This window comes from Elaeis guineensis, chromosome 13 (genome assembly GCF_000442705.2).
Source record: "Elaeis guineensis isolate ETL-2024a chromosome 13, EG11, whole genome shotgun sequence".
NCBI classification, from domain to species: domain Eukaryota; kingdom Viridiplantae; phylum Streptophyta; class Magnoliopsida; order Arecales; family Arecaceae; genus Elaeis; species Elaeis guineensis.
Genome location: NC_026005.2, coordinates 69,389,440 through 69,461,528, shown reverse-complemented (window position 1 = coordinate 69,461,528; position 72,089 = coordinate 69,389,440). Strand labels below are relative to the sequence as shown.

General features: G+C 38.1%; 4 protein-coding genes across 8 annotated transcripts; 1 reads left to right on the top strand and 3 right to left on the bottom strand.

Moving 5' to 3' along the window:
- Positions 1-28,135: 28,135 nt before the first annotated feature.
- On the bottom strand, positions 28,136-30,042 carry LOC105056132 (uncharacterized). The gene has a single exon (XM_010938209.4). The coding sequence runs from the start codon at positions 29,579-29,581 to the stop codon at positions 28,541-28,543; it is 1,041 nt and encodes a 346-aa protein (XP_010936511.1). The 5' UTR covers positions 29,582-30,042; the 3' UTR covers positions 28,136-28,540.
- Positions 30,043-33,646: 3,604 nt separating this feature from the next.
- Positions 33,647-39,381, bottom strand: LOC105056134 (uncharacterized). The gene is given in 4 exon segments (XM_010938211.4): positions 33,647-33,830; positions 33,833-33,871; positions 36,901-37,251; positions 39,223-39,381. Coding segments are annotated over 3 exon segments (354 nt in total). The 5' UTR covers positions 37,178-37,251; positions 39,223-39,381; the 3' UTR covers positions 33,647-33,792.
- A 1,911-nt stretch (positions 39,382-41,292) lies between these two features.
- Positions 41,293-50,356, bottom strand: LOC105056135 (uncharacterized). Of its 3 annotated transcripts, XM_010938214.4 has the most exons (7): positions 50,243-50,356; positions 49,823-49,966; positions 49,701-49,730; positions 49,472-49,573; positions 45,284-45,391; positions 44,000-44,054; positions 41,293-41,701 (listed from the first exon to the last, which is right to left on the bottom strand). In XM_010938214.4, the coding sequence occupies exons 2-7, from the start codon at positions 49,918-49,920 to the stop codon at positions 41,657-41,659; spliced, it is 438 nt and encodes a 145-aa protein (XP_010936516.1). In that variant the 5' UTR covers positions 49,921-49,966; positions 50,243-50,356; the 3' UTR covers positions 41,293-41,656. The 3 variants fall into 3 exon arrangements, with proteins under 3 accessions (XP_010936516.1, XP_019709958.1, XP_073104100.1); XM_019854399.3 differs by having other exon boundaries at positions 49,823-50,350; XM_073247999.1 differs by lacking the exon at positions 44,000-44,054 and having other exon boundaries at positions 49,823-50,350.
- Positions 50,357-52,811: 2,455 nt separating this feature from the next.
- LOC105056136 (protein FAR1-RELATED SEQUENCE 5) lies at positions 52,812-58,067 on the top strand. 3 transcript variants are annotated; one of them, XR_012136241.1, is made up of 8 exons: positions 52,813-53,253; positions 54,238-56,427; positions 56,526-56,641; positions 56,743-56,814; positions 56,898-56,987; positions 57,071-57,337; positions 57,452-57,480; positions 57,640-58,067. XR_012136241.1 is itself a non-coding variant. In XM_019854616.3 (6 exons), the coding sequence occupies exons 1-6, from the start codon at positions 52,962-52,964 to the stop codon at positions 57,194-57,196; spliced, it is 2,886 nt and encodes a 961-aa protein (XP_019710175.2). In that variant the 5' UTR covers positions 52,813-52,961; the 3' UTR covers positions 57,197-57,354. The 3 variants fall into 3 exon arrangements, 2 of the variants coding, with proteins under 2 accessions (XP_073103571.1, XP_019710175.2); XM_019854616.3 differs by lacking the exons at positions 57,452-57,480; positions 57,640-58,067 and having other exon boundaries at positions 57,071-57,354; XM_073247470.1 differs by lacking the exons at positions 56,743-56,814; positions 57,452-57,480; positions 57,640-58,067 and having other exon boundaries at positions 52,812-53,253; positions 57,071-57,354.
- The last annotated feature ends 14,022 nt before the right edge of the window (positions 58,068-72,089 follow it).

The following is a 72,089-nucleotide window of genomic DNA, read 5'->3' as shown; positions in this document are numbered from 1 at the left end:
TTTGATTTGAATTCAAGTGAGCAACCACCTCTTCTTATCCACTCACACGCTTTCAACATCTCTTGCGACGTTTTATAAAATGAGAAAGGGAAGGGGGCGTGGGCAATGAAAAGAAAGAAGAGATAAGGGACGTGGGGAGGTTCTAAAAAATTTTGAAGTGTTCAAAATTTACCGAGAGGAGAGAAAAAGGAGAGAGAAGTGGGCGCAGGATTTTTGGTGTGTACCCTAGAATTTCTACCTAGGGTTCGGGAAGTGAGATTGGTGTGCCATGAGTGTCGTGAGTCCACCAAATTTTAGAGAGAGATCTATCAGCCTCTCAACCAATCGTGCAGATGATCCAGAGCATCTGAGGAGTCGGCACACATCGATCGAAGGAGTTTGATCAACATCAGCCATCAAAAGGGTGAAATCACGAACTAGCATTCGTGAGGAGCCGATCAGACGGGAGCTTCGTGTGGACGATCCACAGAGGCCAGACACTTGTGTGACTGCGACGTGATGATCAGAGCCCCCCGACGGTGATCAGATTGCGGTGATCGACTACCCACAAAAGGTGATGTGTTCTGAACACAGTACAGTAAAAGTTTACTGTTTCAAATTTGAATTTTAAATTTAAATACATGCTGTTGTATCATATTTAGATCTTAGTGTAGGGTTAATTAGTATTAATTAATAAGATTAATTAATAATTCTGCTGTAAAATAATAATTTTGAAAAAGTTTTAAAATTACCATTTTGCCCCTGCACTATATTTTCGCTTTAATGGTATCAGAGCCAGGTTCTAGAATATGATATACATATGCATGCATAGATTAAGGTGTAATCTATAAGTTTAAATTTAAAATTCAAAATTTTAAATTTAAAATTCAAAATTCAAAATTTAAAATTCAAAGATTGGAAATTCGAAATTTGAAATTTGGTTGAAATCTCAAATTTGAAATTTGAAATTTAAAATTTAAAATTTGAAATTTAAAATTTAAAATTTAAAATTTAAAATTCAAAATTCAAAATTTAAAATTCAAATTTTAGAAATTCGAAATTTGAAATTTGGTTGAAATCTCAAATTTGAAATTCAAAATTTAAATTTTAAAATTGGTATATTTAGATATACTTGATCCAAGTAGCAAGTAATCTAATTGGATTGGTTGCCATGGCCGTCCGGTCATAGGAGAAAAGTAGGGTTTAAAGGCCCTCTCTTCTCATTCGATGGGGTCTCCTATGGCGGTAGGGGTGCCAATGCAATTATATCCCATACCGATGAAGTAGCGAAAGGACTTAATTATAAAATTTATCATGAATGTGTTAGATTAGATCTAAAAAAAAATTCATGATTTATTTTGAGTTATTTTCTGTTATGAAATGAGCAATAGGATTGCTGTTTATGAAATGTGCTGACCCGTTTGTGAAATGAGTCAACACATTTGGTGAACAGAAAATAAAATCTTTCAAAATTTAAAAATTATTTTCGAAATGTCAAACTCTGACCCATCAGCCCAAGTACTTAATTAAAAGAATTAAGTATTGTCTAGTAGGTCTAAAATTGTGAATTAAAACCTAAGACAATTGCATAAACTTGTGGGTCAATGGGTTAGAAGAATTAGGTCCATAATTGGGTTAGACCTAAGGTTAGCCTAAAAATGGACTAAATGGAGTAATTGGTCAAATCTAATCAAAAGTTAAATTAGATTAGGTCAAGGATACTCTAGACTCAACTTCAATAGTTGTAGTTGAATGGGTCCATGTCTTTAACTAGACCAAGATGGATTTAATTCATGGCTACGCGGTGGAGCCCTATTTACTAAGTTGATCAAAATTAAAACTAATGAACCGGTTGGTGTCTAAGGTAAGTTCGGCAGTTTTGACCAGTGGTTCTTAAGTGGGAACTACTCGCATTGATTTGATCATTGACGAGTTAATGGCAAATCCCTACCACTGATCTCACTTACCTGGCCAATCTGGTAAGTTAGATTTTGATTAGATCACTAGGTGATTAGAGCTCACCCATGTCATTAGGTAAATCAGTGTGACTGATTTAGGTGCTCCTAATGCCAGCTTTAATTAAATCTTTTTTAATCTGACTTGGTGAAGTCAGTGGGAGGATTAAAATTGGCTGGATGATTTCTTCTCTACTATCCTTTAATAAAATCTTCAAAAATTATTAGGTCCCTAAAATGATTAAGTTATAATGATAACTAAGTCAATGCCTCCCATTAAGTGAGTGATAGTGAGTCCATTAGTTCAATGATCATTGGAGGCCCAAAGGCCTGGTGCTCATTGGCTAATGAAATTATCATTCATAATATGATAATTTGGTTGAGTCTTTCTGATGGTGGTTAGGTTGGCCGGCCAAAGTCGGACTTGATCATTTATTGGTCTGATTCACCAAATTAAGTCATGTTAATGGTTGGACCTAACCAGATCTTTTCAGTAGAGGCCAAAACCTACTGATTAGGTTCTGGGGCAAAATCAATTACTAGAAGTTGTTTAGAGAAACAACTGGTTAAGAACCTACCCAGAGATGCACATGGGTTGACCAACCAAAGTTGGGCTCGTGTGTAGTCTGTGTGGATTCTAGTACCCATTAAGGAATTAAAGTAATTTCTCGAATTGGAGGTTGAGGCTACCAGTTCGTAAAAATATTGGAAAAAATTTTAGACTAAAGTCCAAGTCTTTAGTATTAATTTATGTACTAATAGAGGTCTGATTTTCCTTTATACAGCTATGGCCACTACCCTGTCGCTCCGGTCATTATTAGATAATGACAAGCTCATGGGACCTAATTTCGATAGCTGGTATCGAAAATTGAAAATCGTCCTTGAGCATAAGCATATTCTTTATATAGTAACGGATCCAGCACCTGAGGAGCCAGCTCCGAACGCTAGTAAGGCGATCCGAGACACTTACCAGAAGTGGCTCAATGACCGCACCACCGTCCGATGTATTATGCTGGCAGCAATGAATGACGAGTTCAGCCACAGGTTTGAGAACGCCCAGCCACAGGAGATGCTTCGAATGTTGAACGACTCCTTTGGCATGCCTGACGACGTTGAAAGGCACAAAACTAGTTGTGCCATTTTTAATATTCGGATAAGGGATGGGGCCTCAGTCACTGATCATGTACTGTACATGATCGAGATGATTGAGCGCCTAAGCAAATTGGGTTTTCCTCTGCACGAGCAGCTCGGTAAGGATGCGATCCTTAATTCCTTGCCCAAGTCCTTCCTCCCATTCCTTACTCATTTTCGAATGACAAAGCCTGCAGTAAACTACCACAGGTTGTTGGGGTTGCTGCAGAACTTTGAGAAGGATCACCAGCTCTATAAGGAGTCGGTGAATGTAGTGGGAGGGTCTTCTTCTCGTCGTCGACCCTTTGAGAAGGGGAAGAAGAACAAGAAGAAGAAGAACAAGAAGGTGCAGCCTCATGCTGAGACGGTTGCACAGGGTCAGACCAAGAAGCGCAAGCCCGACCAGAGCCAGACGGAGTGCTTCTTTTGCAAGAAGCAGGGGCATTGGAAGAAGAACTGTCCTCAATACATTGCCTCCCTGGATCCGAACAGGCCGAAGAAGAAGCAAGGTAATTATATGATAACTCCTTGCAACTTTTCCATTTGTGATACTACTGCCTGGGTATTGGATACCGAAAGCCCTTATCATATTTATAATTCGATGCAGGGTCTGCAGGTCAGTAGAAGATTTGATGAAGGTGAGAGGTTCCTGAATGTTGGAGATGGAAGCAAAATTCTAGTTCTAGCTTTAGGAATCATGAGTCTTGTAATCAATTCTCTAATATAATTCTGAGTGAATGTCACTATTGTCCAAGCTTTTTATTAAATATTATTTCTGTAGGCCTTTTGGCCATGTACGATTATGATTTTTTAATAAAAAAAATATTTACAATATTATTTTGAATGGTGTTACAATATTTGTTGGATAATTAAATAATAAAATTTACTTACTATCACAGCCTGTTAATATGGTTCAAAACTTCAGTAAATGCCCTAGAATAGATAATGTGTCAGAAGTCTACTTTTGGCACTGTAAGCTAGGTCATATCAATAAGAACAGGATAAACAGGTTGGCTCAAGAAGGAATTCTTGAACTTGATGATTGTGAATCACTTCCAACCTGTGAGTCTTGTCTTCTTGGAAAGATGACCAAGTCACCTTTTACTGGAAAAGGTGAGCGAGCCGGTGAACTCTTGGGTCTGGTACATTCTAATGTATGTGGACCTATGAGTTCAAATGCAAGAGGTGGATATTTTTACTTCATAACTTTCACAGACGACCTATCGAGATATGGATATGTCTACTTAATGAAGCATAAGTCGGAGTCGTTTGAAATGTTCAAACTATTCCGAAATGAGGTAGAAAAATAAACTGGGAAGTGTATTAAAATTCTTCGATCTGATCGAGGAGATGAATACCTTTCCAATGAGTTTCTGACGTATCTAGGGGAGAATGAGATTCTCTCTCAGTGGACTCCTCCTGGAACACCACAGCATAATGGTGTGTCTGAAAGGAGAAATCGGATCTTATTAGACATGGTTCGATCCATGATGGGGTTTGCTGGTCTGTCGATCTTCCTCTGGGGATATGCGCTCGAATCGGCTTGTTACCTTCTAAATAGAGTTTCGAGTAAGTCTGTAGCCAAAATGCCATATGAGATATGGATAGGACGTAAGCCAATACTCTCGCACCTTAGGGTTTGGGGGTGTCCGGCTTATGTTAAACGTTTAATTACAGACAAGCTTGGACCTAGGTCTGACAAGTGTAATTTTATAGGGTACCCAAAAGAGATCAAAGGATATTATTTCTACCTTGCTGATGAGCAAAAGGTGTTTGTCAGCCTTAAGGCAATCTTTTTAGAAAAAGAGTTCCTTAGTGGAGGAACTGTTGCCTCTAAGGTCAAACTTAACGAAGTTTGACAGGTGGAAAAACTGACACATGTTACTGAACCTGAACCGGATTTGATTAGATCAGATCCGGAGCCCATTGATTATGCAGCCTTAAAGCGGTCTGGTAGAGTACCACATCAACCGGACAGATACTATGGTTTCTTGGTCCGGGATGGCGATCCTGTCGAACTTAATGAAAACGATGAGGATCCAATCACCTACATAGATGCAATGCAGAGACCTGACTCTGAGAAATGGCTAGAGGCCATGAAATCCGAAATGGAGTCCATGAAGGTCAACGATGTGTGGACATTGGTTGACTCACCCGAAGGAGTGAAACCCATAGGGTGTAAGTGGGTCTTCAAGAGGAAGAGGGGCGCAGACAGAAAGGTGGAGACCTATAAAGCCCGTCTGGTTGCCAAGGGATATCGTCAACGTTATGGTATAGACTATGACGAGATGTTTTCTCCTGTGGCAATGCTCAAATCCATTCGGATTATGCTTGCGATAGCTGCCCATCTGGACTATGAAATCTGGCAGATGGATGTGAAGACAGCTTTCCTAAACGGAGAGCTGGACGAAGAGATGTATATGATACAACTTGAAAGGTTCACATCCACAGATGAGTCTAAGGTATGCAAGCTACAAAGGTTCATTTATGGACTTAAGCAGGCATCTCGGAGTTGGAACATACGTTTTGATAGGATGATCAAAATGTATGGCTTCGTTAAGAACAGAGAAGAGCCCCGCATTTATAAGTGGGCTAATGGTCCAGTAGTAGTATTTCTTGTATTGTATGTGGATGACATTCTCTTAATCGAAAATGATGTCCCTGCATTACAGGGAATAAAGATTTGGCTATCATCACAGTTCTCCATGAAGGATCTGGGAGAAGCTTCCTACATCCTAGGGATGAGGATCTATAGGGATAGATCCAAAAGGTTGCTTGGCTTATCCCAGTCCACGTACATTGATACTATGCTAAAAAGGTTCAGCATGGAGAATTCCAAGAAAGGCTATCTACCGATAGGCCATGGAATTTCTCTCTCGAAAAGGGATTGTCCGACAACACCTCAAGAGAGAGAGCGTATGGGTAGGATTTCATATGCTTCAGCAGTGGGATCTATCATGTACGCCATGACATATACACGACCAGATGTGGCATACTCACTAAGGGTAGTGAGTAGATACCAATCTGATCCAGAGGAGAATCACTGGAAGGTTGTTAAAACCATCCTGAAGTATTTAAGAAATACTAAGGACCAGTGGCTTGTATATGGTGAATCGGACTTGAGACTTATAAGGTTTACAGACTCAAGTTTTCAGTCTGATCGCGATGACAGCAAGAGTATGTCAGGATTTATTTTTACCCTTAATGGTGGGGTTGTCTGCTGGAAGAGTTCTAAGCAGCACACTGTGGCTGATTCTGTATGCGAGGCGGAATATATTGCTGCATCAGATACTGCCAAAGAAGCGGTGTGGCTGAGAAAATTCATCACCGAGTTTGGAGTAGCACCCTCCCTTGTTGGTCCAGTTTTGCTCTACTGTGACAGCTCTGGAGCCATTGCTCAGGCGAAGGAACCGAAGGCACACCAGCGGACGAAGCATATTCTGCGCCGCTACCATCTCATCCGGGAGATCATGGATCGAGGTGACGTCGACCTTCAGAAGATCGACGGGAAGGAGAACCTGGCCGACCCATTCACTAAAGCCATTGCGGTGAAGGAGTTCAACGACTACAAGTCGAAGATGGGTATTAGATACTGCACCGATTGGCTTTAGGCCAAGTGGAAGATTGTTGGGAATAGTGTCCCAAAGCCAATCGTCAGCCTGTTGACGGTTGTGCTCCTTTTGTATTAGTACATGAATTATAAATAAATAAAAGTTATTTTGGTATTTTTTTCATCACAAATGTTTTATCTTCTAATGAACTCCTGTGTTGTGGTGAAGTCTTTAGGACTATTTAGACTCGACAAAGGAGGATTTGTCGCTTAGTCCTTAAACCTGTTCGTGATCAAATGATACGTTCTTACCAAGGACGACAACATTTATCAAGCAGAGGTCGTTGTGTGCCATATGGGTTGGTTGTCCTCATAATCAAGGAGTGTGGAGACACTGGTATGGCATACAGATGAGATGTAATGGTACATCTGCACTGAACGTGACCGACTCCAGAGCTATTTCTGCTGTCAAGATTTGCTCCAATGGGATATGGGTATAAATGTCCTTCCGACCTGAGACCGCCACGGTGACTTGCAAGCAACTCACTGCACTTACGCACTGGACTACCTGAATTTCTAATTCAGTGACGGAAGGCTGCTGGGTGTAGTCAAGTACTTGACTTGTCGGTGCGTGTGTCAAGATGGGATTGACCACTCCAGTTTAGGAGCTGTGTACAGTCGTGTTTCAATTTAGCAAAACCTTGGCCAGGGTAGTCCTAGTGAGGAGTCACACGACTAATTGAGTTGAGCACGATTCGGATGATCTCATCAGGGTTGACAGTTTAACCCTGAGTCGTCCTAAACACGGGTCAAAAGGGATGAATTATACGGTAATCATATTCACGTAGGTTCTGAATGTTGCGATTGCGACTATTCGACCTATCCGATCGTCGGGTACTATTGCTAGATGGTCACTTCGATTAGTACAAGAATTGGTTCCTGTGCTACCGGCTTAGGTTCGAACTTGCGAGGTCACACACATTAGAGGTTCCTTTCTGATCTGATGGCTGATTATGAGTCTTATGTGTCTGGGACTCTATGATTGAGAATTAGGATTCTCTGATCATGAGTTCCACACATTTTGGGTACCGGGGTCAAAATTTTGAATTTGAAATTTGAACTCTTTGATCAGGATTTCATATCGATGGTCTCTGATGCCTAAATGCCCATCGGATTTGGACTCAATATTTATGAGAGGTTTAATTAGTGATTTGATCGCTAATTAACTCAATTTGATTGAGTAATTATTTTTAGATCAAGTCCAATTAAATTAGATTCAGTTTGGATTGACCCGATTAGGTTAAGTGTTGATCTAATCGCTAAGGTGGTTTAGTCCCTGATTTGATCAGGGGTTAGGCTTAGTTAATTCCTGATTTGATTAGGATTTTATTGAGCCTAATTAAGCCTAATTGTGTTGGGTTTAATCTGGTCTAATTGTGCTTAACCTATTTTAATTAGGTTGGCTCAATTTGAATCAAACCACCTTGTTTTAAATTTCCTGCGCCACCCAACTTCCTTGCGCCCATTTGAATTCACGAGAAAAAATTTTCTCGTGAATTTTCTCCCACGCAAAGCTCTCTCACGCCCATGTTTCTGTTTGCCAATTATTTAGATTAACTTGGTTTGTTATCCATCCAAATTCAAAGGGGTTTTGAATTTGAATGGATAACCAAATAACCATGCGCCAGCTTATCTTCTTTTGTGCGCCCCATATTCTACACGAGAAATGGTTTCTCGTGAAAGTCTCCACGCACAAAAAAAAAGAAGAAAAAGAGCCACGCCATCTCTTCTTTCTCGCACAAATGGATGAGGATAAGATTGGTTGGCACTTGAATTCAAATTTGATTTGAATTCAAGTGAGCAACCACCTCTTCTTATCCACTCACACGCTTTCAACATCTCTTGCGATGTTTTATAAAATGAGAAAGGGAAGGGGGTATGGGCAATGAAAAGAAAGAAGAGATAAGGGGCATGGGGAGGTTCTGAAAAATTTTGAAGTTTTCAAAATTTATCGAGAGGAGAGAAAAAGGAGAGAGAAGTGGGCGTAGGGTTTTTGGTGTGTACCCTAGAATTTCTACCTAGGGTTCGGGAAGTGAGATTAGTGTGCCACGAGTGTCGTGAGTCCACCAAATTTCAGGGAGAGATCCATCAGCCTCTCAACCAACCGTGCAGACGATCCGGAGCATCCGAGGAGTCGGCACGCATCGATCGAAGGAGTTCGATCAACATCAGCCATCAAAAGGGTGAAATCACGAACTAGCATTCGTGAGGAGCCGATCAGACGGGAGCTTCGTATGGACGATCCGCAGAGGCCAGACACTTGTGTGGCTGCGACGTGACGATCAGAGCCCCCTGACAGTGATCAGATTGCGATGATCGACTACCCATAAAAGGTGATGTGTTCTGAACACAGTACAGTAAAAAGTTTACTGTTTCAAATTTGAATTTCAAATTTAAATACATACTGTTGTATCATATTTAGATCCTAGTGTAGGGTTAATTAGTATTAATTAATGAGATTAATTAATAATTCTACTGTAAAATAGTAATTTTGAAAAAGTTTTAAAATTACCATTTTGCCCCTGCACTAAATTTTCGCTTTAGGGTCATTCTCTCTCTCTGATTGCATCACAGACCCTAGGATAAACTTGAGATAAAAATATGATGATCTGAGACTGCTCCAAAATTTATGCAGTAGATTGGATTCCGATCCGATCCTTATTCGAAATTGATAACATCAATCATGGTTAATCCATATTAAGTCATCCTGATATAACCTCTAATGATCTCGATCATGATTGCCACTTTTGAAGGATACGAAGATTTTTTCTCCACTTTCTCTCTCTACTTTCTCTCTCATGATCGACTTTCTCTCTCTAAGAAGGTCTATGAATCCTGTATCGAGTCATGTCTTCATCTTTTAGAGGCTTATATTGACTCTAATAAGATAATCCAAAGTTACTTTGATATCCGTGCTGTATGTCGACCTCATTTGGCCATATCAAATATTTTTCAAATCCATTATTAAAGAATCCTATTGATTGATCTTGACCTTAATTCGATCTATGCTTCACGATTTCTTGATCAAGTCATTTAAATCTGACCCTCAGATCAGAGACCTTGAATTACCCTGGTATCTGAATGGTCCGACACATCCGGACAACAGTCCTCTTTCCTTATGATTTAATTTTATTGTATTTATGGAATAGAAATTGATGATGATTTGATATTTTAAATAGGATTAGCTGATTCTTTTAACGAAGTCCAAAGATCTAAGATGAACGAGGTAAGTAGATCTTATGCTCTTTATTTATTTTTAAATGATCATATTTTTTATGTAAAGAATTGCTATTGATGAAATCATAATTTTTCATAAAATAAGGATCGGCATATGTGATATGAAAAAGCATATTTTATTATGAGCATTGATTTCATGAATATGTCTTATGAAAATAGCATGAATTTCATTGTTTTTCCATCTATGTATTTGTATGCTTTAAAAAAAAGATATAATGATTTTAAAGGTTCTCAGATGGCTATGAATGAATCCCTTCGGGAAGGTCGACATCCGGAGCTAGCATCCACACGAAACATGGCCTTGTCAGTGGGTATAAAGTTGGCACATGAATTAAGAACTCTGTCGATTAAGAAACATGGTCCTGTCACGGGTATAATAGTGACCTTAGCATGAATATCTGTGAGCAATATTTGGAAACATGACATGAATACATGATGAAAATGATTTACGATTCATGATTGTGAAATATACATGATTTATGCATGCATGATGAATTTATAACTTGTCTTGTTATATGCTCTATGAAATGCTTTATTTTCTATTACCTGTTATTTTCTAAATATTGCATTATCATGAAAAACTTATGTTTAATCCGATAAGGAAGCGCAAGTTCTACTTACTGGGCTAGTGTAGCTCATATTCTTTTTATTTTCTTTTTGTTTGAACAAAGAAATAAGATTAGGATCGGCAAAAAGAATCCAAGCTTGAAAATCGGCATAGCAAGCTGAAAAATTTGGCAACAGAAGTTTAATTTATTTTATAATCATGGATTTGTAGTTATTTATGAATGTTGAAATTCGGATTAGTACTTGCTTTTGGATTTAAATGCTCTGAACCAATATTGGTTCAATTATTTAATGAATAATTGAATTGAATCTTTTTATTTGACGGATTTTAGATGATTATGATAGATTGGCTTCGTGTTATCGTGGGCTCCATCCCTCGGTAGCATGGCCATGTTATGTCTCGGATTTGGGGCGTGACATTTTATGGTATCAGAGCTTAGGTTATAATCATTGGAGATTATGATATAAATGATATAAATTTTTAGGATATGATAGAATAATATCAGAGCTTAGGTTTAAGATCATTGAGATTATAAAGTGATATCAAAACTTTATGTATGATCAATAGGATGTGATCGAGTGGAGTATAATGGATAATATCAAAGCTTAAGATTATGATCATTAAGGACGTGATAGAATGATATAAAATTTAAGTTACGATCACTAAAGAATATGACTTAAGTGGTATTTGAGCTTAAGATTATCATTAGTCGGGATTGTGACTTTAGTGATATTTGAACTTGAGGCTAAGATCATGAGGAACATGATAGATATAAAAGAAAGGTTCAATAATTTGATTTCGAATCAATAGGTATTATGATGAAATTTATGCATAAGTGGCATATGACGTCTATAATAGAATTGACGAGTTATATCTTAGATTTCAATTAGCAAGGTTGACCTGAGTACGAGAAATGCTGACCCTAGAATGAAGTGGGAGGTATTGATATATTATATTGGGTATATTCGATGACATTGGAATGCTAAACCTATATGGATAAAGGACATGATAACTTTGCTGATTTTAATGTCAATTTTTTTGCAAAGAAAAGTTGGTTTGAAAGTTGTCTAAATGATTGTAAGATAAATCGAAGGTTAACTCAAATTAATTCTAGACATATTAGATTTTTGAGGAGTGGTGAAGCTTATGTAATAAGTTCAAACATAGAAGGTGGATGAAAATTTAATTTTGATGTGCTATGCCTAAGAGATAATAATGACAAAGAAACCTTAAATTTTATCCTAAATTGTATATGAAATCTGAAAATTGGATCTATCTCTGATTGATTTAATATACAAAGATATTTTTATTTTTGATAGACTTAGATAAATTGGTAAGTTGAGATCAGAGTGCGCAGCAAAAGCGTGATGGTCTGAATTGATTAGAAATATTAATCTTTTAAATCAAAAGATATTATGAAATACGTTAGTTATAAATAAGAAAAAATTTTACTGATAATAAATGGATGCTAAAGAGAAAATCTATCTGATCAAAGAAAGACTCAAAGCAGCACAGGATAGACAGAAGAGTTGGACAGATAGAAAAAAAAGAGAATTGGAATTTCACTTCGATGATCATATTTTTCTAGAAGTATCACCTGCAAAAAGTGTCATAAGGTTTGGGAGACATGGCAAGCTAAGTCCGCGATATATTGGACCTTTTGAAATTTTAAATCGAGTAGGAGATGTTGCTTACGAACTAGCTTTACCACCAGAATTATCTAAAGTGCACAATGTCTTTCATATTTCACCACTAAGAAAATTTATACCTGATCCAAATAACGTGATAAAGTATAAGCCATTGCAAGTTCATGAAGACTTAACCTATGAAAAGTTTTTCCTCCGAATTATTGATCGAAAAGAGCAAGTTCTAAGATGGCGCATCATTCCATATGTGAAGATTCATTGGAGTAATCATGAAGAGAGAGAGGCTACATGAGAGCTTGAAGATGATATGAAGATGAGATATCCATACTTATTAGAAAATGAAGGTATGTTAAATTTCGAGGACGAAATTATTTTAAGGAGGAGAGAATGTAATAACCCAGATTTAAAAAAAAAATAATAAGAAAGAAGAGAATGGAAGAGGACTCCTGATAGAGTCTGTCTTCCCTCTTTGAATCAGAATGGGATTGGGACTCTAGGAGCCATAGATCCCATCTATAAATTCCCTCTTCTTTATCTTAAGCAAGCCATGAAAACATCAGGCTTCCTCTCTCTTCTTTCTCCCTCTTTTCTTTCGATGGAGTCGTTGATTGCCTTCACCGTGCCCACCGAAAATCAAGACCGGAGATGCCACCGGAACCAAGGTAAGGTCCCAATCCTTCCTTTTCTCTCTCTTGCTCATCTTCTCACAACCCCAGACCTCACCGCCGGCCATCGATTTTGCTGAAAATAAATTCCAAAGAAGATCCCCTGTTTTCTCCATGTTACCTTGTTTTTTTTCTTTCCGTCACTGTTTGCCGTCGTCGGTCACTAGACCCGATCTCTCGACGTCGTCAGGGACTGCTCCACCGGTCGGAGTGGTGGTCAGTTGGGGGGGAGGCCCTTAGTTCGGGAACAAAGGGGAGGAAGGACCTCCCCAGTTCCGTGAAAAAGAGAACCACACAGGTCCTCTGCTCCCGTGAAAAGAAAAGAAAAAGGAAAAAGAAAAAGAAAAGAAAAAAGAAAAAAAAAGAAAAGAAAAAGAAAAAGAAAAAAAAAATAATAATAAATACATGTGAGAGAAAGTTTCTCTCATCTCTCTCTTAAGTCTTTCTCTCTCTAGAATTGGACTTCCTCTCTCCATTTTTTCTCTCTAAATTTTCTTTCTATTTTCTCTCTCTAGACCCTTTTATCTCTTTTTATGGATTTTGTCTCTCTAGGATCATTCTCTCTCTCTGATTGCATCACAGACCCTAGGATAAACTTGAGATGAAAATATGATGATCTGAGACTGCTCCAAAATTCGTGCAGTAGATTGGATTCCGATTCGATCCTTATTCAAAATTGATAACATCAATCATCGTTAATCCATATTAAGTCACCCTGATATAACCTCTAATGATCTCGATCATGATTGCCACTTTTGAAGGATACGAAGATTTTCTCTCCACTTTCTCTCTCTACTTTCTCTCTCATGATCGACTTTCTCTCTCTAAGAAGGTCTATGAATCCTGTATCGAGTCATGCCTTCATCTTTTAGAGGCTCATATTGACTCTAATAAGATGATCCAAAGTTACTTTGATATCCGTGCTGTATGTCGACCTCATTTGGCCATATCAAGTATTTTTCAAATCCATTATTAAAGAACCCTATTGATTGATCTTGACCTTAATTCGATCTATGCTTCACGATTTCTTGATCAAGTCACTTAAATCTGACCCTCAGATCAGAGACCTTGAATTGCCCTGATATCTGAATGGTCCGACACATCCGGACAACAGTCCTCTTTCCTTATGATTTAATTTTATTATATTTATGAAATAGAAATTGATGATGATTTGATATTTTAAATAGGATTAGCTGATTCTTTTAACGAAGTCCGAAAATCTAAGATGAACGAGGTAAATGGATCTTATGCTCTTTATTTATTTTTAAATGATCATATTTTTTATGTAAAGAATTGCTATTGATGAAATCATAATTTTTCATAAAATAAGGATCAGCATATGTGATATGAAAAAGTATGTTTTATTATGAGCATTGATTTCATGAATATGTCTTATGAAAATAGCATGAATTTCATTATTTTTCCATCTATGTATTTGTATGCTTTAAGAAAAAGATATAATGATTTCAAAGGTTCTCAGATGGCTATGAATGAATCTCTTCGGGAAGATCGATATCCGGAGCTAGCATCCACACGAAATATAGCCCTGCCAGCGGGTATAAAGTTGGCACATGAATTAAGAACTCTGTCGATTAAGAAACATGATCCTGTCACGGATATAATAGTGACCTTAGCATGAATATCTGTGAGCAATGTTTGGAAACATGACATGAATACATGATGAAAATGATTTACGATTCATGATTGTGAAATATACATGATTTATGCATGCATGATGAATTTATAACTTGTCTTGTTATATGCTCTATGAAATACTTTATTTTGTATTACCTGTTATTTTCTAAATATTGCATTATCATGAAAAACTTATGTTTGATCCGATAAGGAAGCGCAAGTTCTACTTACTGGGCTAGTGTAGCTCATATTCTTTTTGTTTTCTTTTTGTTTGAACAGAGAAATAAGATTAGGATCAGCAAAAAGAATCCAAGCTTGAAGATCGGCATAGCAAGCTGAAAAATTTGACAACAGAGGTTTAATTTATTTTATAATCATGAATTTGTAGTTATTTATGAATGTTGAAATTCGGATTAGTACTTGCTTTTGGATTTAAATGCTCTGAACCAATATTGGTTCGATTATTTAATGAATAATAGAATTGAATCTTTTTATTTGACGAATTTTAGATGATTATGATGGATTGGCTTCGTGTTATCGTGGGCTCCATCCCTCGGTAGCATGGCCGTGTTATGTCCCGGATTTGGGGCGTGACACCTAGTACTAACATCCTACATCCCAAATTGATGCGGGACAATCCTAAAGGAGAGAGAAAAAGAAAATCAATCCTAATGATCAAGCTCTTCTGTTCATCAACAACAAATCACGTCCGGCCAGGGGGTCATTATTCCCAGGACAGACAGTATAGTTGCCTATACTCTGCTCAGGAGACGTGATTGATTGATATGAGACTAAAGCGAGATCAATCTAAATGATACAGATGAATGCCATTCGAGAGATCGGTAAATAACTAGCAATAGAGAATTTCATAAACAGATAGCAGAAATTAAACATGCTCACGAGTAAAGGCAAAAAGAAATATGAATGGAACGAGAGAAAATAAAACATTAAACCCGTGAGAAAAATCCAAGAAAATGATAAGAATCTGGATCGTGGTAGTTAAGAAACTACTCTGATTAGGGCTCTTAATCTTTTAACCAAACAGATCCATCGATAAAGAACTAGGTCTTTACCAACATCGAATTAAAAAAAATCAAAGATCACCTGTTAAGGAACGAAGATCCTTGATAGCATATGATCTGTAGAATAAGAAATCACTCCCTCTCAACACGATAGATAAAAATTCTGAAGGAGACAGATCTTCTCTTGGCAGAATAGGCTTGCGTGGGTAGATGGTGGAGTCAAATCAGAGTTGCAGAAATACTGGATCTTAAGTAGAAGGAGTAGGATAGAAAGTGAGCCTCACACCCTCTCCTTGTGGGGCGATTTTGGGTCTCACACCCTCTCCTTCTCGGAGCGATTAACACAAATATTTATGGAGTTTGTAAAATTATTCATTGTCCTCTTCATAAAAGATACAAGGATTTATATAGGACTCTAAGGATCCTTTTTCTTTAGGAATCTCTTACCTTTTACAAGGAAGAAATCAGCCCTCCACAAAAAAGTAAAGCATTATATGTGATAAAATAATCTACCATGGGAAAGAAATCAGCCCTCAACAAAATAAGTAGCCAAGAACTCTTAAAAAATTCTAGGGAAGAAATGGAACTCCATGTGGGTGCTTGATGCTTGACACAACTTGGCATGAGCACGGCACACGCTGGCATGCATATTTCTTCTATTGGCATGTAAAGAGTGGTGGCTCCAAAGGTGACGTGGACAAATCCAAGTATGGCCCTATGGACCCAAAGCTAAATGTATTAAAATTTATTGACTAAAAATAAATAACTGAAGTAGAATCAATCTAATAAGACATCTTCGATCCAAATCGAATTTAAATCATGTTGTCGATTTTTGATGGCTCTGGTGTCCGCATCAATTTGGTATCAAAGCCGGTTGATTAGGGCTTTAGTTTAAATTCAGCAATTTAAATTTTCGCAAGTTAAATTTTCGCACTCTAAATTTCGTATTCAAGCATTTTAATTTTTATTACACCTTATTTCTGCATCCTAGAGTTGCATGACCACTAGATCAGGTACCTGGTACCAACATCCTACTTCTCCACCTAATACCAATATGGATCCCAATATAGCAGCCATCATTAATGTTCTGATTGAAAAGTTTGATGACATGAAAAATTTTATAAAAGCCATGGATGAGAGAATAGTGGTATTAGAAGAAGTTAGGCAGAAACAACCTAAACCTGAGTCTCCCCGACTATCTATAGGACAAAGAGGAGTATAGTGATGCTCTCTTCTGTAATGCATCAATTAGGTATTAGAGCCGATTGATTAGGGCTGTAGTTTAAATTCAGCAATTTAAATTTTCGCAAGTTAAATTTTCGCACTCTAAATTTCGTATTCAAGCATTTTAATTTTTATTACACCTTATTTCTGCATCCTAGAGTTGCATGACCACTAGATCAGGTACTTGGTACCAACATCCTACTTCCCCACCCAATACCAATATGGATCCCAATATAGCAGCCATCATTAATGCTCTGACTGAAAAGTTTGATGACATGAAAAATTTTATGAAAGCTATGGATGAGAGAATAGTGGTATTAGAAGAAGCTAGACAGAAACAACCTGAACCTGAGTCTCTCCGACTACTTATAGGACAAAGAGGTAGGAATCTAGAACTTGATCGACCTATAGGGGCATGCCCGCACCATAACCAGTTCAATCAAGATGAGCATATTCTTAGGAATGTGAAGGTTGAAGCCCCAAGTTTTGATTGTTGTCTAGATCCGAGAGAGTATCTAGATTGGGAATCAGGTATGGACCACTATTTTGGATGGTACAAAATGTCTGAAGCAAGAAGAGTTAGGTTTGCTAGGATGAAATTGGTTAGGCAAGTCCGACTTTATTGAAAAAGTGTCGAGCGTCTTCTCAATCAAAGAAGACAAGATCCGATAGAAATCTAGGATGAGATGAAAGAAAAACTCAGAGAGAAGTACCTTCTCACCTCTTATCAACAAAGACTTTTAGATCAATGACAGAGGCTTACTCAAGGGAATAGATTAGTCACCGAGTATATCACGAGGTTTGATGAATACCTCATGAGATGTGGAGTAGCCGAAGATAGGATTGTTACCTTATCTAGATTTAGAGTTGGATTACGAGAGGATATTCACCGTGAGCTCTTTCTGCGAGAGGTAACCACGTTGGAACAAGCTTATCAACTTGCCTTAGACTTTGAGAGATTTTCTAAATATTCGACTCCCCGTCGTCCTGAACCCAGCTGAGTAACCCCTTCTGGATCGAGACCTAATATTAATCAAACTCCTAGTAACGGACCTCCACTTACAAATTCTATTGGAAGAAAAGAAGATAAAAGAAAAGGAGCTATCGGAGAGTTATCAAAAAGAAGTAGTTCTCGATCCCATTGCTTCAAGTGCCATGGTTACGGTCATTTTGCTGTACAATGCCCCAACCGATCATTATTCATAGAAGAATTAGAAGGAGAAACTCTAGAAAATATGGAGGAAAAAGTTTATGAAGCTGATCCAGATTTAACCGAGCAATTTGAGAGTACTAGGACATCCTAGGTTATGCCGCACCCAAGTCAGACCTTAGGCTTGGAGTCGTTAGGTATGTCCTAGCACAAACTAAGGAAAGTGAAGACTAGCGTAGGACCTCTATTTTCCATACCTTCATAAAATTTGACGATAAAATTTGTAAGGTGATCATTGATAGCAGTAGCTGTATCAATGCCATCTCCACCGACACGGTTAAGCGATTAGGATTAACTCCTGTGGATCATTTCAGTCCATACCGTGTGTCTTGGATTGATTCCTCTTCTATTTCCATCAAATTTAGATGCCGTGTGCCCATCCAGCTTCATTCCTACCAGGATCATGTGTGGTGTGATGTCTTACCCATGGAAGTCGAAAGTATCATATTAGGTCGGCCTTGGCTATTCGACAATGATGTTATGATTTATGGCCGAACCAACTCCTGTAGCTTTACTCATCAGGGTAAGAAGATCACGATTAATCCTTCCCCACCTAAGGCTACTAATAGAAAGATAGATGATGGACCAAAAAAAAATCTTAAGAAGAAAACCCTCCATCTGATAGGTGCTAAAGAATTAGAGACGACCATGAATGAAGGATCACCAGTTTGGATGCTTGCTGCTAGAGAAGTTCGTGAGGATTCTAAGGTGGATTATCCTAAGGAAGTAGCTAGCCTTCTTAGTGAGTTTCATGATGTCTTTCCTGAGGATCTTTCAGATTACTTACCGCCTATGAGAAACATTCAACATGTCATTGATTTAGTTTCTGAATCTACCCTACCCAACTTGCCCCACTATAGGTTGAACCCTAATGAGCATGCCGAGCTACAAAGATAAGTTGGAGAGCTGATAAAAAAAAGATTTGTGAGGGAGAGTTTGAGTCCTTGCGCGATTCCTGCACTACTGACTCCAAAGAAAGATGGTACATGAAGGATGTGCATAGATAGCCGTGCCATTAACAAGATCACCATTAAGTACCGCTTCCCCATCTTTAGGTTAGATGACATGTTAGATATGATGGTCGGATCCACTATCTTTTCTAAGATTGATCTTAAGAGTGGTTACCATCAAGTAAGGATTAGACCGAGAGATGAGTGAAAAACTGCTTTCAAGACAAAAAATGATTTATATGAGTGGATGGTGATGCCATTTGGATTATCTAATGCCCCTAGTACCTTCATGAGGTTGATGACCTAAGTACTACGATCATTTATAGGAGTATTTGTAGTCGTATATTTTGATGACATTTTGATCTATAGTCGAACTAGGGAAGACCATCTAGATCATCTCCAAAGAGTGTGTCAAGTTCTTAAAACAGAAAGCTTGTATGCTAATCCTAAGAAGTGCGCTTTTATGACAGACCATATCATCTTTTCAGGTTTTGTTGTTACCCCCAATGGTGTATCTGTTGATCCTGAAAAGATTAGAGCAATAGTTGAGTGGCCGGTACCCAAGAGTGTGCATGACGTGCGGAGTTTTCATGGATTAGCAACCTTTTATCGTAGGTTCATAAAATGATTTAGCACCATAGTCGCTCCCATCACTGACTGCATTAGAAAGAAAAAATTTAAATGGACTAGGACAGCCAATAGAGCCTTTCTAGACATTAAGGACAAGATAACCCATGCCCCAATCTTACGTCTCCCTGATTTTTCTAAGATTTTTGAAGTAGCGTGCGATGCGTCAGGAGTTGGGATTGGTGGTGTCCTTAGTCAAGAAGGTCATCCGATAGCATACTTTAGCGAGAAACTTAACGATTCTAAACTCAAGTATTCTACCTACGATAAGGAGTTTTATGCGGTAATCCAAGCTTTAAGATATTGGAGGCATTATCTATTACCGCAAGAATTTATGTTGTACGCTGACCATGAGGCCCTTAGATTCCTAAATTCTCAAAAGAAATTGAATCATAGACACGGTAGGTGGGTCAAGTTTTTGCAAGCCTATACTTTTGTTTTAAAACACCATGCAGGTGTAGAGAATCGTGTTGCTGATGCCCTGAGTTGTCGTCATACTTTGCTGTCCACCGTTAGTATAAAAGTTGTTGGTTTTGATAAGGTTAAAGAAAATTATGAGTGTCCAGATTTTGGTGACATACTTACCCCTTTACGAAAGGAGCCATCTAGAGAATATAGTGAATATATCCTTTAGGATGGTTACTTATTTAGAGAAACTAGGCTGTATATCCCCCGTACATCTTTAAGAGATTTTTTAATTTGGAAATTACATGCTGGAGGATTAGCTGGACACTTTGGTAGGAATAAAACTATAGAGTTGGTAGAAGCCTAGTTCTTTTGGCCAAGCTTGAAAAGAGATGTCGTCTGAATTGTTGCCCAATGTAGAACATGTGCCGTGGCCAAGCAGAGAAAATAAAACATCGGCCTATATACACCCTTACCTATACCAGACTGTCCTTGGCAGGATGTTAGTATGGATTTTGTTTTGGGATTACCTAAGACAGCTAGGAAGCATGATTCTATTCTAGTGGTTGTAGATAGATTTTCAAAAATGGCCCATTTCTTGCCTTGTTGCCAAACGTCTAATGCGTCGAAAGTTACAAGAATATACTTTGATGAGATTGTTAGACTACATGGATTATCTAAAATCATTGTTTCTGATAGGGATATTAGATTTATGAGCTACTTTTGGAAAATCCTATGGCACCTTTTAAGCATAAAACTAAAGTTTTCTTCTGCCTATCATCCGCAAACAGACGGTCAGACCGAAGTGGTTAATAGGAGTCTTGAAAATCTTTTGCGTTGCTTGATTGGGGAACATATGGGTAACTGGGATCTTTTGCTACCTCGAGCCGAATTTGCATATAATAGCTCTGTTAATAGGTCCATTGGCATGAGTCCTTTTGAAGTAGTTCATGGATATTAGCCTAAAAAACCAATAAACCTCATCCCACTCCCCATGCATGCTAGGATTTCTGAATCTGCAGAGTCATTTGCACAGCATGTCAAGAGTCTGCATAAAGAGATCAGTAAAAAAATTAGTATGAGCAATAAAGTTTATAAACAGAATGCAGATTCTCATCGACGTGTCCAAGAGTTTGCAGAAGGAGACTATGTGATGGTTCGATTGAGGCCTGAACGGTTTCCACCCGAAACTGCGAAGAAGTTACATGCCCGAGGAGCAGGTCCGTTTAAGATCATAAAGAAAATCGGATCAAATGCGTATGTTGTGGACCTACCTTTTGATTTTGGGATTAGCTCTACTTTTAACATTACAGATCTTGTCGCCTATAAAGAACCAACTCGGATACCTAATGAGTCATTTGAGCCTGAACCAACCTTTGAGAGCGAGCCTATCCCTGAGTGTCCACCAGCCAAAATGTCAGCAAAACATGATCAGATTGAGAGAATTTTGGATGAGCAGATCCTCTCCACCTGGAGTCGAGGCTATCAGCGGTATCTGGTCAGATGGCGAGGTCGATCGAAGTCTGAAGATACCTGGATCACTCGAGAAGAGCTGCAATGCATTGATCCCGATCTACTTGAGCGTCACCAGAGCGGAATCGACCCACACTCGACAGGGTTAAGTTTTTCTCACCTCGAGAGAATTGGTGCGGACACCAGAGCCATCAAAAATCGACAACATGATTTAAATTCGATTTGGATCGAAGAAGCCACATTAGATTGATTCTACTTAAGTTATTTATTTTCAGTCAATAAATTTTAATGCATTTAGCTTTGGGTCCATAGGGCTATATTTGGATTTGTCCACGTCACTTTTGGAGCCACCACTCTCCACATGCCAAGAAAAAAAATATGTATGCCAGCGTGTGCCGTGCTCATGCCAAGTTGTGTCAAGCATCAAGCACCCACATGGAGTTTCATTTCCCTAGAATTCCTTAAGAGTTCTTGGCTACTTACTTATTTTGTTGAAGGTTGATTTCTTTCCCATGGTAGATTATTTTATCATATATAATGCTTTACTTTTTTGTGGAGGGCTGATTTCTTCCTTGTAAAAGGTAAGAGATTCCTAAAGAAACAGAACCCTTAGAGTCCTATATAAATCCTTGTATTTTTTATGAAGAGGACAATGAATAATTTTATAAACTCCACAAATACTTGTGTTAATCGCTCCGAAAGGAAGAGGGTGTGAGACCCAAAATCGCCCCACAAGGGGAGGATGTGAGGCCCACTTTCTATCCTACTCCTTCTACTTAAGATCTAGTGTTCCTGCGACTCTGATTCGACTCCACCATCTACCTACGCAAGTCTATTCTGCCAAGAGAAGATCTGTCTCCTTCAGAATTTTCATCTATCGTGCTGAGAGGGAGTGATTTTTTATTCTACAGATCATATGCTGTCAAGGACCTTCGTTCCTTAACAGTTGATTTTTGATTTTTTTTAAATCCGATGTTGGTAAAGACCTAGTTCTTTATTGATGGATTTGTTTGGTTAAAAGATTAAGAGCCCTAATCAGAGTAGTTTCTTAACTACTACGATCCGGATTCTTATCATCTTCTTGAATTTTTCTCACGGGTTTAATGTTTTATTTTCTCTTGTTCCATTCATATTTCTTTTTGCCTTTACTCGTGAGCATGTTTAATTTCTGCTATCTGTTTATGAAATTCTCTATTGCTAGTTATTTACTAATCTCTCGAATGGCATTCGTCTGTATCATTTAGATTGATCTCGCTTTAGTCTCGTATCAATCAATCACGCCTCCTGAGCAGAGTATAGGCAACTATACTGTCTGTCCTGGGAATAATGAGCTTGAAGGCCGGACGTGATTTATTGTTGATGAACAAAAGAGAGCTTGATCATCCAGCCATCATTTTTATCATGTATCTAATATCTTGAGATATCTAAAGTTAAATTTCTTTGCATTCTGTCAAGTCTGTTCATATCATTTTAATACCTTGGACATGGCAATGAAATGTGAAGAAAACAAGACAGTCAGCCCTTGTAAGTGGCATGTATCAAATTGAGACTAAGTTCTTGCTCAAGGTGACAGAGGGTCAAATAAATTCTCTTAATTACAGTATTTTACTAAATCGTAGCACAATAACTAAAATTAGTCTTTTGGTTCTTTTGTTCCCTTTTTTTGAGTGTTTCAGTGGTTAGTGGCCATACAACCCATGAAACCATGATCATTTTACAAACTCAGAAAAACCATGAAGACACTCAGCCAACTAGAGTTGATATACGACACTCTTCAGTTGAAATTGTTTAAAGAAAGATGGCATAAGAAATTGAATTATTTGGGCTCACTTATTTCAGTCTTTGAAATGGTACTTTAGTCTAATAAAAGAATCATGACAAAGTGATCCCCTGCTATTGTTGCGGCTAAAGCTTAAAAATGATGTACCCTACAAAAGTCCGGAATGATTTCTTTGGTAAAGCAAAAAAATAAAGTGAAGTCTTATTTCATTTCCATTCAATCAGACAACTCCTTTTCCCCTCTTTGACATCAAACCACATCCAGCTGTTTCACCTAAAACTGCATTTTTTAGAATGGATCACAAGATTGCCTCTAACTTATGCATTATGTATTAAGTCGGTAACAATAAAGGGATGGTATCGATTGCATTAGTGTGTGTATTCACATAGGAGATAAGGCCCATACAAAGAGGATACCACATTACTTTTCGTTTGCAAACACCCTATATAGCTGGCTTTTGAAGAACTAAACATTCACTTCCATGCAAGATAGGGCCTGCAAATGGAAGATGTTGCGGTTTTTTCCTTCTTTTTTCACATGTGCTTTAGTTTTCTATTTTTCTTATATTATTTTCACATCATGTGCCAAACATGTGTCAACAATATAGTGATATTAAGGTTAACATAAATGCAAGCAAGGTTTAACATACTGCATGTACCAGCCAGGAGCTAGTACAGGATGGTCAATAAACTGTAATAGCTTCTGAACGTGTAGTCCTCCGCTGATATCAGTGGCACTGCTCAGGAGAGGGCTTCTGAGGGTTTTGATGCTTGTTCTCAACCGTTTCAAGGTAGGAACAAGTACAGGTAGAAGCCAACAGCCCATTGGATGCAATTTCCAATGGATTGAAGCAAGTATTTTTTTTTCAGTTATTAGAATGTAAAAGCATTCTAGCTGGGTGAATCCCTCTCTCCACCCTTTTTATAATTTTTTTAAAAAACAACATAGGAGTGTTTAGGGTTTAAATGAAAAAAATGATGTCCAGATTTTGTTGTTAATTGATCTAATATTCTCTGGTAAACGTAATCAAGACCTAGAGCATGAATCTACGATAACAAATTAAGGAAATTTGGTAAGCAATTGCATGATACGTTCTAGACATGTCCTAGATGTGTTTTCAGATTTGAGCAAGCATAAAAAGCTGACACTAAGAAATCATTTCAATTCTTCATCCTAATGTAGTAATTTCCAGAAAATGTAAACTAGCACGGTTCATCAAATTGGAAAAAAAAATCATTAATTTAATGAAAGTTATGTCCTCCAATTGATCATACTGAAATAAAGCATTCATTAGTTCAATGATTGCTCGTAGCCTAGTTGCATTTCAGTTTTGATTTTACCATATACTTTTGCAATATATTTAAACAGCAAGCCATGCTATGCAATCTAATAAACTAGAAAAAGCTTGAAGACACACTGAAAACTATAACTAGATCACTTAAAGTGAACTCCTATCATATTTTTTATAAAGACTACAACAATCAAGATCTGTTGTACCAACTATGAGTGCAAATGAGCTGAGCAGCCTGGGAATTGCTGGAGCTTGAATCGGATTCAAGCTCAACTTGACTCGATCGTTATCGAGCTCGAATCAAACCTGAGTAGCTCAAATAATTTTTCAAGTCCAGCTCAAGTAGCAACATACTCTATTTGAAGGCTCACAAGCTTAGTCAAGTATATATTTTTTTAATAATATTATATTTTATTTATGATAAATATTATTAATTTAATATTTTAAAATATAATATTATGTTATATTTTATTTTAATCATATGTTTTAATTATGATCAAGATTTGAATTTGAGCTTGAGTATGGCTCAGTTGACATTCAAATCAAGTCGAATCAATCTCAAGTATTGCTTCTTTTTATTAAGTCGAGTTCGAGCTTAGATATTAAGGCTCGATCGATCTTAAGTTGAGTTTTGAGCTCGAATATTTTGAATCAAATCAAGCTCGAGCCTTTAGTTACTCAACTCGACTCAGATCGATTGCATCCCTAATACCAACTCGTACCATCCATACTAATTGTACCTATCTACTATATTGGTAAGGTACTGATAGGTATCAAGGTAATTCGGGTATAGAGCTGAACTAATCTATGCTAGTTTGGAGTTAGTAGAACTATCCCACACCACCTGATTTCGAGTGGTATCATAGCTAAGAATGAAAAAAAGAAGTATCAGAAGCCCATCTTGATACAAGGTGTGTAGTGTGTACCATACCACCTCTTATCATAACATACCAAATTGATAACATATCGATATGGTTCCAGATACTAGTTTTATGAACCTTGCAATAATAAAATATAAGAAAATAGAAAAAATAATTTTGGAAGCCGACATAGACCATACAAGGAACAATGGTCATCTCAAAGCATATCACTCAATAACCTTGATCAGCATAGTGTGCAGTGCCAATATGTACCATACCCACCCTTAGCTGATACAACATCAATATGTAGTATTTTGAACCTTGGTTCATGGATTATGATGGCACACAATCTCGTTGCTAATGTATGCATTATTGATATTTAGTAATATTCAGAATAATGTGAAAACTTAAAAGCATACTAAAAGAAAAGGCAGGTATACATTTTTTTTTATGAACTTCTCATATTGTATAACTTTGAAATTACTCAACAAATACTTACTATTTGATAATATGTAAGGGTGCAGAACTTTTAAGAAAGAAAAAACCATTTCAACAACTTGGCTTTTATCCGAACTCTCAATTAAAAATAAAATAAAATAAAATAAAATGGCACTAAGTAGAAAGTCAATGAATTATTTTACTTAAAAAACTTAACACCTTTATCACATCACTCATGTTGCTACTATCTGCACTATCCCATGTATCTAGAGCTTTGCTGTTAATTAAGCATGATGAATGTTGACATAATAGATTCCAATTTTTTTTAACCTGATACAAGTTTTCAATTGCACTTCTAATAGCAGTCAATTTGGAGGAAACCCTTCAACAAAAATAGTGAATTCATATAACATGCAATTTTATGATCAAAAAGGGTCATATCATAGGTTGAAACTAATTAAGCTATTCCAGTTTTGTTTGGCTCAGACATGGTTCATATCCAAAATTTTAGAGCTAGCTTCATAGGTCAATTCTTTACAATTGGTCAATTAAATGCATATTAATTTTATGCAACACAGAGGTAGACGTTTCTTCTAGGTTTTCTTTTCTTTTTTTTTTTTCCTTTTATTTCCTTTCTTTTTAGGGGAGACAAAGATGATGATCATCAGAGGAGTCATCTACACATATACCAAAATATATAAGAAAATATGTAAGTTATAGTAATGGGTTCCCCTTGGAAAATGACAAAATGAAACCTATGTTTCTAAAAAAGAGTGTAAAATTATATTAAAGAAAAAAAGAAGAAGAAGAAAAGATAAATTATCCACATAACCATGAAGCCTCATCAGCATTCATCAACTTCAACATTCATTGACTTCAAGATAAATTGATTCTAGTTCTTTTGAAGAAAATTATTTATTCTAGTTCAACATTCATTGACTTCAATCTTTGCCATAAAACTACTCCAAATTCTTCCGCAAAATTCCTAGCTGCAATATCTTCGCTCCTCCAAACACTTCAACATATATCTAGTATAAACTCTCAAGCAAGCCCCACTTAGGTCTTCATTAAGTAGCACCAAGCATCCTAGTTACTTGTTGCCTCCATCACTTAATTCTCAATTAATAGTGATTTTACACATCCGCCACTCAACCTTGTCTTTCTTTCCATCATTTGCATTCTCATTTTGTGACAACAGTTTTTAAAAGATTATTCGAAAAATTGATCTCCTACACAAATAAACTGATCAAATGACTTCTCCTAGTTTTCCAATCATTGGCTTCTAGCACATTGTGAAGGGCAAGGGTTGGCTATCTTTATAGAATCATAGATCATGGGTTAATTTAGCAATATTCAGAGATTTCATCACTTCTATAAGTAGAATGGAAAAACTCTTATAATGGTTGCTATAGTATAAAGTATCAAATCATTAGTATGTTAAGTAAATACATGATCATCACCAATACTTTGGTTCAAATTTTAAACCAGACTTTTGTTACTTTAATCTGATCAAACTATCCTGCTATCATCAAAGGAAATACTAAAGATTCACATGGCACTTTAAAGGAATAAAATTTCTAAATAAAAAGAGGTGAAGTTTTTGATTTTTTTTTTTTTTTTTTTATTTTGGCATCCAGCATGACTTGCATGCTGACTATGATTGGCAGACCTAGCACTGAAATCCTTTTTAATAACACTTACCATAATTCATAATATATGTTAGGGAAGATAAATCTTTGAGCTTATGTACATTTGAGGTGAAAAAAATAAATAAATAATATCTTCAAGATATTTAGAAATAGCAAGGCATCAAGGCAAGGATGATCGAGGAAACATGTGGGAGGGCATACTTATCATCAATGAGAATAGTCATTTGTAGTTAGATTCTTTCCATAATGTAATTGTAAGAAATAAAAGAAAAAACAAATGACTCTTATCAAAAGTATATCATCTAGAAACAATAACTGCAAGCTTTGGTTACATGTCGAAAAGAATTAGAAAATTGATGCTTTCAAGGAAATGTAAACTTAAAAGTGGCAAAATTTCCTAATTAAGATCTCTCAGTAAAATGTGGCATCACTTATAGCATGCCATGCATATTACTTGATAAAGCAAAATAATTTTGCAGCATATCATTAAAATGTATCATATAAGAGATGGTGCGTACCAGTTGTTCTTGATGCTCAAACTTTTGGCTTCCAAAAAACTCTGGGCAGGAGTGCATGTACCTCAATACAAGCATGACATCAAAATGTCCTGGTTAGCTGCCAATAGCTGCACTATTGTTCGCATGTGCAAGACCATCATTTGAGAGTAATTTCATATCAACAAATGCCATTCCTAGAGCTTCAAAAGTTTCCCTATTGGAAATGTGCATATCAAAAGGTGAAATTTGACATGAACTCAAGGAATCAGTTTTCAACAGGATGTCTCAATTAATAATCATTCTGGACTTCCAAGAAGTGAGGAGTACAAAAGATCAAAGAACTTAAAAATACAAGGCATGCTTATATCAGTCATGAAAGAGCTTTAGGATAGCATGGCTTACAAAAAATGTCAAAATAGACTGTATACTGAAACTTTCATTTACATGATATCCAGTACACAAAGGGTTGCATTTTCCAGTCGTATCAAGCATCTTAATTCTTGTACATCCACAGGAAAAGTTCGCATCAAAACATTCCATCCACCACGAATTAAGGGTGGAATGCTTCCTCTTCGAAATCCGCAAGACCAACTGCTGCAGTAACACCATCTGCAGTCCTGGCTTTTCTTGCTGTTTATTGCCCTGGTGGAAATGATGCTAAAAGGGATCAGTTTTCCCAAATACAGCATTATTTAACATCCACCAGCTCAATAGAAATCTTTTCTAGTTCTTCCACGGAATGGTCATCACCATTCAACACTTCCATGCTAGAAGATCTACAAGTGAAGTAGAAGACTGCACTCATCATAGAATCGACAAGCACCACAAAGGAATACATAAGGACCAGCAGAGGCCCTTCCCACAGCCGCGATGACCCATCCCCGTAGCTCAATGTTTTCACTCTGTGCTCAAATAGCCCTTCCACCAAAGCCATCCCAATTGTCGACCCAAGAAATATCAACAGCCCTGCCTGGGTCTGCCCCTTGATCAAGTGGACCGACCGAGCCAGAGCCTGCGGCCCCGACACATCCTCCAGGATGGAGATCACAGTGGCGAGATTGCAAACAATGATCGTGTGGGCATACACCATCGAGAAGACCAAGACAGTGAACAGAGCTGGGTAGACGACGATCTCCGGAGGGTAACCAAGAACAGCAAGTGCATTGCAGACCATCACTAGGAGGGCGAGAAACAGAGCCAGGCAGCCACAAATGGAGACACAGATCCAGATATAGGTCGACACAAGGCGCCTCCAAATCCGGCTCGCGGTCCCGAAGAACTCCAAAGCGACGACCTTTTTGCCGGCATATGAGCAGGCGACAGAGTAGACGATGGAAGCGCGGGCAAGGAGAAGGAATGTGAGTAAAAGAGGGAAACAGAAGGTACAGGAAACAACCGTACCAGCTAAATGGTGGCACATCTGTTTGAGGAAATGGGTGAGAGGGAGGCCGCTGGTAACAGCTAATAGGACGAGGCGGTGCGAGACAGCGCCAACGACGGCTGCATCAACGAGGGTGTTGGAGAGCAGGGCGGCGGAAACAGGGCAGATGAGAAGGCCAAGAATGGTCATAAAAGTAGAGGGATCGGTACGGAGGATCCTCACCGTCTCCCTCAAGATCTCCAGAGCGTTCATCGGCGGGACAACGCCGACCTCCAGGAACTCGGGCCATGGCCGGGCAATCTGCGGCGGCAACCGGGGGGAGCTCTGCTTGCCGATCAGGCGACCCATGATCACCAAATCCGATCTTCTTGCCGGTAACTGGTTATACGGATGTTTTCAACGATCTAACCGTGATGTTAACGTCGAGATCTGCGAATTTTTTCGCATTTCTATGAATTGGACAGCGAATTATGAACATGAGAATACTAATCTAGAGGGGGGTCGGGGGAGATGAGATATGACAGAGAGAAGGGGATCCCGGGGAGGAGTTCACGAGGATCGGTGGAGGGGAAGAGGGAGGGAAAAGAGGAGGAAATTGGGGAGAAGGGATCGAGGGTAGAATAGCGTGAGACGGACATAAAGTAGGGATAAAGGGGGAATAAAGAGTGGGGAGTGGTGGAGTCGATGGTGCTTGGAATTTTTTACGGGATCTCGTCGTCGATGGGCTCGGGAGGCGGAGAAGGAGGGGACAAGAGGGAGAGGTGGGAAATATTCATTGGTTCGCTCGGGCAAGAACGTCGGAAACGTTGGGCAAGCCCATGAAATGAGAATGGAATTTTTTTACGTCAATTTTTTTTTTATAAATAATGATTTTTAAAAGCCATGACATGCATTACATTATCGTTGGGATGATCATATGGTACAATCATAGATGGTCACCATTAAAAAAAAAAAAAAACGGCCATCAAATAATGTACACGTGTATCGCATGATCTAAATCTATGGACTTCTTATTTCATGGCTGCCCATCAGCCATTTCATGATTGTACTGGTTTTTAAGCCCACACGGTACGTACGAATTTATAAATCATATTCATATAATTAATGATTATATTTATAAAAAAATTATAATAACATATCCATTTAGATCTTTAATATTTATAAAAATTTTAATAATATTATATAAATAAATTTTAATATTTTTATAAAAAAATTTATGAATAATATATCCATTCATATCTTAATGTTCGTAACTGAAAATCTTAATAACATCGGTTAATGGATATAAATGACTTTTAATTTATTCATTAATAATAGCATATGTGTATTCACTTTGAGGTAGAATAGTCCACATTGCATGCATAAAAAAAAAAGATTGTTTACGTATACAGCTTTATTTGCAAATCAATTTCTCTCACTTTCTGCTTTCTAATGTATATATTAGATTGTATTCTATGATGTTGCATGCTTAAAGATCTATACTCTTGCATCATCTATATAACTTTTTTATAGATAAATATTATTAAAAAAATTAATTAATATTTTTATTGAATAATTTATTTATATTTTTATATTTTTTAAAATAAATAAATTATTTTTTATGAATATTATTTAAATCTTATCTATCTAGAAGATTGTTAAATCATTTTTTCATCAGCTAGTAAAGTAAGTATTTAATTTTATTTTTAAACTATTTCATCTTTGTTTTCAATATCAGATAGCTCAACCATCTACTTCTTCAAATCTAAAAAATGTAAAAAATATTATAAAAAATATAAAAAATTTTAGTAATTTATTTAGAAAAATAATAATATAAAAAATATAAATAATAGATTTTGAAACTAATTTTTTGGGTATAAAAATATATATATATAAATTATTTTTTATTTAAATATTATCTAAAAAATATTTATTTAAAAAATATATATTTTTAGATAATTTTTTATTTACAAAAAAAAAACAATCCGTGGATCAGGAAGTCTCACTGTTAGAAAGCCTACTGTCCGCTAGCGATGGAGAGGCTAAATTTTCAGTGGATTTGGCAGGATTCCACACGAATTGATTTCTGTGCTTCTTTCTTTCTTTGTCTCGATCTTGTGGCTTTTATTCAGAGGGATTCTCTGGTCTTCTATCACATGCATGGATCTTAGTTTTATTTTCTCTTTGTTATTCCTTTCTTTTTTTTTTTTTTTGACAATTATCTAATTAAATTTTATTAAAAATAATAGAGAAAAAATTTTGACGAAATCACTATTATTGAGTTGATTTGTTTTAAGTGTTGTTTATTTTTTTTTATTGAAATTATGATATGTTACCATGGACTGGTGCAAATAAGTTGCCGAGACAAGGTCTTGAAATTTTTTGGACTACAAGTTTGATCTATAATCATCGTTTTGTTCTATAACTATGATTGAAGATCAAATTTCATGTGGAGGCTACATAAGAATCTAAATATATTTTAAAAGATGTATGAAATTGATCTAAAAAAAATATTTTATGCACCGGGATGGTGCAGAACATCTGTACTATCCGTAGTGATTGGCTCACGCACAGAATCGAAGCATGATATCGTACAAAAAAAAATTATATTTTTCTTTCGACTCTGTGGATGAGTCAATCACTACAGATGGTGCATACGGTTCAACACCATCGGTGCACAAAAAATTTCTCTTGTCCTAATTGGCCTCTACAAGCCACAGCAGATGCCATTAGGACAAGTTGAAACCGAATAAGCATATAAACATGTTGCCTAAACAAATCTATGCTTGCAAAAAGCTACATGGAAGGTTTGGCTTGGCCTAATGATCATCTACTTGCAAGCCCACTTGGACATATAAGGAAGCTCAGATCATAAGTAATCTGGGCTTCACCATCCCTTTTTGTGGAACCAAGAAAGACTAAGAGCAGTCATCAATCAATCTGTATAAGCTGTGACTTGTCAAACAAATAGCAATAATATAATCATCATATAAGATGCCACAGTCAAGATACAGCAACTTCATGGATTTGAAAGATAAAGCAACTTCATGGATTTGAAAGGTCAAGGGGCAATGAATTGGTCAGACCCAAGGTTGATCGGATTAAAAATTCACCAACCCAAGTCCAACTGTTTATTAAAAGATCAAAAATTTAGATTTCAATATAACTATTTATTAGAAAAGTAATTCGGTCCGACCAACATAACTCATTTACAAAATAAGTGAAGTTAGATTAAATAGATTAAATGAGTTAAATAGTTTAAATAAATTTTAAATAAATTAAATAAAATTTACACAGATTGTTAAATGGATCAAAATGATTAAACAAACCAGAGGTTTAAACTTAAACTGGATCCATTTAATAAAGAGATCAAAATAATTAATCCATTTATTATTCAAATCCGTTTATGTTAAAGCTAAATATGCTTAAAGTAGATCGCTCGTGAGTCAAATTGTTGCATGAGATCATAAATTGCCACCTTTAAATCTTAATCACATCATGCCTAAGCTAATCTCGTTGATTAGCCTATTCTCTGAACCTGACCCGGCCCACCAGTCCTAAAACCTTGGCCAATCCTACTAAAAGCCTGTGGGTTGAGCAGATCGCAAGGTTATGAACTGGTCTAATTACAAAGTCCTATGGCCATCAAAAATCTCTGGCTATTGTTTTCCTCCAAGTAGCATCCCAATTATCCGATCCATCATAGCAATCCAAATGACTTGATTGTTCCAAGGTGAGTTCATAACTGTTTCCACCAATGTTTCCTCCACCAATTGCGCTGACATAGGTCATTCTTTCAAAGGAAGAGATGACTAACTGCCTTTTTACACTACAATAAAAGAAACTAGTGAAAGTTTTGGAATAAAGGGAAAAGGACCTTGAGTAATCCCGACTCTCAAAGTCCAACCCTATGCTGGAGTTGAAAGACAGACAAAGTTGAACATGCGGCGCGCATGTAATGGACCACTTGGGCAAGCATGGTTGAAATCACACCCTGGAGAGGACAAGATTGAAGGGATAAAGGAAGAATCAACATAGAAGTCAAGTAGCTTGGGTTGGAGTCACACCCAAGCATTCCCATTAATCTAGATATGAAGCACAACTTCCATAAGGTATTATCATCATTTATGTACCCATAATAATCATTGCCTTCTTCGCATTCATGAGTTTATACTACATACAAAAGGAAATCCTCATGCAACTAAGTTCAGCAATATGAACCCAAAATATGACCCATGCAGAATTTTAGGATCCATAGGTTCCTTTCTGTTGGTGGTGGATAAAGGAAAAAATAATCATAGATATGAATGAAGCCATGTTTTGTTACTGTATCAGAGTTTTCACTTATTGTGTGCTTGGAGTGATTGCTCAATATCCAAACATGGGTCATCATTATCACCATAGCTAATCCAAGAAGAATATTTCAAGAAGAGATTGACAGCTGAAAACAAAATTGTTCATTTGGCTCCAAAGATTACAAGCATGTGGTAAGAAAGAAAACAGAAGAGGTGGTTGCCAGACAATTCAGTTCCAACTCACTTCAACAATAGTTAATAAATGTCTCCATCCCCTTCCCAAACCTAATAATCAGGAATAGAAGCAAATGTGTACCCTGGGCACCCCTCCATGAATAATATGCAACTCTTGTCTCATAGAATCCTGCAATTGAATTGAGCAATGTCACTAAACAATAAGACTTGACTGGGTGTGATAAGATAGTACTCGACATTTACAAACAATGGAATAATTAAAAGAACTCAAACAAATAAGATGAAATATGCTTAAACGAAGAAACTGACTATATAAATGGAAATTATACATCCAAAGGGAAAGGGAAAAACCGACCCAGAAATTTCCATGAAGAGAATATTTGAGAATCTTAAAGCAGTGTCACCTAAATATGGTCATGGGAGATCTGCCAGTTGACTGGATAACAACTGGACTAAGTTTTTGCTCATGTCACTTGCTGAAGCTAAGACATTAGCTAATGGTCACAAATACTCATCATGAACTTTTTTATGCCACTAACTAAATATTGTGAGACATTTCAGGCAATGCTTTGCCAACTACAGCCATAGTGACTACGAAGGCCTTTTCCACATTAAGCTCCTTGAGAGTTCAATGTTCACAGTCCATGTAAGTTGTGAGTGCCAAAGATCCAAGTAGTCATCAAATCTTGGAAAAAGAACTGAAACATATCAGAACTTTTTTATATGTGTATGCTTGTTGAACAACTTTGCTGGTCTATTATGTAAAGCTACCCCAGGTATCATGAATTGCTATATCAGATTGTACCACCTGATACAAAGCATACAGTACCATAATGCAGAGACTCGATACTCCCCCACTACCAAGTGTCAGTACTGAGATATGTGCCATATTGACACTCGGTACGTACCAAGTTTGCAAAACTTGTTTTTTATTTCCTTCAATCTTCATTGAAGTAGGTGGTTCACATCAACCAGATATAGTATGTGCATAATTTATAGGGAAAGAATTCAGTTCAAGCAAGGGCACATAATCAAACAAGCATTCCGCATACAGTACCATAATACAGAGACTTGGTACTCCCCCACTACCAAGTATGGGTACTGAGATATGTGCCATATTGACACTCGGTATGTACCAAGTTTGCAAAACTTGCTTTTTATTTCCTTCAATCTTCATTGAAATAGGTGGTTCGCATCAACCTGATATAGGATGTGCATAATTTATAGGGAAAGAATTCAGTTCAAGCAAGGGCACATAATCAATCAAGCATTCCGCATTCAGTTCACAATAAGGTGCAGATGTTTAGCAAAATTTCTGAGTGCAGCTATGTGAAATCACCTACTCCTTTTTCTGCATTAGCTAACTCTCATTGTGATTCAAGAATAAGTCTTAAAAAATACAACAGAAAGAACAAAATCTGACATATGCATTTCTCCACACTGTTTATTTGCTTCCGAGACTTTTCTTCTTTTGAGGAAAGAGTCACATTACATGAAAAATGGAACCAGTTTCTTCTTTGGTGGTCCAGAATCTCCAGATTCTATTCATTACTTTTATCTTGGATGCAAAAGCCTCATAGTCATTGACCTTTCTAATCTTCACATAAATGTGATAAAGGTGAAGAAAAGTGGATAATGGGCAAGTCTCTCAATAACTGCACCCTCAGCTAACCATTTTGAAAATAGTCAACTTAAACTTCAACTTTACCCTCCTCCAGGAGAAAGAATATGCATCAGAGCAAAACAGAGTAATTTAGAATAGGGATAAAGATCAATGTGTTTAAAGAATTGTTTGTCATGCGCCCCATACCAGATGGTATGGAGTGTACTGTACTATACCTATACTGCACCTGTATGCCATACCAGCCTGTACCGATATTACTGTACCATATTATACCATACACCGACACTATAATGGGATTTTACCTATACGGGATCCGGTACCAAAACGATACACCTCTTTAAACATTTGGAACACAATTTTCGACAGGCATATGTAAGAATGAGAAATAGGTAGTCATCTTCATCCTATTCCCTTTTTGAATAAATGGCAGTGTAAGACAGTATGGCTCATCACAACCTGCCTTGAACTTCTTTGGCCTGGTTATCCCCCAACAGACATGACTTATTATGTAGGAAGAAAACTTAAAATTATTAGCAAGTATAGATTCTTGGGACTAGTTTCAGCATGCAGAATGACAAGCACCTCCCTTGACAACAACAACAAAGTGGTATGCAGAACATCAAGAAAACAATACATAGCATTTAAAAATCAGCAGGGATGGCAACTGATTTAAGAAAGCACATGGCGCCCCGTCCCCGATCAACATCAACATCAGAAACCACCACAAGTCTACATGGGCCATAGTCCACACACATCCCATATGACCTGAACTTTAATTCCTTTTCGCTCAAGTGGTCACTTGTTTTGATCACCAAAGAGATGGAAGAATCGAGACCATTTTATCATTCTATGGGACCCACTCTGATATTTTCTTCAGAGCAATTGCAAACTAATGGTATCATGTGAACCTCCTAGGAACTAGAAAACTATCCAGTCTCTTTCACATATAAATCTCAACACCCAACTAACATATACTGCCCCGTCCTGCTCCTGTGGTTGTCAGAGGTAAGGAAATGCCCTAAAGTTCCTGATGAAGCAAGATAGGAAACTTCCAAGGTAACTTCATGCTCCATAACAACTTCTACAACTACAGTAGAGATGACTGGAAGAAATACACATAACAGAGAAGGCCCGATCTGAGAAGTTCCTTATAATGGAAGTTTTTGTAAGCCAAAAAAAAAAAGCCTGACTATAAAAAATCTGGACTTTGCTAATATTGGAGGATTCTCTCATTCACCATGAAGTGCTGGAATTTGGCAATTTACCAAACTAGTAGAAATGGAAAAGGTATCTACATTCACATTCAAGATAATTTTTCAAACAGTTACTTTGCATCAAGATTCTGTTAGGAGCACCAATTTGGTTCATAAGATTACCAACATTGGGACATTCATAACACGAGTTTTAGATCTTAAGTTGGAGCACAAAAGCATCACTAGTTGTTTTAGAGATATGTGGGATAAAATATCTGCACGCCCAAAAGCTACTTTAATTTGTTTTTTTTTTTTTTAATAATTGTATAGCATAATGGATTCAGGTACCATAAAGTGTGATAGAAAGCTCTGCTTGCATACCAGGAAGGAAGGAAAGAATGCCTAGGAATAAAAATCCATATGCCTGGGACTGATCACCTGCCATGTGACCTGTGAATACAAAGAAGGAGAGCAAAAGAAGCAGTAATCCTAGGGCAAGGAGGAAAAGTGCAAGGGCAATTGACTTCCACGGAATCTTCTTGTAGGAATTTGGAGTGTAAATAAATCGAAGATCTACATCCTTTTCTTCACTACTATTATCACCATCTCTCTCATCTGCAGCAAGAGGTTGGTAATGAACATGGCGTCGGGATGCCATATTGGTCAACCAACAAACACTTCAGCCCTAAGATCCAGCCACCGTTCTAACAAAATCAAACTGTCCAGTGAGATCTGTAAGACAATACAGAGGAGAAAAACAAAATGCTGGTGAATATTAAGAAAACAATAATTATCAAAAATATATATATAGGAAGATAATGGAAAAACAAAATTCGCAAAAGTCACCCATCAGGCATGCCCAAAATTTATCTATAACTGCTTCTGAGACTAAATATCACCATTAAAAAGCCACTTATGCTATTAGAAAGTGAAATGTTATTTTGACTAAAAAAACTTTTGGCAATAAATAAATCAAAAAACAGCATTCTCAACCATTTTAAGTTAATTCAAGAGTTTATCTTCACCTAATGATTTGTGCTTTACAACCCAAAAATTCTTAAGCTATGAATCATGGAATTGTTGCTGCCCAAGAAAATTAGACGAATCCCATGGAAGAAACTCGTAAGAATAATCATGAACATAAAATACAATAAATATCATTTCACTTTGTTCTCGTAATATTGACACCAAATAGAGACATTATTTTCCTCAAGGTCAGCTAGTAAAATTGCGTATCACCATCCCGGTAACTTACCTGAGGTTTTATTTATACATTTATTGATGAGAAAGTTGACTTAGTGACTGATGCAACTTTTACCCGCTGGTTGGCCGCTCTCTCCTCTACTAGGAAGATTTTCCAAGTTTCACCGAAGATGTTGGTGCTCACACAATTGTAAGTTGAAACCATAACTGTAACCATCCAACATTGTCTCAACTATTTGAAATCACTTTATGAATCCTCTTCACTAAGAATTCCTATTTATGACAGCATATGATGTTATTTCTAGCTTCTCTATATCTTTTCTCACAATCTGTCATGTTATATTAGATCTTGCCTTCCTTTTTCTACACCTTGAACATAATTAAAATACCTCTCCTTACAAGAGCCCCTTCTAATCAGCATTATTCGAGATTGGCATTCTACCAGCATATATCATTTCAATCAATCATCCATCACCTTGCCCTCAATTTTTGCAACACCTCAGCTCCTCAAGCAAACTAATTTTTCATCTGACCCTTCATAGTTCAATCACAAATCTATATTGACCTTTTATTTCCATTCACTTGCCGAATCTTTTCGAACCTTTCTATTGCCCAACATTTTAAGCCATATAACGTAGCAAGAATGATTGCCATTCTATAAAATTTCCTTGCAAGTTAACCTACGCATGCATTTGATCACTTAATACCCCGGAAGCACCTTTATACTTAATCTAACAAGGTTCAATTTATTTCATTCACTTTGAGGTATCTCTTGTCCTTCAATCTTATGTGGAATCCCATCTTTATCTTTATCGCCAACATTATTTTATACATAAAAAGAATTTGGAAAAAATATTGACTTTCTTGAGCAGTTAGCTTATGTATAAAATAAAATGATCATAGGTCATCTTCCTGGAAAAGGTTTCACTCCATGAACCCAATAAATCCTGATAAAGGAACTAGAAATCCACGATAAGAGAATCAAATAAACCAATTGATCATGGACTCCCACCATATATGCCGTCTATGAAGCACAACCGATAGAAGAACAGAATCAAATGAAATCCAGCTATACGCAGAACATTTAGGGCGCTCAATCAATTGAAAATACAAAATAAATTTCGTTTCATTAGGCAATGAAAGAATTCAGAAGAACCAATATCCTAAATGACTGTGATAAGGGGGGGAAAAAGTTATATCCAAAAAGGAGCCTTTTTTCCCGAAAAAATCTAATTTTGATCCTTTTAGGAAGTTTATTCTAATCTTACCAAATTCCATTAAAGGACGAGGAATAACCACAATAGAATAAACATCGAACGCAGAAATTTACGTTAGATATGCAGCAAACCAATATCTTCCTGCCCTCAAATGAATAAACAGACGTCTTTTTTGGAAAAATTATGAACTTCGAGACAAAGAATAGCACCAAAACTCTAATCTAATTCGATGACAAAAGGGTGGAGAACAAAAGGGAAACGGAGGGGAGAAAGAGACTGAAACCCTTCAAGAACTGGAGCTCTGGATCCAAAGGAATTCGAACCCCGGACCGCGACGTAGCCTCAATCCTGGCCGATCGCCTGATTGCGGTCGATGGTCAAGAAAGAGCAAGAGGACGAGGTGGAAACGACAGCATACAAATATCAGCTGGGTTAGGGTTACTAGAACTAGGTAAATTTAAATATGGGTTTCTGAGATCTTAATTGTCTTTATCATTTTAGTGTGTTTATTGTAATACTTATAATGCATGTTCCAATGCGCTATGTATTACTAAAAATTTTAGATATATACGATGGATGATAAAGAGATTTTATAGTAGAGAACATGTATAAAATATTTTTCTCATAAAATTATTTATGATTTATTTAATATACCATAAAGATAAATTGAAGTTTTGTTGTGACTAACAAATAATTACAAAGATTTTGAAGGACATTGGATTTTTATTATTCATAGAATCATAGAAATATCTATTTAAGAAGGTTTAATTTTTTTGGATTTATGGGGCCATAACAAATGTTAAATTTTTTTATAGTATCTTTGCATGGTTTAGATCTCTAATCGATAAATATAATTAAGGTTATTATGAAAATTCGAAAGCTGGGGCTGTTTTACATAGGTTTAAGATTTAATGATTGAATAAAATATCTAATATTGAGAAGAAAGATTTAAAAATATCAAACAATATATAAAATAATCAAGGCCCGCATTAGATACGGTGATAAGGAGTGAGATTTTATACATAATAACATATTGATTATATCTTATATCAATAGATATTAATGTCAAAGTGGAGATAAAAGCCCTGTGGCACACCTTATGCCTAATATCAAATAGACTTTGTCAAATTTATTCTCTGACCAAACCTCAAAATTGAGATAGCAAGCCACGGCCCATTCTACCAAAGGATTTTGTATTCAAACTAAGGTTGAAATCGGATCAGATATATTCACATTTGAATTTATTTTATTTGATAAATATGGATGTGAATATTAGCCGAATGTAAAATTTCACGTTCATATTTATTTTAAATAGATACAAAAATAAATTTAATTCTAAAAATATAGATATAAATATAAATATAAATTAGATAATTAAATTTTATGAACATAGAATCAAAAAATTATTAAGTGGATATTAAATAAAATTAATAGTATATTAATGTAGTTATATATTTTCGGGTGGTTAAGTGACATATAAATTTAAACAAGATTATAAATAAAATTTGATATTCATATATGGATTGGATAGTTATTTATCTACATCTATATCCATTTTTCTTTGATAGATATGGATGTTAATTTGATGCTCATGTTTTTATTCATATTGGGATATATTTGGATATGAAAACATATCTAAACAAATATAATCCAATTCGCTTTTACCCTAGTTTGAACTTCAAAATTAAAAATATACTTCCTCATATTTCAATACAAATACTAGTTCCATTATTTTTACTAAATTAGAAAATCAAGCATAAAGAACATCTTACGGAATAATCTAAGCATTCAAAAAAAAAAAAAAAATCCTAAAATCAACATGCGTTAAAAAATATAAGAGGCCTTGTTGTTCAGCCGGACGTTTGGTTATTGGAATGGTTTGATTATCACATACCAATTAGGGCGATAATAAGACAAAGTTACATGAGCAAAACACTAACACCAGCAGAACTAAAAAAAGGATGTTATAAAAAGATGTTTAAAGTGGATATGAGGTGGAAATACGAAAAAAAATCTAAAGTCAAAAATAGTTATCAGATTATATGATAGGGATAGAGAGAACCAATTTTTAAGTGTAATCTCGTTAGTTAACTTTGGTCTACATGAAATTTCTAGCTGTCGGCCAATTGATTGAAGCACAGTTACAGCCTCTTCCTATGAAAATGTTTCACTATCAACAACAGGACTGGGATTAGGAGCTCTCTTGATCCACTCTTAATTTCTTGGTACCATAGATCAAACCCTATTTGCTGGAAATCCAGCTGCAGCTCCCAAACTAGCCACAAATAATTTAGTGCGCATACTGACATTAAAATATCAGGCACTGAATTCTGGTAAATAAAAGGCCATCACATAAGATCTCAAACATTACTTCTAAAATATCATCCAATCCAGTAAATATGTCCAACTAGTTAGAAGCTAATAAAATATTATACATGTTTTTTTTTTTTTTTTACTATAAAATGGCCCTGCTTAAATTCTGCATTGCCAGCAGGATCGCATGTAGATACAGTTCCATCAAACTTGTATATCTGCTGTAATTTTAGTTAGAATATCTAACGGTACAAAATTTGTGAAATGCATAATTGTATTCGCTAAGAGTATAGCAACCCTAAGCTGTGCTTATCTTCTGCATAGATGAGTTGTCCATCTTGCTGTATGCAACATCAACAACAACAGCAAAGCTAGAGACCCATCAAAATTGAATGCTATGCACATCATTCTGCTGGTATTTGAAGCAACTCCCGAATACCTTCGCTAACCTGAAAGCACAATATGTTGGCATGTAAAAGCTAATTAAAAATCGGATAATACAGACAGCACTCAACAAATGTCATTTACCATAAGATAAAATGATGTAATAATATTCAAGATGCATATTCTTAATCAATTGATCAATAAGATGATGATGGCATCTTAAAAATGCTTCATCATATTCATTTTTTTTTCCTTTTTCTTTGAGGCTGGTGACTAGGATTCTACAATCCCTTGACAAATTGATGAAAGAGGTTACAATTTAAGCATGCCTTGTAAATGCAAGCAATGGTCCTACACAATGTCAACAATCACCTAAACCCCGATGACTGACCAAATATGGTTGTCAAATGACATTGTTTAATCTTATCTCATATCTAGAAACAATGACAAATGACATTGTTTAATCTTTCTGTGAAGCAGATATTATAACATCTTCACAAAGTAGTACCACTCACTTGGTTTCATTAAGTTAACCTAGAAGTTTCCTGATGTTCCAAAATCTGGTTCATGCGGCTGCTTATAAGCTCACCAATGCAAAGCATCACGTTGGCCCTCAGCCACACATCAAATTGCCAGGTGCCTCTGCAACTTGAGCATATATGACTTATGATGATAGATGATAAGTCCCGTCATGAAGGAAAGATATTTTAGGTGTCTTTTTGAAAATTAGTAACTTAAATACCACATGTCTTGTCTACTAGCTAGGAACTCTAAACTTAGCTATATGTCATGCACCCTTAGTGCTTTTCTTGGGATTGTTCATCATTTGATAATCATAAATTCATTTGCATTATTGGCCTAACAGAAATCTGAGCACATCTCACAAGGATATTTATTATTATTATTATTGTTTTTGGTTAACATATCACACTATAGTAAAATAAGATTTCGAATATGTGTAGAAGGGTATACTCAAATTCTTTCTCTCTCTCTCTCACGCACAAGATTTTGTTCATCATTTGATAATCATAAATTCATTTGCATTATTGGCCGAACAGAAATCTGAGCACATCTCACAAGGATATTTGTTATTATTATTATTATTGTTTTTGGTTAACATATCACACTTTAGTAAAATAAGATTTCGAATATGTGTAGAAGGGTATACTCAAATTCTTTCTCTCTCTCTCTCACGCACAAGATTTGACTCAATTATTTCTGCACTTTGACTTATTTTACCCAGCTTTACAAATTATATTTATTTTTAAATATTTCTAACAAACCCACCACATAGGTATGTGCATATGCATCCACATGCATATGCACCATGCATATTACAGCTGCTTTCTAGAAATACTAAAGTTTCCTATCCTTCCACCTTATCAGTTGTCACTAAAATTTACAGAGGAAAATGCAATTAGATTAGAGTTCAACCTTCAACACATAAAACCTTTAGGTTATTTGAACTTTTCTTCTTTTGTGTTAGAGAGGTCAGGTGATGCATCATTACTAGTAATACAATGTCAATGTGCGGATCGTTGGATCATCTTTTTTCAAATTGCAATTTGCAAAGGAGGTCTATATACATTTACTGAGATTGCTGAAATACCGTAGTAGACTGGCTAAAGGTAGATCTGTGGAACCTATCCATGATGAAGGATAAGAGCAAGGGATAGAAAAAGAATGAGTCATGATGGTTGCAGCTGTCAGTTCGCAGATACGGTTAGAGAGGAGTAGAAGGGTGTTCAGAAAGGGGACTCTGGTAGATGATGGATGTCATCCACTGAAACAAAGGGTTGCTGAGTTTTTGGAGGCTGCCGCTTTCTCAGATAGACATAGAGGATGTGAATCATTTATTCAGAAAAAGAATAGTAAAATGAGAAGGTCACTAGCCTTTGGAAGCTTTGCTGTACTGCCCCATACCATCTGATATGGAACGTCCCATACCATACTGGTATGTTGTACTACTCTGTACCAATATTATTGCACAGTATCGAACCGTATACTGACACTATAATAGAATTTTACCAGTATAAGATCCGATACCAATATTGTGAACCTTGTCCTTATGCTTTATTTTTTTCTCCTCTTTGTTTTTCTTCTTTTTTTTCCCCCCTTAGTTGTTCTCTTCGTATATGTTCTTAATAATCTACAATAAAATTCTTGAGGCACCATGGTGCCTATTGTTCCCTTCAAAAATGACAATGCAGCTGAAAAGATTGACTTTTAGCATGTCACCAAGTTCAGGCAAGATTTTGCAGATCCTATGGTTCCAAATTACTGGGCCCAGATGCTATATTTTTGTGCTTGTGTGTGTGTTCGTGTGTGCTTGTGCGCACATGAGAGAGTGAGATAACACATACCAATTTTATTTGAGCTTTGATGTTTGCAATAAGGTGAGTGTACTCATCTATTTGCCTGTCAAAAATTTAAAAAAAAGGATGAACATTATGCAAAAATATAAGATGAAAAAATCAGAACAACATAAACAAGAAAAATCCAAGCAAAAGAAAATGTCTCAAGCATTGGAATGAACGAAATAAAAAGTAAAAGGTCTTATTCCAACAAATATGCTTCACTATTTGGATTGGTTGGTTTCCAACTCATTAGCATTTCTAGGAAGATAAGAAATGGAATGCTACCACAATCAACAGACTAGTCATCTTCTCCATGATTCCTCACAATCACCAACTGAAGAAAAGACCTTATAGAGTCAACTTATAAAATCAGGTGAATTAGGATCGAGCCCAGATTTAAGTTACAACCCTACAGTATCTACTCTCCACTAATTGACAGTTTACCATCCAAGGAGAAATTGTAGGACAATTAGTACCATTCCACTGGCATATCTTCCAAGTCAATTACGGAATTACCTGTGGGCTTTCATCACAGTGACAATGCTTAATTCCAACGTGACTACCATTATATGGAGAAAGATATCTATCTGGTATATGATATAACCAATAAGCCTTACCCATATATAGGACCATCTTTACAGAAATATGACTTGCAATATTCTGTGTTCCTATAAAGACTAAATTCCCAGATTCCAATCCCATCATTATTTCCCTTTTTTTGCCAGAGCAGAAGCTGACACAGAAAGAAGGTGATAATCAAACTGCAGATATGCAAGCAAATAAAGAACAATAGGTTAACTAACAAATTAAAGATAAAGAACTGATTGTTGAAAAGAACTTTTCTCATGCATTATCTCATCAGAAAATCCACACTTTAATCACCAAAGCCTGCAAGCAATCTCCCTTATCCTCATGTTTCAGTTTAAGAAACAAGCTCACAACACATGGCATGCACACACACATGCAAATGTCATGTAAATCATGCAGAGTCACAAAGAATTAGTTGAACTGATAACCTATGTCTCTGTTTGATTCCTAGTCAACTGCTGGTGCAATTTTAGTATATTCCTAGTGGGAGAATGGGAAGTTTTGGAAGCAGATCTCTCTCTCTCTCTCTCTCAAAAAAAAAAAAAAAAAGGAAGCACTTGGAAAGAGCCAGTTTCCTGAGAGACTTTGAAGTGGGTGGGTCAATCCAGAAAGGAGCTTACTGCTACTAAGGTGTAAATATGTGGCCACGTGTGCATATAGGGGAAGCATGAGCAGTGTATGGTAAAAAAAGACGGCTGGTACCTTGCTAGCCTTGCTTCCCTCACTGAAATGAAGTCCAATGCTTCTGACCAAGTGAATTCCACATGAAAACCCAATCCAATATCAACAAATATGTGGCATGTATCAGGCCTGCAGGCATGCACATAAAGAAAATTACTGACTAAAACAGAATAATAAATATAAAACTTTAACAGATTATGTACATACAAATATCTAACAAAATTAAGAAAAAAAAATATACAAACAAGGAATTGACTATGTTTAAGACAAAGACGGCTAAGTCTGATACAAAGAGATTGAACTGATTTGATGGTATCAAGTCAGCAGGCTCTTTATCAATTCATACCAAAGCACTGAAAAGTTAAATATTAAGTTGAATTGAATCTCAATGAGAAAATAGTCATAACAAATAATCAATAAATGTGAACATACCAACTTAAGTGGTACTAAATCAATAGCATAATATCTAGCTCAAAGCAAAGGTCTTCTAACTACCTGACTTGACATCTACTGTAGGGCATAGGCAAAGCAGCAATAACTTTACCCAAGATCATAAGCATACTGATTCCAACTTGCATTCACCGATTCATTCCCATACACTATGCGAATTAAACAAAACAAAAGCTTGTTTTCGAACAAAATCTAGAAGATATCATGTAGGTAGGATCCATTGTATTTGACAATACAAAGATAATGCATCTATTATCCTTTCATAAGTAAAACTGTAAAAGTACTATGAGATTTAACCATATATTAATACTTAATAGTATTCTAAAGATACTAGAGAATCTAATAAGCTCTATGATTTAGCTACAGTTGACAGTTAACCAGTCTCTTTTTTAGATATACTATACTACAAGAGATTGAAGATTATGCAAAGAAAAGATGAGGTGAACGTACCTACAGTTTCCATGTTCTTACTTATTATACCTCTTAAACCCATAAACATTAGAAATTAACACCTCTCCCATCAATAATATCTTCACTCTAAGTAATGAATGATAAGAAGAGAACTCTACCATTAGCTTTTTCCCACTGTCCTAGCCCAAGTAATAACGGAAACTTCACCTTCAACCATAACAGCATTCACACAACATGCAAATTGCTTTCAAAGACCCTGATATTACCATAAACTTGAATATTGGAGTTATTTTCTTCTGGTGAAGTTTACATCTTTTTTTGAACTGTTTTCTTGATTGAAGTGTACAAATTTAGATATAATTTCATTCCTCCAGTCCAAACAAGATAAGAAGCTGGTTGACCATTGGCACCAGAAATAATAAATAATTAAGCCATAGTTGTCAAAGGCTCAATGTGCACTAAGGCCCCAAGGTCTCTTGGAGCCTAGGGACAATGCAAGATGCGCCTTGATGACGTGAGTCATAAAAATATCAATATGCACATGATTGTAATGAATACATCATTTTAAACATATTAAACAATGAACTATCAATTTATAAACACAAATACAGATAAAAAAATGTTATATATAAATTAAAATAATTCCTAATATAAGATATGTCAATCTAACACAAAAAGGTTTAGACGAAGAAGAAGAGGCAGGGGCAGGGGCATTCTTGAAGAAGAAGAAGGAGAAGGACAAGGACAAGGAGAAGGAGAAAAAGATGGAAACTCACCACTCCATTGTTTCTTTCTCCCTAGGTTTTCTCTTTTTTCCCCTTTCCTTCCTTTTTAACATATCAACAAATGGGATCAACGGCTGGATGTTAATTTGGATACACGCAACTTCCAAGATTTGCTTAGATGCACCTTAGCATGCACCTGGCTACTTGCACCATGATAAAAGTGCATGACTTTAGCACGTTCTAGCATCTAACTAAAGCGGCCTTGCCTCAATAGAAGCGCTGCACCAGGGTCCTGCTTCACCTGTGTCTTGCACCTAGGCATGCCTTCTAAAACACAGGATTAAGCCAAGTGGGGAAAGAGGCAAGAGAGAGGAGAAGCAAATGGAAAGAGAGGGATATGGTTCAACCAACTCTTCCCCTCATTAAACATCTTTGTTCGCAATTGTTGATGTAGCACCATATGATTTTATTCAACAAACTCTTGCATATAGGGATCTTCATAATCTTTGAAAAAGTGAAGAGAAAGCAAGACTATTTTTCTAATATGACCATCCATTTCAGTCAAAAATTTTAAGGGGTCAAAACATAAGATCCTCATGATCAATCTTCGAAATATTTTCTTGAACTTGAATGCCTCCATGTGATGGAACATCGTGATTAATGAAGTCATAGGCATACTTAGATCTTGCAATTGTACAGGTTTCGAGATATGGAGAACGTGATGCAAGAACCTAGGAGGAGTAAGAGATGTTATCACATAAGTAGGTCTCTAAGATGAAGCTTTAACTCCATCATTCCTGTTGATCGGTTCTTTGCCCTCTTCTTGATTTTAACTTTGCATAGAATGAAACACAACTATGACAATTGATCATTTGAAGAAATATTAACTATCAGGAGTGGTAATAGCACAGCTTGAAGTTTCTCAAAACAATATTGAATGTTTCTTGCTCATTTTTCAAACTGAATTGCTTGCTTTTATGAATCCATTGTCTATTTTTTCTTCTATTCTAGCCAAGCATTGTTCATATGGATGAAGTAACTTCTCATGATGTTGAAGAAGTTCATCATGATCATTATTGGTGTGAAGCATGATTCAAAAATTAGAGTCTGCTAGAAAAGGAGGGGATAAAAGAAAGATGAGAGATTGAGCTGATGCATCGATTACATCTCAACTTTCTAAAAGATATACACAAATACTTCCACAAAACAAGGTTTCAAATACCGGTACGGACCTCAAACTGGTTTTTGCTGAAACAATATGGTACCAATTGTGCTGCCCTTTCCCAGCAGTATTTGAAACCTTTCTCTAAAAGACACCACACATTAACTATATTTAGTTAAACCTAGAAACACTAACATTGAACATTAACAACACAAATTATGGTATAATAATCACCAACAATTAACAAATAACAAATGCTATTTTGACTGCACTATTGATTAGACTAATATACAGGCTACTCAAAAATATGCTGGTCCAATGCTCTTATATCAGACCACATTCACAAAAGATGAACATGGCCTTGACACCTTCTTTCATGTTTTTGTTTAATGGTTTTGACAGGTTAGTCACTTGATGGTGAATATACAACAGCAAACATGCCTGTTCAAAACATGAGGCAACTAAATAGAGAAGCTAAGGGCATGTTAGGTGTTGTTTTTACTTTAAAGAAAGAGAAAGAAAAGCTAGAAGCTAGGTTTTGCAGCTTCTCTTAAAAGTGCTTTTTTGATTTCTTCTTGTAGACGCACAATTTAGATGATACTACTAAACACTTTATTGAAGTGCCTTTTTGCTTTAAACGCCATAAAAGCACTTGTTTTAAGCAATACAAATACACCCTAAAAGAACATGAGAGACTTACCAAAAGAATTCAAAACCCAAATGTCTCCATCTACATCCTCCTTCAAAATGTAAATATAATAGTTGAAATACAAGATTCATGTATTTTGCACTCAAATCACCTATATACCAAGGTAATGCTCAGAAACAATTAACCCTTCCAAAATACACAATATTTTACATTTCTAATTCATCCAGTAGCACAATACACAGGCTTACCTGGCACAGTTCATTTTATTTTCCCCACAAATTCATTGTTTTGAAACATTGCAAATATCCCTTTGAAGGTTTTACTTGGCTTATTTATTCCTTGGGCTTTAGTTCAGCTATCCAGATTCTTCAAAAACCAATGTTTACACTCTTTGCTTTTCTGAACATCATAAGACCAACGTCTAATGTTAAGAATGCCATAACTAAAACTTTCTTTCTCAACTACGCATATGTTGTCAACAAAGAAATGGCAATTGCCTTCTATTCTTCTTGATTAAGTCTACCCAGCCAAGCAAAATTTCAAATTCAGCACACCAAATTAACTAAGACAAGTTCTTTTATACAAAGGTAATGAGTCAGAATGTTCGAGCCAATCAATACATTGATGACCACAAATGCAAACAAGTGTATTACAATGCAACGGTAGAAAAATGCATCTGACTGTCATACTCAATGACAGACACACAACTAATTTACGATGTTCAGCAACTGTTGTCAACTCCAGAACACTTAAAGAGAGCAATAAAAAGAGCAAACTTCTCACTGAGAAAGAAGTCAAGATCAGAACTTTACACATCCGCCTGCATGTAGACTTCAGACCCCAGATTGACCATGGTCCGGAGGGACGTCACCCCATTTTTCTCCAAATTCTCAATGTTCCTCCTGAGATCTTGGCTATTATCTCATACGATTACAGCAGGTCAAGCATACAAACAAAGACAAAAAAACTCGGCATCTATAAACACATCAATACAGCAACCATCCACTAGAAAAGGAAACCATGAAGAGTAAAAAAGGATACAAGACCTTCTGCTGCTGGAAGACCTTGTCCCTGAAACCAAGAAGAGAAATGAAAGGTTAGAACTCTCCCTTGATTGCAGCAATGAAGGCAACGAGGAGGATTGGACGAGGAGCAGTAGGTACCGCTGGGCAACGGCTTGGACAAGGTCGGGCTTCAGGCGGCGATCAACGAACTCCTCGAATCTCTGGACCTTCTCCTGCCGAAAGCGAGAGTCATCCATGGCTTTTCGTATGCTAGCCCTTCGTTTTGAGTTTCTGCAAACAACCCTGTGACAAAGGTAAAAATTCGTCAGTATCTGACATGAGAAACTCTTCATATGCCATGGCCCAAGCGCTAGAAGCCATTCTGGCCTCTGAGAGACGCCATCCCTCGAAGCGAAGAGAATTTAAAAGGCGGAGGCCTAGGCGTGGGCGGGTGCCAGCGGCGGCTGGGGGCAGGGCGGAGGGAGTGGGGGCCGGCGGAGCGGCGGAGCGAGGAGGTCGGAGGCGGCCGAAGAGGTGGAGAAGGGAGAGGGACGAGGAGATCGGATGTGAGAGAGATACCGGCTCCGGCGCCTTTCACCGTCGCCGGTTCCACTGTCCGCTGCAGCCCGGGAAGGCGAAGAGACGAGAGGGATGGCAGCGGGATTAGGAGCGGTCCAGGGGTTGGGGCTAAGTGGGCAAAGATTTGTGCTCCAGAGGAGAAATTATTGCCTGGATCACGCCTCGGTGGCCCAGCGCTAATCTCGGAGCACGTGGACGGTGGAGAACGCGCAATCCGGAATTCGTGATACACAAGGGTTACTGGTGGCGTGTTATGCACCGTGGGATTTTAGTGGTCTACCTGAGCGTGGTCCAGGCCATCATTTCTCGCACCAGAGCCAACCCAAAGCTGGCCCAAACCAATGAGCTCTGAACCGGAACCCGACCCAATCCCAGGTAGTTATAGAGTTTTGAACCAGAACTGAACCGGTCAATGTTTGGACCAACCCAACCGCACTCAATCAATGTTGGACTCATTTGGATTGGTTCTAACGTTATCTAATTTTTTTAAAAATAAATAAAGCATTGATTTATATTACAAACGAGAAAATGACAATAATTTTCATATCTATCGAGGGAACATGGATGACAGTAGATAGGATTTGAATCGGATATTCTACTATCCATCTTCAAATCCGAACTTAATATCCTATATCCAAATCTTATTCGATATCCGATCGGATAAGAAAAGAGATACCCATTTTCATATCCAATGGATTCGGAGATATCCACGGGTAATCCATTTTTCCATATACAATCCATATCCGCACCATGCCTATCCCATATTCAAAAAAATAAACAATCAAAATAATTTTATGCATATTATCAATCAATACAAAATTCTCAATTCAACATAAAACATAATTTATAAGTCCTGATTTATAGAAATCAAATATTAAAATAGAATTACAATTTAACATAGGATATATAAATAATGAAAATAATTTTATACATATTATCAATCAAAATAAAATTATAAATATATATATATTCAGATATAAGTTTGAATATTATCTATATCCATAGATTCGGATCGGATTTAGATTCGAATAAAAAACAGCACTATCCATACCCTACTCATATCCGTACTATAATTTTTGAATTTTATCTAAATTCGAATTTAAATTCGATCAAATTTTATTTTTTGAATTTGCTCAGATTTGAATAGGATGTATATCCATTGTATCAGATTGGTTCCGTCATCTTTACGAGAGAATTATAAATTTATTTTAAAAATATTAAAAAGTCAAAAGAGCACTGACAAAGTTATACAGTAAAGATAGGAGAAAAGAGAGTAATTAAATATACTATTGCATAACTGTGTACCATATAAGTATATCATATATATTAGTGAAAATTTACTATCTATAAATGGTATAGAATATCATATGGATTAGATAAGGTTGGTTCAGCCTATTCGACTCAATTTTAAGGTTGGAATTAGAACCAACTTAATTCTCTTTAAAATGCAAACCTATTTTACCCAATGATATCAGTTTAATTTGATTTTTATATCAATCAAATCCACATGTACTCGTAGAAACATGGCCAACAGTGGAGTTCTCGCTCTAAGCTGCAGACCTTGCACTTAACTCAAGCTTGTCTCAATTTTTTCCTAGTCCTTGAACAAATGGGTCAAATATGAATTGAAAGATAAACCCATAGAAAATTTAAGTTTGGTTTACATTTGAGGTTTTTAAAGTTGGCTCGAAATAGTCTTGATTAATTACAAGGTCTAATATATACCCTTTAATCTCTAAACTCCTGAAATGAAAATCTATTCTATAACTTGATGATAGAAAGAATAAAAAAAATAATTATTTACAAGTTAGAACAAATTTAGATATTTGCACTTGACTTTATAATGCACTTGCAAATGTAAGTGCTTACAAAAGATTTTAGATTTGAGACTGCTTCTATTAAAATCTAAATTCTATGAAACATGAAAATAATTCAGTCATGATTATCCCATTAATGCAATAAATCTCATCTATTTTTTTTATTATTTTCAAAAGTCAAGTAATTGTAGAATTCTTTCTTCAATGGAAGTCTAATATATCTCAAATATTTAAAAAAAATATATAATTAAAATTATTATATGAATATTTTCAATTTTTAATGCTGGTTTGGTTAATTTAAGGATGTTCAATTGCTAGTATATTTTGTTGGTACTTGATGAGAAGTGAAACTAGAGCCACATCAATTTAGCACCAAGACAACACTCCTAACCTTGCAATTGGCAACATCTTGATAAATTTCCAGCACAAGGCTAATTGCCTTAGGATAAAGAAAAGAGCCTCTTGGCCAAATAATAACATCATCCACATTAAAAAAAAAAAGTAATTTATATATTTTAAATACTGAATTCGATACCTTTCAAGACATCTTCATGGAAATGAGTATTATATATATATATAAAAATTCAATTCTCAAGTTACCCATAAGTTGCATCATAATGAACTCTAAAGTGGAATGATCAACATTTTCATGCACAAGCTTGATGTGTTGCTGACGTGCAACAGGCGGAGGCCAATAAGATAGTCAGGTTGGGGACAAGCACGCCCTTCTTAAATATTAGCGCTGCTGCTCGATTTTATTCGTCTCTCCCGAAATTATTAGATGGACCAGTTCAGGTCTAGTGGACCAGATCCAAACAGGAGTGAGAACTCATCGTATTGTCCACCGTACACGTGCCCCGGTACTTGGACTGGTCCACTAGACCTGGTCCATCTAATAACCCATGCCCCTCTCCCCCTCCCCCAACCCCGCTCCTCTCCCAAGCCCCCTTCCCGGCCCCCACCCCCCTCCGGGGAGATCTCGACCGGATCTCGCCCGATCTCGACGCCGCCAGCCGCTACCGGCCAGGAGGTGGAGACGACAGCGGACGAGGGCGCTCGGAAGAAACCCACCAAGCGTTCGACGAATTGCTCCGGTTAGGGCACGCCTCCGGGGAGATCTTCTCTCGCTTCCGGACGCTTTCTTCTCATCTCTCGATCGCTTCCTCCATTCGAGTTGCCCCATCTCTCCTTTAGGTAACACTTCATTACTCTTCTCGCATCTTCCGATTTTTTTTCTTGGTTTGAGCAAAACCTGTCGAAAATTTTGCATGCATCCGGCTAGTGGTGGTTAAACAAGGGGATGGGGCGTTAAATTTCCCTGTAGGATAAAACTAATAAGACCAGCCTATTGATATCCTTATTAATTGGTTCATGTCTCTTGTTTAAGCCCCAGCCCATGATTGGTGGTTTAGATGGAGTAATAGTCCTTAATTGCGAGTCTAACTGATCCTTTGAGGGTTAAAGGAGTGTATTACCTAACAAATTTATTGAGGAAGGTAAGAAAATTACAAGAGAAGAAGCAGAAGAAGAAAGAAAAACAAAAATTCAGGAAAGGGGTGAGAAGAAAAATAGGACAATAGAGAAGGCAATAAAACAAACAAGGAACAACCACATCTGCCAATCATTGGTTCAATCCCTAGATGATGTGCTAGTCTGCATTAAGCCATATGTGGATGTGATATGTTTCTGAGTGCCTGTTCCATCTTATTCGGTAAAATCTCTCCTTAAAGCTCAGTTGATGAGTAAATATTCAAAGATCAGGAAATTATAGTTTCCCTCCCAAAACGTTTTTTTTTTTTTTTTTTGGTTGGAGGGTGGGGGGAGAAATGAAACTCAATTAAAAGATGATTTATGGCAGCCTGGGCTGGTCCATTGCCTCCCCCAGCAACATGTCCATCATTTTTTCCCCATCCCGTAAGCTCTGTGGGCTGGCATTTGATATCCAACGAATATTGTGTGTGAAGTCCAGGTATGTCTTTAATATACCAAATGAAATAACTTTCTGTCTGTTTTAGCCACAAGAGAAATTCAGAATAGATACTCGGGCCTTAAATATTGTTGGCCAAAACAAGTAGCATGAAATTTATTCCACAGCTGAGGTTCATAATTCTATTTTGGTGACTCAAGGAAACTTGTTTTATATGATCTTGTTCATGCTTTTTACCTTTGTTATTGCAGTTATGGACAGTTCTGAGTATGGTGGCAGAATTTGTTGGGGCAGTCATAGGGAAGCTATTTGTCTGGACAATGATGGAGAAGGGGAAGCTATATATGCTAGCTCTGATGGCAGAGGAGTAGGCAAACATGGGGAGTCTTCTAATGATCCCAGATGTGATGATGTGACTAAAGAATTATTGGGGACGGTTGTACATAGTGAGGAGGAGGCCTATATCTTGTGTTGTGACTATGGGCATCGCATGGGTTTTAGTGTGCGAAGAGGAAAGCAGTATTACTGGTTGGGGACCAAAAATGTTCGCTCAAAGGACTATTATTGCTCAAAAGAAGGGTTTAAGAATGATGAATATCCTAATGAGTCAAGTTATAACAAGCTAGATACAAGAACTGGTTGCAAAGCAATGATCCGCTTTACAGTTGATGAGGATGGGCAATGGAAGGTGACAAAGTTGGTCGATGAGCATAATCATGACTTGGCCAAGCCCGAAGAAAGGCATTTGTTGAGATCTATGCGGTCTACAGGTGCAAAAGGTAGTGTACTAGATCCAATGGTGAATGCTGGAATTCGAACAATCAATGCATATTCCTATATGGTTGAAGAAGGTGGTGGTGCTGAAAATTTAGCAGGAGATCTTCAAAGTTTAGTAAGCCATTTCAAGCGTAGAGCTAATCAGGAAGGCATGTTTTATTGGGATATGCAACTTGATCAAGAGGGTCGGGCTTGCAATTTTTTTTGGAGGGATGGTAGATCGAGAGTTGATTATGATTGTTTTGGTGATGTTGTTGTGTTTAACACTACTTATCGCACAAACAGATATAATCGTATCTGTGTACCTTTTATTGGAGTTAATCATCATTGGCAGAACGTGATATTTGGATGTGCATTTCTGTTAGATGAGACAGCATCATCCTTTATATGGCTTTTTAAGTCTTTCTTGAAATCAATGGGCGATCAACCTCCTAAAACTATTTTTACTGATCAAAATCAAGCCATCACAAATGCAATTACGGAGGTATTTCCCAATACACGACATCGTCTATGCTTGTGGCACATTTATAAGAATGCTCCCTCTTATTTGGGTAATCTCAATTTTGATCAGAATTTTCATAAATTGTTTAACAAATGTTTACAAGGGTGTGATTCTGAAGAAGAGTTTGAAGAAACATGGGGCAAGATGATTTCTAAGTACAATGTTCAAGACCACGAATGGCTTAATAATTTGTACAAGATCCGTCAGAAGTGGTGTACAGCTCTTAACAAAGACACTTTCGATGGTGGGATTAAATCCTCTCAAAGGAGTGAGTCGACAAACAATGTTTTGCATGGAATAGCCGACAAGTCAACTTCTCTTATAAAATTTGTAGTTGCATTTGAGAAATTGGTTAATGGTTGGCGAAAAAATGAATCAGAGGAGGACTTTCGTTGTAATCAGGGTGCTCCTACTCGTATTATTAAGCATAGTGAAATACTGAAGCATGCTTCCAAAATGTTTACACACAAGATTTACAAATTATTTGAGAAAGAGTATCTTGATGGGTGTGGCGCAACATCATCATCCCAAGAAATTTCACTTGGTGATACTTTATACAAATTTGAGTTGACAATGCAAGGAAGGGGTTCAAAAGTCTGGACAGTCACCCTTGACACATCTACAATGGAGGTCAGTTGCAGTTGTAGAAAATTCGAGACTATGGGTCTACTTTGCTCACATGCACTAAAAGCATTTAATATTAAGAATGTGCAAAGAATCCCGGAAAGGTATATTTTGAAAAGGTGGACAAAAGATGCAAAAAAAAGAGTGTATAGTTTCGATGAAGAGGGGTCATCAAAAAAGAAGTGCACTGAGGCTGAGTTAACATATCATAATCAAGCAATGCGATATGCTTATAACCTTGTCATGAAAAGCCAAGGATATGAGGGAGCTAGGAAAATTCTATGGGATACTTTTGATCTTGCCAATGCAGAACTGGAAAAATTCTTTGCTAAGTTAAGTGTGGATGCCCATTCAACAGTCAAAGATAATCAAGCAAATGATAATGATAAGGAGGCTGAAATGGTTGATGATGATGATGACGATGATGATGAATACCCTATGTTAGACCCTACTAGCGTGAGAACTGAAGGGAGATCCACAAAGAGGCTTAATGAGCATTCTGAAAAGCAGAAGAAAGGTTCATCAAGAAGGGAGAAGAGTAAGTATCTTTTTTGGTGTATCATTTTTTTCAATGTAGTAAAAGTTTGTAATTATGACTAATTTGAGCTGATGGCAAAATTGTATTTTTTTATGTAGGAAAAGCTATGGAAAATACTACCAAAGATGGCAGCCAACGCCTTCGCTGCTTATTCCCTGCCCCGCCCAGCCATTTTCCATTTGCAAACCCATTTGCATCTTCAAACTTTTATCAAGTAAGCTTCTTGGAAATCAAGAATTCCAGTTTTTAATGTTTTTTCTGGTGCCCAAAAATGAATTTCACTTATTTTTCTGCAAAAATTTGCCATATGTATAGGTGCAGCCTACAAATTTAGGGTCCACAAGTAATTTTTACATGCATAGTTATACTTTACCAATGCCTTCACAGGTAATAATTTTACTTAGAATGCCATTGAAATAATATGAAAGCTATGCATGCATCCAAAACTGATTATTTATTCACTTTATCAGAGTTCTAAAGTTACTTGGGGCATGCATGGGTCAAATATTCCATTTACAAGTGTGGTACAAGGTGTTAATTTTGCAAATAATCCGAACCAGGTAGGAGGCCCTGTCATTATGCCTTTTCTCCCTTGATTTTGTTGAAAAAAAATACTTGTCACTTTAAACAAATTAATTTGCAGGATATGTCAAGCCATGCACGGAAGCATAGATCTGAAACGAGCCAGCCACCTGTTGGAAAGTCTGCTGCATCACGGGAGGAGACAGATACTGAGCACCAGAGAGGGACATCATCAAGAGAAGCATAAGAACTGAATACATGTAGTTGATTTTGAGTAGTTTCTAATCATGTGGAATTATGAGTAGGTGCTTATCATGTGTAATTTTTGACATGTAATTTTTATCAACTGTATGTAGCGCACTCCAGCAAAAATGATTTTCTCTGGATGGTACTTTTCTTCCTGCATATTTGGTGATAGATATGTCCGCAATTGTTCTGTTTGCCTTGTCCAGACTTCTATGGTTTATTTTTGATTGCTGAATAACCATATTTTATGCTTCAGGTTTGGAGAAATTCTAAGGATTTCCCAAGGTACATTCACATTTCTTACATAACATGGATTCCTTTTTTATATGCACTGCTTCTCACTGTCTTTGGTGGCTTGTACCACTTCTTACATAACATGGATTCCTTCCTAGTTACAGGCCTCAAGAGATCCAAATTAATACCAATTCTTGTAAATATTGGCAGGAAAGCAGGGGAAGGAGGAGAAACCATGGTTTTTTGGTGTCTTTTTCTTGGCAGAGCTGGGTGGAGACCAGTCAAGGATTGTGGGGGTCATTTCTCTGTTTATTTAAGTGGTGGGGAAGGGAGAATGGGAATGAGAATAACCTGCCTTTTAGTTGAACCTAGAAAGGCGGGTTAGAGAACAGGAAGCAGAAGAAACTTAAAATTTTGGGGTATGGATTTGGGTTGGCCACCACCAACATGATTTCATGAGGGCTAGGATTCTCAGCTCGATCTGGATGCCCTAGCAGGAATTGGTACATGAACCTCCTGCATTGTGTGCGAAAAATCTGAGTCAAAATAGGAACATATTTATGTATGGTAGCATGTATGATCTTGTTGATGGCTCCATTATTATAATTACTGAGTTTAAGAAGGCTTTGGAGGATCAATGCAACTTGGTAAGACGGAAGATTTAATTGTGAACTAAAACTATATTGCCAGGGTTGATCACCATGATGCATAGAACAAAAGATTTGAGTTTAAGATATGCCTGAATCCAGTATATGTAGACTTTTATCTGAGTCCCACCCATCATGGGACTCCAGCTGTAATTATATTTGCATTCTAGGCTTAAAATTTAGTAAAGTTCATTTTTCCCAATGACCTAGGCTGTATCTAAATTAATTTGCTGTATCTTATGATTGAGTCCTACCATCCTGATTTTATGAAATGTGTTGTTGCTGCAGCACATGATTTCTGACATAGATTTCTTCCTTACCTCTGTTGATAATTCTAATTTTCCCTTAATTCTGAAAAATAATGATTATTTATGGAGTGGGGGAAAGACTAGTTCTGTTAAAAAAAAAAAAGAAAAAAAAAAAGGTGTCGAAGTCTAGTTGAAAAGAGACGAGTTGCTTTATACCAACTTAGCAGGTGGCATCTCTACCTAGCCCTTGAAGACATGGGAATAAAATCATTTGATAAATTCTGGAAATCAAGTAACGCTGGGACATTCTATTTCCATTTATATTTCATTTATTTGGAAGAACACCTGTCCTTCTCATACTTTTAATTTTCTTGTTTGTGTGTTTCCTGTTATTTTTCGACTTCTTAGAAAAGAATACTAAACCTCAGCAAATACAACACCAACCCTTAGCAAATAACTTCTCTCTTCATGTTTCACTCGTGATGCAAATTGAGTTTCTTAATTGATGTTTTCTTCAAAAAGATTTTCCTATCAATGTCATTATGGGCATGTGTGGATGTGGATCACTTGCTGTGGTGGATCTACATGAAACTTAAGAAGAACAAAGAGATTTGAGAAGAAAGAGAGATAGAAAAGCTGTGGTGGATCTACATGAAACTTAAGAAGAACAAAGAGATTTGAGAAGAAAGAGAGAAAAATCAAAGAAGAAGAAGTTATCCCCTTCGGTTTTCGTTTTGCTAGAGGGATGTTCCAACTCGATTTGTAATGGTAGGCATGAGCATGACCAAATGATCTTTGGCTCCATTTCAAATACTTTAGTGTTGTGCTGTGGATATCTTGTGCAAGAGATGTCACTTAGGTAAGACCATCAAGTGCCTAAGCATGCTGTCATCTTGCATTTTGGAACTAAAATACGTGCTAGAATCGATGAGATTAGAAGTAAGGATTACCTCTGCTTCTGAGAACCAAAAAAGCGGATTTTCCAGCTTCCCACAGTTCTCAATTTCTATCTTCCATCATAATCTCCCCTTATGTCTCTCTTTATTTTCCCAAGCAGGTGAGCTGCATTACCGGGCTTCTGAAAGTATGTCTATTTCGACAAACTCCTCTATAGAATGAATGTTTTCCTCCAGAAATTTATAAAAAATAAAATGTAAGAAAGAAAGATAAATTCTTGTTTATTTCCTTAGACCTTGCAAATTACAGGAAAGTGGCTGCATCTGTTCAATCTGGAAACATGATGGGAAAATTTTTCATTTGTGTTAAAGAACAAGTGCACATTGAAACATTATAAGGGCACCAACTGATACGTACCACCAAGATGTATGATGCCTTAAAAAAGAAAAAAGAGAGAAAAAAAATGAAAAGAAAAATCATAGGCAGTAAATGGTGCAACCAATCTAACCGCTCCATCAACCAGCCAAATCCTGGTCCCTATTACATTTTGGGTTTGCCTCGCTTACAAAGTTCCGGGCGGACGTAACAAGCTTTGGGCTCTGCTCTGGCCCTCTTGATCCCATAGGCATGGTAGAACTGCCCCCGTCATCCCGCGCCTCCTCCGACCGCAAGCCCAAACAAAAGTGTGATCAAGGGAAATTCTTTGTGCACCGCCGGCAATTGTAGAAAATCCAACGAGAAATGCACTGCTTTGCTCAATTGATCTATCGTATATATTATTTTTTAATATATATTTAATATTTATATTTTTATTTTTTTATTAAAAATTTGAAATAATAAAAATATTTTTTTTTGAAAAAAATTATGACATTCTTGATATATTATGATATTCTATGTCAAATTATAATTTCTTGCATGTACACAGGATATCATAATATGGTCCAAAAAATTATGACATCCTGCACATAAGATATCATAATATGGTCTAAAAAATTACGATATCTTGGTATATTATGACATCTTGTGTTAAATTATGACTTTCCTATATACAGTATGACCTAGGATGTCATAAAATGTGAGGGATATTTTTGTCAACCACTTTCCAACATGTATTTAATATCCGTAATTTTTTATTTTATTTAAAAATTTTGAATGACGAAAATACTACTATTTTTTAAAAAAATTATGATATTTTATAGCATATTATGATATCTTGTGTCAAATTTTGATTTTCTACGTGCAGAATATCATAATATAGATATAAGATATCATTATTTTTTTTAAAGAGTAGAGATATTTTTATTATTTAAAATTTTAAATAAAAAAATAAAATTATAAATATTAAATATATATTAAAATATGATGATTATATAGATCAATAACATAAGATGGTGTATTTTATGTTGGATTTCTAGCGGTGCATAAAATTTTTTTCAAGTTATCCATGAGGTATTGGGCCATGGTCCAACTCGGCGTTTTCAATTTTGTAATATATAAGAATGTGACATGAAGATGTACGGCCTAGCCATTGGTTATTCGAGTACCTTGATGAAAGGACCTAACAACTTGATCATTACCTTATTTGGACTGTGTTGCTTCTCCGATCCTAGTCCAACTCTGATTCAAACGTGTCAACGGAAGTCAGAGAGCCGTGTTGCCATTGAGTGACTGTACAAAGTACGAGAGGGAGATAAAGAGCCGGCCCTAGAATTTTCTAGGGCTTCAAGATCATTTTTGAAGAGAAGCAACCTATAGACACGGCTGCATTAAATGATGCACGCTTATGGATCTTAAAATAATTTTATAAAATTAATAAATTAAATAGGTTGAAATTGTGCATTGATTTGCTTGGTTATGATCATGCTATTGAATCTTATCACTACTCCTTTTTTGATTGTGATTATTGATAGAATGATTATATGTGAAAAATTTTGAAAATATTTAATTGAATAATATATGAGTGGATCATAATATACTTGTGGGCATAAAGTTCTATTGTGGTTCCACTGAAGACTCCCGGTCTATGTAGGTGGTGTCATCAAGATGGTTCATTTATAGGAATTCATGTGATTTTTTTCTATAAGAATTTTAAAAATTTATGATCCATTTAGTTAGAGATAATCTGATATATAAAAAAAATTTCATATCAGATTATCATATTTAATATAAAAACTTAAAGAAAGAAATGATAAAAAAATGATGGGCTTCATGATTGTTTTTTGAAAAAAAAAATAAAATAAATACCATATGAGATTGATATTTGATAAATTTTTGAGTGATAGTAATCTATATTTGATAAAAATATTTTTAATAAAATTATATATATAATCATTGAATTTATTATGATATCTTTTCAAATTTATTATTAAAGAATTTTTGTAAATAAATTAATATGGAGATGACATTATGTAAAGAGACATGTGATTATAGCTATTATATAAAACTAATTGAAGATGATAATACTATCTTAATATATTTATAAATTTGATCATATTCTCATACAAATTTACTCCAACCAAATATAGTAATCTTTTTTCAGTATCATTTTTTGAAGTAATTTTTTCATCAATCAAATATAGTAAAAATTATTTTTTTTCTTCAATCATTTTTTTCAAATAAATAATTTTAAAAAATTATCAAATTATTCTATAATCTGATATATCCCAACTGTTATGCAGGATCCGGTACCATACGGTGCAGCAAGAAGAAAGAAAAAATAAAATAAGAAACACAATATAAATACGTGGATCGACCTCAAATCTACCTTCACGAGGCGTGCAAGCTTCACTATGAAAGAATAAAATACAATCAATACATGAGAAACTCACCACTCAACCATTATATAAGAGTCTCTCAATAAAAAATCTCAAAATCCTCATAAAAGCTCTCTGAAACCTCTATTGAAGTCTTTTTGCACTTCCAAGATGTCACCAGCTATCCAATGTAATAAACGGCTCGTCAATTGGAGCTATATAGATTCTAAAATCTTAAAAATACTGTTACAATAGGAATACTGAGTCCCAATCAATTCTAAAACCATATGTAGCCTTTCGATCATGACCGACTCGCACCAGAGCCATCCGATTGCACACTATAACCTCTGATCATGCCTGATCATATCCAGATTGATTCCAGCCGTCCGATCATGATTGCATGCGATTTGGACTGTCAAATCATGCAAAAACACCCATGGACCATGTGTGGACCGCGTGATCGATCCACGTGGCATGGTAGACCGCCCAACACCCTACGGTCCACGTGGACCGTGCAGGGTGCTGGGCCTGAGCGCTCGCGCATGCGTTGGGCCAGCCCGCATTGGGCCAACCTATGTGCTCGGCTGTGCACGCTCGTGCATCCACCGGGCCCGACCGCACCGTCACTGGCCTCTGTTGGCCCGCCACCGGCCTTCGTCGCCTCATGCACCGTGCCACCTGCTCCAAGCTTCTTTTGCACGTATCTTCACCGTCTGGACTCTATTTGGGCTTTTCTTAGGCTCTTTGAACTTCGTTCGTCATCCTAGACCTCGCTGCGGGCTCAATATGGACTGAATCTTGAGGTGTCAAATCTCAACAATTTCTATCTCGACTCGATATTCGACCTCTACCTGTCTCTGAGAGCCTGTGATCCGTCTCACCTTCACGCTCTGGGGCTTACCTGCTGTCTCATGGATGGGCAAATGTGGAAGTCGAGCCAAGCTGCTCGATCCCACCTTCATCATAGACTGTGTCCACTCTGACCAAAGACCTGCTCGGGGAAGTCTCCTATGGCAATAGGAACTTCACTTTGTGACATCACCTCTCATCCTCTCGAGTCTCCCGTCTAGTACTCGATCCACCTTCATTGGAGCTCCACCTCGCTTTGAGCTCCTCCTGGCTCTTAAAGCTCTATCTCGCATTTGGCTCTCTACCAGGTAGTAATGTCCTCTCGTCCTCTTCTTCTCCTCTAGAATAATCCTATCGTCGCGCAATACCTTCAGAATTCCTCCATCAGCTACTGTCCTGTAGCCTCTCGAATCCAGTCTGCTTAGTGAGATAAGATTCTGTCTGAAATCGAATATGCATCGGACCTCTCTCAATCTCCTTACTACACCATCATGTGTCCTCAAACTAACTATCTCGATGCCTTTGATCGCACAGCTCGATCCATCCGGCAGATAAACAGTGCCCTCACTACTCTTCAAGGAGTCAAACTGCTCATCTCTGTAACATATATGATAGGTACATGCAGAATCTAAAATTCACTGTTGGAAAGAAGTAGATATCTTATCAGATATCTCTAGGAGATCATCCTCTGATTCGCTACTAGCCGTCGCTGCAGTAGCCTTTGTCCGATCCCTAAGTTGAGGGCAATCTCTGGCCCCAACTTGTCACATTGATAACATCTGATCTTGTTCAAGTCTCTCATCCTGGACTTGGACCGCCTTCGTCGTGATCTTCTGTCGCTTCGTCTGCCATCTTCTGCTCCTTCAGAAACCATCAAAACTGAGCTGCCGCCACCTGAGCTCGAAGTTGGATTCTCCCTCATGAGAACTTCATTCTAGAGAATCACCGCGATGACCTCATTCATCTTGATGGTGCTCTTCTCTACTAGAAGAGCAGTCACCAAGGACTCATACGAATGGGGAAGCGATGCTAGCAAGACCAGCATCCTGATCTTCTCCTCAACTTTCTCACCAACGTTAAGGAGGTCGGTGAGGATCTTTTGAAAGTGGTTGAGATGCTCCTGCATGCTCTGTTTCTCAGTCATCCATAGCTGGTAGGACTACCTCCAGAGGAAGAGAGTGTTGGTGAGAGACTTTGCCATGTATAACTTCTCGAGCTTTGACCACAGCATCATCAGAAAAATCTCGCCAAGCACATGGATCGCCACCTCATTCGTTAGGTACAAGCGGATCATACTCACTGCCTGCATCTGGAGCCGCCTCCAATTCTGTACCTCCATGATAGTCAGTTTCTCCTCACACAATAGAGCATCGATCAATCCTTATTGGATGAGCACTTCTTTCACCCTCACCTGCCATAAGGAGAAATTGCTCTTTCCATCAAATCTATTGATCTCCACCTTGATTGTACTTATCTTCTCCATCTTTTATCTCGATCACCACCATCGCAACTTATGCTCTGGTACTACTTTACTCTGATACCAATTGTTGTGCAAGATCCGGTACCACACAGTGCAGCAGAAAAGAAGAAACAAAACAAGAAACATAATACAAATATGTGGATTGGCCTCAAGCCTATCTCCACGGGGCGTGCAAGCTTCACTATGAGAGAATAAAATACAACCAATATAAGAAGAACTCACCACTCAATCTTTGTATAAGAGTCTCTCAATAAGAAGTCCCAAAATTTTTATAAAAGTTCTCTGAAACCTCTCTTGAATCTTTCTGTACCTCCAAGACGTCACCAACTATCCAACGCAACAAACGGATCGTCAATCAGAGCTATATAGACTTCAGAATCTCAAAAATACTATTACAGTAGGACTATTGAGTCTCAATCAACTTTAGAACCATCCGTGACCGTCTGATCATGACCAGCTCGCATCAGAGCCGTCCGATCGCACAATACAGCCTCTGATCACACTGATCATGTTAAGATTGAGTTTCAGCCATCCGATCATGATTGCATATGATCTGAACCATCAGATTATGTAAAAACATCCGTGGATCGTGCATGGACCGTGTGATCGATCTATGCGGCCTCTATGGACCGCCTAGCACCCTGTGGTCCACGATGGACTACGCAGGGTGCTGGGCTTGGGCGCCCGTACGTGTGGTGGGCTAGCCCGCACAGGTGCCTGCACTGGGCCTGCCCATGCATTGGGCCGCACGCACTTGTGTGCGTGCGACGTCCGTCGGGCCCGACCGGCACGCCGTCGGCTTCCGCCGCCTCGTACACCATGCCACCTGCTCCGAGCTTCTTTTACGTGTATTTTCGCCGTCCGAACTTTGTTTGAATTGTTCTTGGGCTTATTGGACTCCGTTCGTCGTCTTGGACCTCGTTGTGGGCTCAGTGTAGACTGAATCTCGAGATGTCAAATCTCAACATCAACTAAACAGACCATACAATTACCTAGTCAAAAGGGTAGTGTGAGTCATTAGTAAGGAGATTTTGTTTAATTGGTTAATCCAAAGGTGCCTGTCTTCCCAAAGTAGATAGGCTTTTTGGGGGTTTCATTCTTACCATTGACTTGTTTAGAGGAATTGGGATGTGTCCAATATGTTCTGCCCAAAGATGTTTATATGATGATACATTTTGGACCTCTGACAACATTGCCAAAACTTTATTTCTTGGCATATTCGTGTGAATTATCATTCATGCCCATATTCTTGAAGAGCCAATCCTAGAGTTTCTGATGCTAGCAATATTGTAGTGAATAATCAGATTTCTACTATTGAAACATTCATCAAAATAATTTAAAGAGATTGATAAGAGATGTAGAACTAGTCTGTGATTAGTTAGTTTGGATATTGCCTCACTTGAGGATGAGACCACTAAGCCTACAGAGGATAGCTCAGCTAAGCAACTGATCCATTATAAAAGATGGGAAAAAGGTAAACAGGCATAGCACTGTGATTATAAAAAAAAGAAAAATAAATCCATACCTAAGAGCTTCAAGATGTTATGCCGAGTGAAACCAATGCCAAAAGTTTCCTTAACAATATAGGACAGAAATTCCTAGAATCTGTAGAGGTTTGAATTGGTGAACTTATGTAAGTCCTGTCCACCATGAGATATGATAGGGTGAGTGGCGTTAGGACCTACATCATGAAGTTGCAAGAGATAACAAATAAACTGACAAGCCCTAAATACCTATTGTTGGGTATAAAATACCCACAGCCGAAATCCTCAGCGGAATCGACTACGAACAGGACAGCTCCGTCCGGACTCCTACGGGAGCCGGGCTCCGCCGCCGACATCGACTACAGGACAGCTCCGCTCGGACTCCTACGGGAGCCGGGCTCCGTCCTCAGCATCGACCGCTGGTAAGTCTCGTCCGGACTCCTACGGGAGCCGGACTTCGCCTTTGACTTTAATTGCAGGAAGACTCCGCCCGGACTCCTACGGGAGTCGAGCTTCGTCCTCAGCTCCAACAGCTGCCAGTAGCCTCCGTCCGGACTCCTACAGGAGCCGGACTCTGCCAACAACGTCAACTGCAAGCGGACTCCTACGGGAGCCGGACCTCTCCTTCGACTCTAATCACGGGGGGACTTCGTCCGGGCTCCTACGAGAGCCAGACTCCGTCCTCAACTTCGACGGCCACAGACAGACTATGTCCGGACTCCGTCCGGACCCCCACGGGAGCCGGGCTCCACCCACGACCCCAATCGTAAGGAGGACTCCGCCCGGATCCATACGAGGACCGAACTCCAATCGCCGTCGAGCTTCAGCCAGCAGATCTGCACTCCCAGACCACAATCACGGCCACGATCCTGCTCCACTTCCTGCGGTGGACTCCGCACAGCTCCATCACTCTCTGACAGGCCGCAGTAACGGTCGCAACACTGCTCCACTCTCTGCGGCGGATCCCGCGCCCACGCGGCTCTATTACTACCTGACAGGCCACGATAAACGACCGCGATCCTGCTCCACCTCCTGCAGCAGATATCGCACGATTCTCCCATCCGCTGGCAAGACGCCGCAGCATTTGCATCCCACTTCCCACGGCAGATTCCACGTGGCACGCCCCAGTGATGGCCACGGCTCCGCTCCACTACTCTTCGCAGTAGATTCCTCCTGACTAAGGGCGGCCCACTATCTGGCGGTTACAAACGTCGCCATCAATCCGTTACCTTCCCCGCCTATTAAAGGGAGACCCAGATACGTTATTCTCTAAGCTCATTTCTTATCTCAAAACTCTGCTAAATTCTCCGTTCGAGCACTCCATTCTTGTTGAGGCAGAGAACTGACTTGAGCGTCGGAGGGTCTTGCCGGAGCAACCCCACCTTCGGTTTAGACTTCCTTTGCAGGTCCCGGCGGCGACCGTGACTTCTCCGACTCCAGCTTCTCCGGCGCAAGCAAATTCTTGTACCAACAGGATTGGCGCTAGAGGAAGGGCCCGTGTCTTCGCAGCACCCTTGTTCTTAAAGGAGTGTTCAACGGAGCCGTCTCCGACCGTCTCTCCGTCACCCACTCCTAATCTTCCCCCACGAGATCGACACTCGATGCCTCCGCGCAAGACGTCCACCCAGCGGTCCACGGCCTCCGCGGCCAGATCTCAGGCTCCGGCCTCCCCTCCAGTTTCTCAGCCTCCTCCTCGTCCCCCTCTGGCGGCGGCGGTCGGTGCGGAGCAATTTGACTTGCTGGCACAGCAGGTCAGAGGCCTCGTCGAAGCCGTACAAGCAATGCAGCAGTAGCAACCGCAGACGTCGGCGCATCCGGAAGGGGCATCTCCGGAATGCCAGAACCCGGCGGCGGGGCGGGCCACCTGGGCCAGCCGCACCGTCCTTCCCGGGAAAACAAATCCGAGGGTAGAGAGCCCTCAATCGGATCACGACTCCACCCCTGGAAGATCCCTGCCCCCGTTCTACCAAAGGACCCTCGAGACTCGAAGTACCAAACTGGGGGGAGAAGTACCCGTTCTCCTTCAGCAACTCCTTCTTACCAAACTGGGGGGAGAAGTACCACCAGTCCTTCGCCGAAGGATGGCGTTTGAAGATATAAAAATACCTAAACAAGGAGAGGGACGGCTGAACCTCGGCTATGTGGCAGAGGGAGAGAAACCCTATCAAAAACCTAAAGGAATTCGGGGCCACGGAAGCGAGAGAAATGTCCAAGAAGCGGAAGAAGGCAGCGACAAAGGCAGGAAGCGGAAGCCGGAGTCCGGCACGGAACGCTTCCTGATACAAACAGAAGCGACCGGGAGGAGGAGTGCTGGCCAAGTCAGAGGGGCCAGGTAGCTCCAGGTCGTACTCCGGAGAAACCCCATACTGAACCCTTATCAGAAGGAGTTCCTCCGAAGTCGACGAACATGGAATAACGCCCGGTGCGAAAACCGGGCGAGGCCCAGCCCCGGACGCGGGTTCGTCCACAGAGACAGGGACCTGGGGGTTTGAAGCAGAAGAACTCTCGGAACTGCTGGGAGCAGAAGAGCCAGAGGATATTTTGAGTAGTTTCGAAGGGAGGATCTAAAGGACCCTAAAAAGACGGACCGAAAGGGGAACGAGAGGCCGAAGGCTAACTCGGAGGGACGCACAAAAGTAATGATGAGAGGAGAAGCCCCTAGGCAGTGAGAGGAAGGTTGGCACTAACCTATATTACTCTGAGGGACCTGGGGGACGAGAAACGGGAGGTGCCTACGGCTCGAGAAGACGATCACTAAAGCAGGGCTCTCGAAGAGAAGACAGACACCAGCGAAAACTCAGGAATGGAGTAGGACGCCTAAAGGAGGGAGGATGGGTTTAAATAGACCCTGAGATTCGGTGCCATAATGATCGCGAATCCCCCAGGCCAGTCCGCATCCGATACGTGTCCCACTCCCCCTGGCAGACGGCTAAAAGCGGCTGACGGTTGGCAGGATCATAATTGCACCGTACCTAGGCCAGAGTACCTGCGGAATTTTCGAAGCGTCCCCTCGTACCGCTCCAATTCGAAAAGACTCCGGCACGCGTACATTTAATGCCAAAATATCCGGAGACGGTAGTGCGCAGGATTCGAAGGGACGGTTTCGGCTGTGCCCATCTCTCTCTCTGTACTTTCTTCGTTTGAAAGTCAAACTCGGAAGTAGGGGGACTGGTGTTGGATATAAAATACCCACAGCCGAAATCCTCAGCGGAATCGACTACGAACAGGACAGCTCCGTCCGGACTCCTACGGGAGCCGGGCTCCGCCGCCGACATCGACTACAGGACAGCTCCGCTCGGACTCCTACGGGAGCCGGGCTCCGTCCTCAGCATCGACCGCTGGTAAGTCTCGTCCGGACTCCTACGGGAGTTGGACTTCGCCTTTGACTTTAATTGCAGGAAGACTCCGCCCGGACTCCTACGGGAGTCGAGCTTCGTCCTCAGCTCCAACAGCTGCCAGTAGCCTCCGTCCGGACTCCTACAAGAGCCAGACTCTGCCAACAACGTCAACTGCAAGCAGACTCCTACGGGAGCCGGACCTCTCCTTCGACTCTAATCACGGGGGGACTTCGTCCGGGCTCCTACGAGAGCCGGACTCCATCCTCAACTTCGACGGCCACAGACAGACTATGTCCGGACTCCGTCCGGACCTCCACGGGAGCCGGACTCCACCCACGACCCCAATCGCAAGGAGGACTCCGCCCGGATCCATACGAGGGCCGAACTCCAATCGCCGCTGAGCTTCAGCCAGCAGATCTGCACTCCCAGGCCACAATCACGGCCACGATCCTGCTCCACTTCCTGCGGCAGACTCCGCGCAGCTCCATCACTCCCTGACAGGTCGCAGTAATGGTCGCAACACTGCTCCACTCTCTGCGGTGGATCCCGCGCCCACGCGGCTCCATTACTGCCTGACAGGCCACGATAAACGGCCGCGATCCTGCTCCATCTCCTGCAGCAGATATCGCACGATTCTTCCATCTGCTGGCAAGACGTCGCAGCATCTGCATCCCACTTCCCACGATAGATTCCACGTGGCACGCCCCAGTGATGGCCACGGCTCCGCTCCACTACTCTTCGCAGTAGATTCCTCCTGACTAAGGGCGGCCCACTACCTGACGGTTACAAACATCGTCATCAATCCGTTACCTTCCCCGCCTATAAAAGGAGGACCCAGATACGTTATTCTCTAAGCTCATTTCTTATCTCAAAACTCTGCTAAATTCTCCGTTCGAGCACTCCATTCTTGTTGAGGCAGAGAACTGACTTGAGCGTCGGAGGGTCTTGCCGGAGCAACCCCACCTCCGGTTTAGACTTCCTTTGCAGGTCCCGGCGGCGACCGCGACTTCCCCGACTCCAGCTTCTCCGGCGCAAGCAGATTTTTGTACCAACACCTATTGTTGAAGCTTTTCTTGTGAGGCCCAGCCCCTTAAACTGGCCTGGCCCAATCCCAAACCTAGGGGAAAAAACAAAGAAGGAAAAAAGTGGTTGGAAGAAGACTTCCGATAAGAGTCGGATTTTTAAGGCAGCTGGAGACTTGCCTCCATCTTTAAAAGACCTGTCGTCCTCCTAAAATCCTCCAACTTCCTCAAAAAATTATCAATTACCAGCCACCATCGCCTCTTTCCTCTCCTTGTTCTTCTTGGAAGTCGCCGTTAGGTTCAACGTGATCGCCATGAAAACCCATCGGATCAAGATAAGCCCCCAACCCCATCTTCTCTCTCCATTCTCTTTCTTCCCATTGCCCGGTGCGTCACTGATAGCCATCGATCTCATCGAAAAATTCACTGAAAAAGAAGAATTCTTCTTCATCTCCTATTTCCACCATTGTATTCCACTTTTCTCCTTTCTTCGGTTGCCTCCATCTCTGGTAACCATCAATAAGGGCTTCGGCCTCCCCCTTGCACTGAGCCATAATCAACACCAGGGCCCTAACCATTGGCAAGTGGGTTGAGACTTGAGGAAGATCAAGAAAAGGGTTTCAGTTTGGCCATGTTCTACATTTCTTTTGTTAGCCAACTACTTGCCACCGACCGTCCCCTACTCCACTACTACTTGTTGTCGAATTTCCAGGTATACCACCGGATCATGACCACGACACCCACCCTTCTTCCCCTATTTGGCAGAAGAGGAAGAAAGAGAAGAAGGAAAAGAAAAAAAAATAGTTTCTCCTTTTAGTCTTTCTCTCTCCTCTCTCTTATGTCTCTCTTTACCTTCTCCCTTTTTTTTTCTAAGCCTACCTAGAGAACCTAGTCAAAGTCCTATTTCCTTGGCTATGGACTCGAGTTGACTCAAAAGAGGCCTAGATTGCCATGGTGCCCAAACTGTCTATTGGGCTGATCACCTCATCTCTGATGAGTATTTTTGAAATTCATTAAATGAACCCCATAGAACAATCTTAGCCTCAATCAAGTCCATGTCTCACGATTTCTTGATCAAGTTGCTTAGATCTAACCTATTTGATTTGTTGGACTAATCATCCGATCAATAATCTCTTCTTTTTATTATTTAATTTTATTAAATTGATCAAATAAAAATTAATTATGATTTAATATTTTAAAAAAGATTAATCGATTCACCTAACGAAGTCTAAAGATATAGGATATTCGAGGTGAGTAGATCTTATACTTTTTATTTAGTTTTCAATTACTATATTTTATATATATATGATCTGATGTTGATGAATTCATATTTTTCATAAAATAAAGGATCTAAATATATGAAATAAAAAAACATGTTCTATTATGACAAATGATTTCATGATATATTTTATAAACATAACATGTTTATGAAGTATAAATTTTATTATTTTTTTCAACTATGGTATACATATATTTAAAAAAAAAAGATATAAAATTTTAAAGGCTTTTAGATAGTTACCACAGTCTTATGAAAGTGAGGTCAATTGACAAGTGGCCCTCTGTCAACGGATATAAAATTGATAATGAATATAAATTATGAAATTTATCGATTATGATGACAGTTTTGTTATGGATATCCATAGTATGAATATCTATAAACAATATTTTAAAATATAATATGAATATAATAAGAATGTCACACAAATCCTATTTATAAAATATTATATTGTATATATGATTGTCTTTATAACTCGTTCTATTATGCGCTCTATGAAATATTTTATTTTTATAATAAATATTATTTTTAAAATATTATATTATCATATAAAAATTTATATTTGATTCAGTAAGAAAGTATATATTTTATTTTTATAATAACTATTATTTTTTAAATATTATATTATCATATAAAAATTTATACTTGATTTGGTAAGAAAGTATC

Excerpts from the sequence above, each read along its gene's own strand:
- LOC105056132 (XM_010938209.4), bottom strand. The coding sequence starts at position 29,581 with ATGGGTCGCCTGATCGGCAAGCAGAGCTCCCCCCGGTTGCCGCCGCAG.
- LOC105056135 (XM_019854399.3), bottom strand. The coding sequence starts at position 50,016 with ATGAAGAGTTTCTCATGTCAGATACTGACGAATTTTTACCTTTGTCAC. Across the intron at positions 44,055-45,283 it reads AGGGAAGCAAGGCTAGCAAG|GCAAATAGATGAGTACACTC; the intron begins GTACCAGCCGTC and ends AATTTTTGACAG. Across the intron at positions 41,702-43,999 it reads TCAAAGCTCAAATAAAATTG|GTTAGCGAAGGTATTCGGGA; the intron begins GTATGTGTTATC and ends TTGTGCTTTCAG.
- LOC105056136 (XM_019854616.3), top strand. The coding sequence starts at position 52,962 with ATGCCCCTCTCCCCCTCCCCCAACCCCGCTCCTCTCCCAAGCCCCCTT. Across the intron at positions 56,428-56,525 it reads TTCATCAAGAAGGGAGAAGA|GAAAAGCTATGGAAAATACT; the intron begins GTAAGTATCTTT and ends TTTTTTATGTAG. Across the intron at positions 56,642-56,742 it reads CATCTTCAAACTTTTATCAA|GTGCAGCCTACAAATTTAGG; the intron begins GTAAGCTTCTTG and ends CCATATGTATAG.